At 32.3% G+C, this 72,089-nt stretch overlaps 4 protein-coding genes across 8 annotated transcripts; all 4 read right to left on the reverse strand.

Annotated features, from left to right (window-relative positions):
* Window positions 1-18,144: 18,144 nt before the first annotated feature.
* On the reverse strand, window positions 18,145-23,630 carry ARC6 (Chaperone DnaJ-domain superfamily protein). Its single transcript, XM_020380214.3, has 6 exons — window positions 23,076-23,630; window positions 22,777-23,001; window positions 20,872-21,132; window positions 19,816-20,773; window positions 19,530-19,666; window positions 18,145-18,673 (listed from the first exon to the last, which is right to left on the reverse strand). The coding sequence occupies exons 1-6, from the start codon at window positions 23,580-23,582 to the stop codon at window positions 18,383-18,385; spliced, it is 2,379 nt and encodes a 792-aa protein (XP_020235803.1). The 5' UTR covers window positions 23,583-23,630; the 3' UTR covers window positions 18,145-18,382.
* A 1,568-nt stretch (window positions 23,631-25,198) lies between these two features.
* Window positions 25,199-29,548, reverse strand: LOC109815480 (putative 1-acylglycerol-3-phosphate O-acyltransferase). Its single transcript, XM_020380216.3, has 9 exons — window positions 29,185-29,548; window positions 28,590-28,826; window positions 28,216-28,262; window positions 28,001-28,119; window positions 27,760-27,908; window positions 26,779-26,888; window positions 26,568-26,667; window positions 25,756-25,879; window positions 25,199-25,477 (listed from the first exon to the last, which is right to left on the reverse strand). The coding sequence occupies exons 1-9, from the start codon at window positions 29,379-29,381 to the stop codon at window positions 25,352-25,354; spliced, it is 1,209 nt and encodes a 402-aa protein (XP_020235805.1). The 5' UTR covers window positions 29,382-29,548; the 3' UTR covers window positions 25,199-25,351.
* Window positions 29,549-34,044: 4,496 nt separating this feature from the next.
* Window positions 34,045-35,899, reverse strand: LOC145951741 (uncharacterized). Of its 3 annotated transcripts, none has more exons than XM_083063695.1 (4): window positions 35,759-35,899; window positions 35,134-35,173; window positions 34,909-34,954; window positions 34,045-34,622 (listed from the first exon to the last, which is right to left on the reverse strand). In XM_083063695.1, the coding sequence occupies exons 2-4, from the start codon at window positions 35,145-35,147 to the stop codon at window positions 34,335-34,337; spliced, it is 348 nt and encodes a 115-aa protein (XP_082919821.1). In that variant the 5' UTR covers window positions 35,148-35,173; window positions 35,759-35,899; the 3' UTR covers window positions 34,045-34,334. The 3 variants fall into 3 exon arrangements, with proteins under 3 accessions (XP_082919821.1, XP_082919823.1, XP_082919822.1); XM_083063697.1 differs by having other exon boundaries at window positions 34,045-34,437; window positions 35,066-35,173; XM_083063696.1 differs by having other exon boundaries at window positions 34,045-34,437; window positions 35,045-35,173.
* On the reverse strand, window positions 35,441-52,072 carry LDL3 (LSD1-like 3). 3 transcript variants are annotated; one of them, XR_003805705.2, is made up of 10 exons: window positions 51,886-52,072; window positions 49,771-51,732; window positions 48,026-48,167; window positions 45,436-47,709; window positions 45,056-45,149; window positions 44,159-44,652; window positions 41,793-42,509; window positions 36,745-36,825; window positions 35,968-36,187; window positions 35,441-35,882 (listed from the first exon to the last, which is right to left on the reverse strand). XR_003805705.2 is itself a non-coding variant. In XM_029274794.2 (9 exons), the coding sequence occupies exons 2-9, from the start codon at window positions 51,621-51,623 to the stop codon at window positions 36,122-36,124; spliced, it is 5,721 nt and encodes a 1,906-aa protein (XP_029130627.2). In that variant the 5' UTR covers window positions 51,624-51,732; window positions 51,886-52,072; the 3' UTR covers window positions 35,441-36,121. The 3 variants fall into 3 exon arrangements, 2 of the variants coding, with proteins under 2 accessions (XP_029130627.2, XP_020235794.2); XM_029274794.2 differs by having other exon boundaries at window positions 35,441-36,187; XM_020380205.3 differs by having other exon boundaries at window positions 35,441-36,187; window positions 36,745-36,819; window positions 51,886-52,071.
* Between the last annotated feature and the right edge of the window lie 20,017 nt (window positions 52,073-72,089).

A 72,089-nucleotide genomic window follows, 5' to 3' on the forward strand; every position in this document is an offset into this window, starting at 1 on the left:
TCAGGATTGTTGGGAGGTATTTTTACTACCTTCCAACATGGTAAATACTTTAAACGGTTAAGAAGATTCTGATACTAACATTGACTTAGGATAAAAAGTGAAACCTACACATATCTACACAAATACTTTCACACGTAAGTTAATAAGTATAGGAGATGCGTAAAAAATGAACATAGTATGCTTAATTTTTACACATCTTATATGTATACTTATTAACTAAGAGATCGGAGTGTTTATGCAGATGATGTTGGTTACACTTCTATATTGTTACTATTTACTAGAGCTTTCTTGACCCTTGAAGTATCCACCACGTTTGGAAGGTACTAAAAATACCCGCGGATAAGTATATCTCAGGGTCGACGACAATGAGCCTTGCACATATGGTGGCAATCATAAAAACAAGGTCCACCACAGTGAAGAGGACAATCCAACCTCAAGCCTCGGCACCTTGTTCTTGCCATGCATTGTGCAAACTCCCCCATCAAATAGTCTTCTTTGTTGTATGTGTGATAGTGCTTCACACCCCTCACTCTTTGTTTCCCTTTACCATGTCTTGGTTCCCTATTACACCCCCATTTCCACCAACCACCACCTCCTCCACCCCATCCCCATCCACCCCCTCCTCCTCTACCTCCACCACCACCACCACCCCCCTCCTCCTCCTCCACCACCCCATCCCCATCTAAACCCTCCTCCACCACCACCTCCTCCACCCCCTCTATTATACCAACTATCTTTGCTTGTGTTGAACAAAACTTCATCTAAGGAAACATTGTGTTTTCCTTTTAACTCATGGTTTTCACCATGTGAGAGAGTTGCCAAAGTGGCATTGCCTTGACTATGATGAGCAGTGTCATTTTTCAGCTCTTCACCTTTACTAACCCCTACAATTGTCACCACAAGGATTAAGAAGAGACCCCCAAAATTTCTCAAGGCCCTCATATTTTGACACGCTATACAAAGGAAAAGGAATGTTAAATGTGCAGTGTAGTTGTGACTATTCAATATATGCTGTGCCATCAATAGGTCCCCACTTGACCCGATCTATATATAAAATATTTCAAAACACTTTTGGTGGTAAAAATTGAGATGCCTTAGCCTTCACTTTGTCCCCACAGGCAAATATCGTAGCAATGAGTTGTTCAAACACTTCGTCTCTTTGCTTGGGCTTGTTTCTCTAATGATATTCTGCCACACCTGCCCCATTCTCCAATGGGGTAGAGATATAGTTCGAATTTCCTCGAAAGATGCATTACAATTTACAATGCTCAACTCTTTAATTTATTAACAACTTTAAGAAGTCACTTTTGAAAGTTTTGTCAAATATGACCAAAAGCCTTGTCTATTATCTCTATATAACAAAAACTTTACAATAATAATTGTAGCAGTCAAGATTTACTAAAAGTACTGCAATTATTATTTAAAAATAAAAGAAAAAAAATGAATAACAAACAGAAAATGCAACTAGATTGTTTCATTAGCATAATTAAACTTTTGCAATAATATAGTGCAAACGACTTTCTGGTATAATAAATAGAATGGATTCAAATAAAGTGGCACTTCTTTTGGCATACAACTACTTTCTTTTTTGAAATTTTTTGAATTGATGGATAAAGTTCCCAATGATCAAAATCATACTACGAAAAAATTTCTCCAAAAAAACTTTAATTCGATGTTTCAAAATTCAAACTAGATATCGATTCAGAGAAATTTCTAAACTGTGATTCAATTAGGTTTAAGCAAAATTTAATGGAATATGTGACATAATGGAATAAAAAACACAACTTGGATTCAGTCTAGCCAGTCTGATCTCAATTTTAAGGCATATTTAGTTTTATTTTGTGACATCTGCGAAGCTCATAAGCCTTCAAGCATTAGGGAATTGTGGGCAACAGAATAACCCATATCCATATGACCACGCATCATGTGCAATTAAACGACAAAAAGTACTTCGATAACGATGGACCCTCATCGATTTATCATGCACCATCAATATACGTCCAACCCTTTGTCCTGCTATTGCTTGGCCTTTAAGCCTACGACTCCTGAGAACGTATATCACAAGCCGTAGTGGCGTAGTAGAGACGGGTGGGAAAAAGATATATTCTGCATATACCATCAAAGCCACAAGATAGTTAACATTATTACGAAATACATGCTTCATGCTTCCGACCGTTCACGTGATAGCCATTATCTAGGTAACCAACTATGATCAATTTTTTGGTACAATGATGCATCATGGTAACTAGGAAAATAATATTTGTATATGAGCACCATTATATCCCCTCAAATATTCATTCAGGGATCAGAATTCGAAAATCAGTCCTCTAATATATCACCATTGCTTGCTGATTTTCGAACATAATATTGTAAAGAAATGGGGATATATATATAGTGTAGGGGAACAATTGCACCTAACTCGCTTTAAATACGAAGGTTAAGGGTCTTTAGCCTTAAATTTGGGTACAAAAATCTCGACCAATAAGCTTCAAGCACCTAATCCAATAAGATCTTGTAACCTGATAGTAGAACCCAAAGCAATCTAATATCAATCCTTCAAGGCAGTGGCGGAACTTGAAAAAAAAAATAAAAAAATTTAAGTGTGCCAGATTATTTTTAGAAGTGTCAGATTATTTTCATATATATATATAAAATTATAAATTAATTTTTTTATTAGTTAAAAAAATAATAGAATTTCTCTTTTTTTAACTTAATTTTTTTAGTTTTATTATAATTAATGATATAATAATATATAAATATAATATTAATATATATATATATATATATATATAATTTAGAAAAGTTTGGGGGAGCCGTGGCTCCCCCCTGTTCCTATGAAGATCCACCACTGCTTCAAGGCATTTGATATTTCCATTCAGTTGAAAAACAATTCCTTTATCATCTATATAAACCTATAATGACTGCTTGTTGAGTTGTAGTAAAAAGAATGATGTTTTTTATGGATCAATTACCTTGACCCAACAGAGACCCAACAAGTTTCAAGACTCCAATCCAAAATTAGACACTCGTTTCTAGTCTCATCTTTCTCAATAATATTCAGAGACTTGAGCATTAAAATATTTTTCCCGGTAACTACTTGCTACCATCATTACTACAAAGTGATTCATCCAAGTCACTCAATGTAAGTCAGTTTTCTAAAAAAATGATGTAGAATAAAATGCGGTGGCAATTTTGTAAATAAAGCAAACGTAATCTACGACGGTTCACATTATAACTGTAGTAGAACTAGATATCCCTTGTGATCTACGACAATTTTTTTGTAAAATCGACTTAGATAGGAACCCCAAATTTACCTGGCCTGCACGAGTTCTCTCTCAGTTCATGCACGCCCTTCACTCTCCCACCCACAGTCCTGCTTGTGTTCTCTCTCAGTTCATCTCCCACCCAAAGCCATGCTCGTGTTCTCTCTTGGTTCATGCGCGCGCCCTTCATTCTCCCACCGACAGCCCTCAACGACAACCTAGCTCGTGAAGTGTCACCACCTTTACAAACTCTCAACCTCTCGTGTGGCTTTGGTAAACCTCTCACAAACATCGGTGAACGCATCAGTGTAAGTTTATGATTGAAGCCTCCTAATACATAATGAATGAAGCCTCCTAATTTCTGATATGTTTGAAACTATACTGAATGTCTGAAACTGTATTTTTACTCCTAGGTTGTGCTCTAAATTTTCTCACAGAAGTTGTGTTCATTTTTTCCCTAATCTCTCAACCTTCTCACTAAAAAGCAAAGTTTCATCAATCATGTAAACTCTAATATTCATCAATCATGGCTTGAGTTCATCTATTCTCATATTCTTTCCCTTCATAAACTGCAGGTGGAGGTTTGATATCAGGAATAACATTGGTTGCCAAGTCTATTAACCCAGCTAAGGTGGTCATGATGGAAAAGATTGTGGAACCAGATTGCTAAAAAAAGGTGCTTTATATATGTTATGAAATTATTTTTTCTGGTGGCAAAATAAGTTGTTATTAGTTGAAGTTTGATGCCCTTGAACTTTATTGTTTAATTTTGTTTACTATTGTTGTTGTTGTTGTTGTGTTTGTTGCAGTAGATTGGATAGCAACAAGAAAGATTCTAGTAGTTGATACAAGCTATAGGACAGAGGTATATAAGTTGATTTTAGGGAGCTATATAAGTTGCATTGCTTATTAAGTACTGATACTATTGAATTTCTAAAAATTCTTTGTTCCTTAGTTCAACTTATTAAGCCACTGATTTTCATTTGTTAAAGTTAGAGGAAGCACTACAAGAAAATTGCAAAATAGCGACCAAAATTAGCAATCGAAATTTATCAGTCGCTATTTAGTGACTGATTTAGTGACCGATTCTGAATAATCAAATAGCGACTGATTTAGTGACCAAAATAAGTTATCGCTAGAAAATCGGTCGCTATTTCGGTCGCTGCTTGATTGTGTTCATGAACACAAAAGTAAAGATGGAACCAGCGACCAACTAGCTACTAAATTGTAAAAAAGGTTGCGACCGAATTAAATTCGGTCGCTAAATATGAAATTTTGATTTTTTAGTGACGGAATTGAATTTCGTCGCTAAATATTAGTTATCATTAGCGACGAAATTGAATTTGGTCACTAAATATTAGTTAAAATTAGCGACGGAATTGAATTTGGTCACTAAATATTAGTTAAAATTAGCGACGGAATTGAATTCGGTCGCTAAATATTAGTTAATATTAGCGACGGTCGCTAAATATTAGTTAAAATTAGTGACGGAATTGAATTCGGTCTCTAAATAAAACTTAAATATATATATATATATATATATATATATATATATAAATTGCTTAAAAGTGATAATATTGTTGTTGAGTATCAATCTTATTTTCTTTTTTTGTAAGAGCAAGACATTAATTTATAATAAAAAAATATTTATATGCATTCCTACATAATTAATACCAATAGTTATTTATGTGAAAAAATATTTAGAAATTTTTTTCTTATTTATTTTGATCCATATTTATAATATATATTTCTTACTTATGATAACTTTATTTTTAAATAAATTTTTATATTTAAGTTTTATTGATAGAAGAGATGTGATATCTTGAGGAAAAAAAGAATTATAACATCCTCTTTTTTTCTAATAGGAAGAGTACAAATGTATTTTCTTAACTATTAGTATTTCTTTATTGTTGTGTGATAAAATTGATTATTTTAAATTATTTAACTAGAATCTTATTAATAATTTACTATGTGATTTTTATATTTTTGTATAACTAATATCTAGTTTTAAACTTGATATGAAAATATTATGATATAACTAGATAAGATTTTAAATTAGTATTTTATTAATGGTTGATAATTAAAAAATAATACAAGGATAAATATATTTTTTGAATTTTATATCTTAGATTTAAGATGAATAAATATATTAAGTTAATTAATAATTTATTTAAAATGTTAAAACTTAATTTATAAAAATAATATTTTAAAAGAGAAAGGTTATAAGAACATCGGTGTAACTTTTACTAAGTATTATATCGCTCAATAACTTTATATTAAATGTAAACTTTATAAATTCAACCGTTAGATTGAAAGTTTTTTACTCTTAGATTATATATACAAAATTTTATATGAATTCAAGATAATTTGATACTTCATTCTTGTAAAACAAAATTGACGTAATATATACATTTCAAATAAAATATGATCACTTTGATTACTTCCAAGTTGTTGTTCAATTTTAAAAAAACTTGATATTAACATATAAAGTGATATGAACTTTCAATCTAATGGTTGGATTTACAAAATTCACATTTAATATAAAGTTATTGAGTGGTGTAATACTTGGTAAAAGTTATACCAGTGTTATTATAACCCTTCTCATTTATTTTTTTTTATTTCGTGAGAAAATTAAACAGAGCGAAACAAAAAGCAAAAAGCAAGGAAAAATTACATAGGGGAATAGGTGTCCTCCCCTACTACTTGTAAAACAAAATCTGGAGGACTCCTCCATGTTACATTAATTGGCGAGTTTTTTGCTCCCCAACTAGCCAAAGCGTGAGCTACTGAGTTAATCTCTCGAGGGATGTTGACAATCTTAACGCTCCAATCCCTAGCCACCAAGTCCTTAACTGCACCAATGATGTCACTATGCTTGTGAATGTTATCTCTATCAAGGGTGGGTCCCTGTACTGCTTTCACCGCCCCTATGCAGTCTGATTCACAGATTATATACCAAAATCCTGCATTCCAACAAAAAGACAGACCTTCTGCTACTCTGAGAGAATCACCATCCTCAAAATAACGAGCAAATCCTCCCTTCCAACGTCCAACCTCATCTCGCACTACACCTCCTACTCCCATGATCCTCGATTGACCAAGTCAGCTACCATCCACATTCACTTTAATCCAAGGATATTCAGGAGGGGACCACTTTACATTCTCTTTCCATAACTCATGCTTCTCTAGATATATGTTGTTCTGTGCAATAGATAAAGCAATCATTCGTGTCACATACTGCACTGACTAGTTATTTCCATGAAAAACCATGTTGTTTCGTAGTCGCCATATCCACCAAATAACTATTGCTAGTTTCTTAGCAGCTGAATTAGTTATAACTCCCTTAAACCATGTGAAGCAATCCATCAGCGAAAAAATCTGGGAGGGGGTATTACCAACCTGCAGCCATACTTCCCGAGAGTGTGGACAATCTCGAATTGCATGGAGAATGGTTTCTTGTGGACAGGAACAGCGGGGGCAACTTCCCACAGAATCTAAATGACAAAGAGAATGAAAGTGATTGGTCGGTATGGATGAGTGTAAGCCTTTCCATAAAAGGAACTTAATTTTTTCTGGGACATGCAGCTTCCAAACACGCTTCCATATAGGGTCCACAAGATCGGGTGAAAGAAGAAACCTAAAACCGGAAGCTATTATATAGAATCCGGAAGAGTCACCTGCCCAAGAGAACATGTCAGCGCCTGCCGGGGAGGAAGGGATGGGGACTTGTTGAATACGGTTAGCCAACTCCATAGGGAGACAAGTAAAGAGTGAATCAAAATTCCAAGCACCCTGTTGCCAGCATTGTGCAACTGTTCTATCTGTATCACTGATATGTACGTATGGCACTTCCTGCAAAGAGGCACTATTCCTAACCAATCTTCATACCAAAGAGAAGAGTTACCTGCACCAAGCTTTGGATAGAAGCCCTGTCGCAAAAAGGGAAGGGCTTTGACAATGTTGTTCCACACTTGAGATGCACCGTTGCTCTTCTTCGCGTGCAATACGGATTCCCCATGCAAGTATTTTGCTTGCAGAATCTTGACCCAAGGTTTTTGCAGTGAATGAAGAAGGTCCCATATCAACTTACCAATAAGAGAAATGTTGACCTGTTGAGACTCCCTGATTCCCAACCCTCCTAACTCTTTCGGGCGAGTGATAGTATTCCAGCCTACTAAAGACCAATATCTTGATGAACCCGCCTTGGCCCAAAGCATGGTTCTGCTGGCTTGATTGATCTTATTACAAACTGCTTGGGGTAACCAAAGAGACTGCATGATATATAGAGGAATAGATGTGACGACTGAGTTGATGAGGCATAACCTACCAGCTTTGTTAAGAAGACGTCCCTTCCAAGCAGCTAGGCGGTCATTAATACGGTCAATTACATGGTGGAAATCCGAAATCTTAGCTTTCCCCTAGATCATTGGTATTCCGAGGTATCTTTTAAACCGGGGTGTATGTTCGATACCCAATGTCTGTTCTAAGTGCTCAAGTCTCGCGCTAGGCACCCCTTTCGAGACCACAAATTTTGATTTCTCCAGATTTATCTTGAGACCTGATGCGGTGCAAAAATTCTCAATCACAGAAGCCATTACTTGGACTTGATCATTTGTTGCTTGGCTGAAAAGTATAACGTCATCTGCGAAGAGGAGGTGAGAGATGGGTGGTCCTCCTGGAGAGAGATGGATTGGGTTCTAGCAGCCCTCGCTGTTCAGTTCATTAATTCTAAGGGCCAGTCTTTCCATGCATAATACGAATAAATATGGAGAGAGGGGATCTCCTTGTCTTAAGCCTCGAGTTGGTGCAAAGGAGGGTAACTTACTTCCATTCCAAAGCACAGATAAAGATGAGTTTGTTACGCCCCACATGATAAGCTTGATAATCCTCTCTGGAAAGCCAAATCTCCAAAGCGTGGCCTGAAGGAAATTCCAGTTGATTCGATCATATGCTTTTTCCAGGTCAATCTTCAATGCCAACGAACCCCGTTTGGACTTGTCCTTTTGGATGAAGTTGATTGCTTCCTGAGCCAAAATGCTGTTGTCTGTCGCCCCCCGCCCAAGTATGAAGCTCCCTTGAAATGGACCTATAATGTCGTTTAAGAAGGGGCGAATCCTAGCGACAATTACCTTTGAGATGACCTTGAATGCGACATTACACAAGCTTATGGGTCGGAACTCCTTGAGGTGCATGGGGTGATCAACTTTTGGTATTAAGACCATAAGAGTTTCTAAGAGAGAAGAATCCGATGAACCATTAACGAAGGCCTCATTAACAGTTCGCCATAGCTCATCCCCTACAATGGACCAGTACTGCTTAAAAAAGAAAGGTTGGAAACCATCGGGTCCCGGTGCCTTGAACGATTTCATACTCATTACCGCTCTACGGACCTCCTCTTTTGTAATGGGTGCCAGAAGCGATGTCACTGCTTCTGCACCAAGCTGCGGTGGTGTGCCGTATTGCATATCTACGAAGTGGCCTTGTGAGTCATCTGAGAATAAATTTCTGTAAAATCGAATAGCTTCTCGTTGAAGCACTTCCAGCTCTGTGTGCCATGTTCCATCAGGGAGGAATAAACCTCTGATTTTATTACGTCTCCTGTGGGATAGGGTCTGTGCATGAAAAAAGGTTGTATTCCTATCTCCAAACCGTACCCATTTCTCTCTCGATTTTTGAAACCAGAGAAATTCCTCCTGTAAACAAACTTCATTTAGTTCTTCCTGGAGTTTAGTCTCAAGTCTGGTGAGACTTTTAGATTGTCGTTTCTCTAGTTCAAGCTGGGCACCGTTAAGTCTGGCCTGAATCTCTCGTTTTCTCAAGAAAATGTTGCCAAAAACATTCCTGTTAAACTCAATGGCCTCCTTCCGAACCGTGTTCAAACCATTCACAAGAGTTGGCATGCTCCTTATCCAAGCATCTTTTACAATCTTCTTGAATCCTTTGTGAGTTGCCCAGGCAGCTTGAAACCTGAAGGGTCGGTCCTTTTTTGTCTCACTCAGGCCACCACACCTAACAAGCAGGGGACAATGATCAGAATAGACTCGACAAAGGTTCTCCACAAAGGCATTTGGAAATAGGGTTTGCCACTGTGTGTCGCAAAGTGCTCTGTCCAGGCGCTTAGCTAGAACGGAACCGAGTTGATTCCGATACCAAGTGAATCTAAGGCCCGTGGCACCCAAATCCAATAGGTTGCAATCGTCAATTAACTGTACGAACTGTGATGCTCGAGCCATGGAAAATAGACCACCTTGACATTCAGAAGGTGATACTATCTCGTTGAAATCACCTATCAAAATCCAAGGAGTAGAAATCTGACTTCTCAGACTTTTTATATGGGCCCAAGCTTGTGCCCTCAAGTTATAACATGGACTAGCATAGACAGCTGTACACGACCATTCCTTGTGGCCCTGAAGGACCCGAAAGGTTACGGCTTGAGGAGATACAGCTACTTCACTGGTCACTAGTTGGCTATGCTGGGCAATCAGTATTCATATGCCTCCTGAGTGACCACGTGCTTCCACTTTATGGCATAATTTATAGTCAAGCTTCGTCCAAAATGACTCAGCACTGGAGAACGAACAGTGTGTTTCCATGACAACAAAAATAGCAGGATGATGCAGTTGCACCAGTTCTGTGATCCGTCTTCTACCCTTCGCATTGACAGCGCCCCTAATGTTCCAGCTGATGATATTTAGTGCTTCAATCATTGCAGACATGAGTAGCGAGATCCAAAACAACAAGGTTAGGAGATCATATCCTCGTTGCAGGCACTCGGGATGTCCTGCATATCTTCCTTGTTGTCAACTAGCATTACACCCTCATGTTCATTGATATGTGATCCTCCCAGTTCCTGTGTGTGAGCCACTCGGTTATTGTTAACTACGTCTTGGATGTCGTGCGCAGGTGCATCCTGATATGAGAAACGACTTCCTTCAACATGGACAATAGGAAGTACAGACTTAAAGTTGATGGTCTTTTTTAGATCACGTAAGGGTGCTTTCATGGTGGCCCAGGAGATATCTTGTTGAGGTTTAATCTCCTCAACCCGGCCCCGCTTTTTCTCTTTTCGTTGCACCATATTCTCGTGCGCCTGATTAGTTGCATGGAACTGCATGGCATGTCCCATCCATGTTGTTGGTGGCTCTGATACTCCGCATGGTTCATTATTATGATGGGCCCCACTGTCCTTGGTAGTGGAATCTGTCTTATTTTGTCTGCCCATACTGTTACCAGCCCATTCAAAATTGTTGGCCACGTGGTTTGGCGCCTCCCCATAGTGGGGTGCATGGTTTTTCAACGAGAGTCTTTTATGATTTTGTTTCCTATTCCTTCGTCTAACCACCAGCCAGTCACCATGCGGTTCAAGTGCATTACCTTTTGGAAATTGGGATGTAGTTAGACCATCTTGCAACACAAAGTTCGTGTCATGACCCGCCTCATCCGTGGTCGAAGACTGATTTCCTTCCGTCACTGCATCAAGGGTATTAGGGGACTATTGTTCCTGGGTAGATATAGTTCTAGTGCAATTCCGCATGATGTGTCCATAACACCCACATGAAGCACATAGCAGATGAAGCCCTTCGTATTCGACATTGTACCAAATTCCGTTCAGGTTGAATTTCCCAACAATAGGTTGATCCAACCTAATTTCAACACAGACCCGTGCGAAGCGTCCCCTTGTCATGTTCAAAGTATTTAGATCCACTTTAATCAGTTTCCCAATTGCAGAAGCAATGGTAAGTAAGACACTCTCATCATAAAACACCATCCCTAATCCCGGAAAACGAACCCAAACTAAAGTGTTGTCAACCTTAGCATCCGCCGCCACGAACTCAGGAGACCATGGTCGTACGATCAAATAATTTAAATTGTATCATAAACTATTACTTAAAATTTTAAATTTATAATAAATAATTTAAATTGTATCATAATATTAATTTTAAATAGAAATAAGTAGATTGTTAATTATAAAAGTAAGTATATATATAAATAAAGATTAATTAAATATAATATAATTATTATATATATTATTATATATTTATAACGGTCCGGATATACTAAAATGAGAAGGATCCAAAGATAGTATAAGTATGAGATTAGATAGTTGAGAATAATTTCAATGAATTAATTTGTACTACTTATACTAACAACATGTATCTATTTTTCGGTAGCTTATCTCATCAGAACTTCACAGTTAAGCGTGATTGACTTGGAGTAATATAGGGATGGGTGACCTTCTGGGAAGTTTACAAAAATTATGTAATTAATGACAAAACATACTAAAAAGTTAAGTATTGTGAAATAGAATCCTTGAGAGGCCAAATATGAGTGGTTCGTAATGACCAAATTTGCGACGTCTATAAAATTTAATAAAATAAAAAATAAATATTTAGCAACCGATTTAGCGACCAATTTATTCGGTCACTAATTTGGTCCCATACACTTCAACGACCAAACTAATTGCAACCATTTTGCGATCGAAAATTTTTTCGTTGCTAAACAGCTTTGCGACCAAGGTTTTAGTGACTGTTTAAACTCGGTTGCTAATTCTGTCACTAAGGTAAATAGCGACCGATTTTAACAATTTAGCGACCAATTTTGGTGGTCGTTAAATGCTATATTTTTTGTAGTGAAGTAGGATAATTGACCAATAATTATTATATGTGGATCTTATTTGGTATTCGACTATCACTTTTGCTTCTGAATAGGCTAGTGAAAATGTTGAGTGCTTTGGCAAAATTAGTCCCTACCAAGCTTACAAGCATGTAATTTTTTATAGTTTTGGAATCCTTTATGATATTTTAGCATAGTTAAGTTATCATTTAGTAGCAATGATATTAAAGATTAACTATGCATGCAATCAGATTTTGGGTTGAAAACAAGTTTTAAAACCAGTTTTTAAAATGTAGAATTTGGCACGCTACTTCTTAACCAAGTGACTGCACTTTTGTCCAACAAACTTGCAAGGATCGCAAGCTTCTTGCTGTTGTTGGTTCTTTTTGCTTATGTTGCTTTCCTTCACTGCCATGAATGATATGTTTTCTAGAAAATGTTTTGGATTCATGAGTATATCTCACTTCAATGTTTGGTTTTTATCCCATTTATATTGTATTGGATTTTCCTTGTTGTATTTGATCACTTGTCGCATCTCACAAGATTGGCTTGTGCGCGTGTTGTCATAGTAGATAGTTTTAATGTTGATAGGTTTTTAAATTTATTTCTTTTTATTTCAAGCACCAAGATAATAGCTTAAGCTTTTGGGATACTTGGTTTTTAGCTATATGCTTTGTCCTAAAATGATATGTTAGCAGCAATATGGGATGCAACTCTAGGATTTCATTGATTGCCTTTATTAGTTTCAAAATTTGTTGACGGTTACAAGGTCATCTTATCTTGTCATGTTTCAATGGCACTAGCATCTGAGTGGACAGCCATTAAAATCATGAATCATTCCTAAGATATTCTACTAGACTTCTCTACAGTCTAATAGAGTGCTTAAATGCCTAGTTCATAGTGGATTTCTAGTAGAACCCAATAATTACTTGAGTGTTTATGGTTCACCACTCAATCTTTTCAATTCTTGTACCCACAATCAGCAATGCTAGGTAGTTTAGTTACAAACTCAACTCCCTCTCTAATTGTCAATCTACAAAAATTTCTTTATTGATTAAGTGAACGAAAACAAAGAATTCCCTGAATCCATAGTCTCAATTCTATATCACCAAATGACAGACTCTTCTCATCAACTCCTCTTCCCTAAAAAATTCCACTAATTACTATTATAACTAACCGACCTATCAAACAATTGTGGCAATGACAGGCACAAGTCTGTAAACCCCTTTTCTATAGTGTTGAGCAAGGTGTATTTTAGGGATTGATCTTGGCATATTAAGTAAATGTCAGGTGTGGCATATTAACTATATCCTGCTTTTATGATGTAGAATGGATTGTAGTTGGATGAATGCTAAAAGAATCACCAATGAGTATCAAAATGGGGTTGAACAATTTTTGGAATTTGCTCAACGAAATCAAGTAGATTTGAATGGGAAGTTTTATTGTCCTTGTGTTAACTATTTAAATGGGAGGCGATGTACAATTGATGAAATATGGGACCATCTTATTTGTGATGGGTTTCTAACGAGTTATACCACATGGATATGGCATGGTGAACATAAAGAGATACGAAGGGTGTCTCAAACTCAGCACGATGATGAAGAAATGGATGATCAAATAAAGGACATGATTTGTGACGTGGGACAAGAGTTTTTTCAGCAAGCACATTCACATGTGCATCATGATTTAGAAAGTGACTCAAAGACACCTTTGTTTCCTAACTGTATAACCTTCACACGATTATCAGCAGTGTTGAGATTGATGAATTTAAAGACAAGAAATGGTTGAAGCGATAAAAGTTTCATAGAGTTGCTTGAGTTATTGAAGCAAATGCTTCCAAAAGACAACACTTTGCTAGACCGTCACTATGAGGCAAAGAAGGTTTTGTGTCCCATGGGTTTACAATACAAGAAAATACATGCATGTCTTGATGATTATATATCATACAGGAAAGAGTTTGAAGCACTGCACAAGTGTCTCCGTTGTGGGCTATCACGATATAAAGTGGAGGATGGTGGTGGTAATAGTGATGAAGATATAACAGATAAGGGGCCTCCAACAAAGGTGTTATTGTATCTTCCAATCATTCCAAGGTTCAAGCAATTGTTTGCTAATGCAAATGATCTAGTGAACCTTACATGGCATGCAAACAAGAGAAACTATAATGGCTTGCTTCGCCATCTGGCTGATTCTCCATAGTGGAAAAAAAATTGATGCTTTGTTTCCAGGTTTTGGTAGTGAGGCAAGAAACCTAAGGCTTGGACTTGCTGCAGATGGAATGAATTCTTTTGGTATCTTAAGCATCAACCACAACTCATGGCCTGTTCTCCTTTCAGTTTACAATTTACCTTCTTCGTTGTGCATGAAGAGAAAATATGTGATATTGTGTATGATGATTGTCGGCCCAAGACTGCTGGAAAATGACATAGATGTTTACCTAAGTCCATTGATTGAGGACTTGAAAATGTTGTGGGAATAAGGCGTTGACATGTTTGATGGGTATCAACAACAAACTTTCAAGTTGCGTGTAATGATATTTTGTACTATTAATGATTTTCCAGCATATGGGAACTTGAGCGGATATAGTGTTAAAGGACATCACATATGTCCTATATGTGAACAATAAACAAGCTACCTCCAACTAAAGAATGGAAAGAAAACTGTTTAAACTAGGCATCAAAAATTTCTCAGACCCCATGACCCATATCGAAGATTGGAAAAAGCTTTTAATGGATGTCAAGAACATAAAATTGCACCAATACCCTTAACTAGTGAACAGGTTTATGATTTGGTGAAGGACATAAATGTTATCTTTGGAAAAACTCAAAAGAAGTCAACTGAGAAAAACTTGTGGAAGAAGAGATCAATATTTTTTAATCTTCTGTGTTGGTGCCATCTAGATGTTAGACATTGTATAAACATTATGTATGTCAAGAAAAATGTATGTGATAGTGTAATAGACACACTTTTAAACATTACAAGCAAGACAAAGGATAGATTCAGTGCTCATCAAGATTTATTAGAGATGGGTATATGTTTGCAAGTACATCCAAGGTCAGAAGGTAAGAGAACATATTTGACTCCAACATGTCATATTTTGTCAAAAAAGAGAAAATGAGCTTAGATGTATGTGTACATCTAAGACGGTTTGTATGAAAATCGTCTTAGATGAACACATACATCTAAGTCAATTTTTACATAACCAACGTAGATATGTTCATTCATCTACATCGCCCTCATCTAAATCAATTTTAAAACTGACGTAGATATGACAAAATAACCGACTTAGAATGCAATCCTTCTAGAGTGCATCCTTCTCTTCCATTATCGATTTTGTTAAACCACCATGATTAACTGACCTCAAAAGACTTCCAAATGTATCTTTCAAATAGCATTCGTGCTTGAAGCATTCCTATAGACAGTGTTTTTAAACATATACTTAGTTTACAAAGTTAAGAAAGGGGGTTGAGAGGATTGATTAAGTATTTCACAATTTTCTTATAACTAAAGGACAAATTAAAAACATTATAATTTATCAAATATAGACAAAATTAAATGTATTAAAATTGAGTTGGTTAAAGTTATATAATTTATTGGCGAGAGTTAGACAAAAATAATAAGTTTTTAATTTCTCTTTTTACATGGAATGCTCATTCGATTATATGATTCATCTTTAGATTAAAGAATTTTGAGAAATGATATCAACATACTCTATGTCACTCTTTTAAACACTTTCTCATTAGTTGAAATTTATTAAAAACACAAAATTTAGTGGATTCACACCGTATTTAATAACTCTCTCTCCTAATTTTATAATTTTCAATAATTTTTAACTTATAAGAGTAAGTGTATTAAGAAGGGTGTGTTAGAAAGTATATTGATAACACTCCTCAAGAATCTTATGTCTGCTAGAGAAAGGAAGTATATAATCTTATGTCTGCTAGAGAAAGGAAGTATATAGTATATTTAGAAGTAGAATTAAGGAGAGAAAGGGAAGACAAAATTATTTTAAGTTGAGTTATATAATATTTATATGTTAATCTATTATTTAAATAATGAATATAGTATCATATTTTACTCCTATACCTTGTGATGCACTGTCAAAGTAGTCTATGAGTTAAAGAAAAATGAAACATCAATTCTTAACTTTTATTTTCATCATTCAAATTGTCCTTTGTCGTCAATGGAACGTTAACTCCATAGTTAATTCGTTAGTTAGAATGTTATTTGCCACAAAATAAATTATTTGGCTTGCCGCTTAGATGGATAAACATGATCAGCTCAACAACAACATAAATGACAATATTTTTATCTAATTTTTGTGATGAAATGTCAGTAAAAAAAAAGTTAACAATAATCATGTGTAAATCACAATTAAAGAAAACTATAATGATAACATTATTTTCTTCTCTTCCAACATTAAATATTTCCATTAATAGTCCTTTCTACTTCTCACAACTCATCTCCCTTCTTTTGTTCTTCACTGTTCACATACGGCTGATGTCCCATTCTTCATCTTAGTTCTTATTTTTATTTTTTTTTTCAGAGGAATATCAAAATATCAAATGTCATTTTTGCAAGTGGAAGCTCAAGGTTTAGCGGTGTCAATGTGTGTTTGATAATGTGGTAGAAGAACTTTGATTCGATCAGCAAGTACGTGGAGGAACCACTCCTTTTAACTCTTTACTCTTCCATTACTTTATAAAATTTCTCCTTATATGCATTTGCAGAAAGCCTATCATATCAGTCCTTCACATACACAAATTAATCACTTATTACCAAATATGTCCCCATATTATACACGTAGAAGCAATGAATTCCTACAGCAGTGATGTTCTTCAGCAAAAGCTTTAATCTATAAACTTGTGTATTGTATTCCATTCACAAAATATTTCTCATTCACATCCACTCAATTTTGATCTTACCCTTACATTATCATTTGTCACCCACTCAATTTCCCTTCACAAGTGAATTGTATAGTCCCTCAAAGCTGACTTAAATACAAATAGGTTACCAAATTTCATTTCAAGCTAAACTGATTCATTAAATTGAAGAAAAACTTCATTTTTCACTATAAATCTCATCACCACTACTTACAGGGTTCCCAAATAATGGTGCAACATAAAAACAGACACCAAATAAGAATTGCAACAAAATGCCCACATTTAAGCTATTTCATAAAAAAGAAAAAACTTATCACCTTCTGTCAACAAAAATCAATCATTAAACTAGTAAGAAAGAACATCATGGTAAGGAAGAACTAACAACTTCAATGCTTTCAACAAAGCTGAAAATAAGATTCGCGTGTGATAAACAAAATGCATAATGAGTTTAACAAATATTTTTACTTCATTGGAAATAATTGCTAACACATCAAAGAACTTTCAACCACCCACATGCTCAACTCAAGAACATCGAACAACAATAATGGTTCAAAGCCAATGAAGAAGGGACTTGAATGACTAGCTGTAATAAATGAAAGGTCATTAAGTTACTTCCAAGGATTTAGGTTAAAAAAGAAAAAGTAAAAAAAAAAAAAAAAGTAATTAACTTTTCGTGTCCCTAATTCAAATGAAAAGAAATTTTATGATTTACAACGAGTTGTCTATCTCTGAATACTGATTATGTAACACATAACATGTCAACTAATGAGTTAACTAACAATGTAATGTTTCATTCATGGCAAAGACCAACTCAAGTGATGAAAAGAAAAATTAAAGATTAATGTTTCATTTTTCTTACTTCAGAGACTATTTTGGCCACATCTCATGAAGTTTGGGACTAAAATAATACTTAACTCTTTTAATAATATTAAATTAGAAAGAAAAAAAAAAAAATATATATATATATATATATATATATATATATATATATATATGTGTGTGTGTGTGTGTAAAAGGAAAATTTTGTCTTCCATTTTTTCCTTCAAAACTCAACAGTAATGAGTCCCACAACTCGCAGCACCTCGTAGAAGCTTGCTGTCTGCCTCTGCATCGCTTCTGCCACAACGGTACAGATGGAGATCCTGCCGGAAAAGCCAATGGTGCAGTCACCAGAGAAAGAGAAACAGAACGGGAGACTGGCAAGGTTGAGCATTGCCATCATCAGAAATTGAACCTAAGGTTGCAATGCGTTCTTTCGCGAGGGGCGAAATTAAATTACAAGAGACTACTGTTAATTTAATAGAATTAAATATTAAAGTAGTTAATTACAATCTCAGCTAAGGATTTATTCCTTTCCTAATTATCTAAACATGGACAATACTGCATTTTCCATCTCATCATTTCCTTTTCATTTTATCTCATTTTTATTTTATTCCATCCTCCCAAACGAATGCAGGTAAATGAAAGACAATCGTAACGGCAGACACCGCGAGTATTTACATCTAGCCTATGAACGTGCTTGAAAAGCGCACAAGGTTTAAAATAAAAAAATTACACATAAGGCAGTAGATGAAGTTAAAGTGTGATAACCTGATTAATATACATACGAGTTAAATAATCTACTTACGACTCAAGGACAGCTCCTTCAACAATTTTCCACCCTGGACCTGAGAAAGACATCTCATATCTTGTTGTGTAGGTTCTGCTGTTAGAAGCATCGTGTTGTGGATGACCTACGGCGTTGAGGTGAGTAGACTCTTTAAGAGTTGTTTCCACCACTGCACGCCTCCCATTCTGTGAGATGGTCACACTATCGATGTTGAGGTCCTCCAAGGTGTAGTCATAATACCAACCACGCTCTGCAATCTCAGCTGCACGATCTGTCCATATCTTCAACATCTCACCGTCCAATACCTAGCAGGTCTCAACTTTCAGCAAAACTTCTTACACAAATATGATAATCCACCGCATAACAGCCTCAAGACTGTTGGCAGTCAAAGTGAAACAGAATCAAAAGAAAATATTTACAGACTGGGTACTGGGTCAGGAGAAAGAAGAGCATACAAATAATATCATATCATAAAGTACATTCATAAGTTGCTTCTCAATATCCACGGGACTTTGCCCATATGTGCACATGATAATATTATTAATCGCATGCAAGGGCTCAGATTATATTTGAGGGAATTAGATCTGAGTTCAGTTCCGATCTAAAATAAAAGTTGAATTCCTCACTAGAACACTAAAAGGATGGAAATGCAATAACTGCCGATATCAGAGTGTGGGACGAAGAGCTAAAGGGTTTGTTGGGTTTGTATAAGGTGGTCTGCTCATAAACTGAACAGTGATTCAATATAATAACCCTAGTTTGTTAACTTCAGGGGATTCTTCCATGGAGGTGGGATGGAACCCCTATCATCATGAAATAAAGGAAGGAAGTTGGTTTATTATAAAGATTGAGCAGTAAACAGTATTGGATTTCTCTACAAAAATATATAAAAGTGCTTTCCAAAACTCCACAAACATGGCCTAAATGGTATCGTATCATACCAGATTGGGATTCAATTGAAAAAATAATAAACACCATAAAGATGCATAATTGCACAAAAGAAGCCTCAGATAAAATGCAGAAGAGGACACATGATTGCATAATTGCCACATTTAGCATAACCATTGGTGAAGGGTTGAATCAGTTTATTGATCATACTAGTGCTTAATTTTTGAAAAGCTTATGATCTCCAATTTTATGCAGATCAGTTAAATTCCTTACCTCATGCAATCTTCCTAGGCAATGGTCAGGTCCAAAAGCTTGGGATTTTATACTTTGCCACTTGCGAACTAGATCTTCTGCAATCCTTGCATCCATTTTTGGTAGTTGCTCTCCTTTTTCTTCATCTGCCAAGGAACCTGTGCAGTAGTAAGCAATTAATGCATGAAATTTACACCATAGACTTATAAAACCCAATTTTGGATATGCAGCAAATGAATCTTCAGATCATCTATAAGTAACCATGTGTACTAATCTTCCAAATTGCAGATGTCTCCAAAAACCTTACCTAAGTTGATAGTATCTGATGCTATTGCTGAACCAGTCATATTACTATGCGTCGGCGATCCATTCCTAGCAGGTAAAACTTTTAAACCAACCATAGTTACAAGTCCAATTACAACACCAGCACACATGATCTGCACACTAGCATTTTTAATTTCATCGGTAATAATTTCACCTTCACTGGTCTCGGCAGTATTTTTTATTCCAGGAACCTCAATATTGGCTGAAGAATCCCGATCTGATAATATCAGAGGATTCACACTTTCAGAAAAGCCAAAATCATCCTTCTCACCATTTTCTTGATGTTTCACAATTTGACCTTCAGAACGAACAGGAAATACCTTTTTCAATGCACTTATTACACTAGCCTGGACCTGGCTAATGACAGCAGTAGCCTCAGCTCCAATTTTCGCTATGGCTGCAGCAGCAGCTAAGGGTGAACGGCCAACACCCTCCAGCCTCTCTAGATATCGCAGCACTGTTGGGTCATCATAGTAATCTCCAAGCTTGAATCTGGTTTCTTTTGTATCTCTAAACCTGGGAAAAACCACCTCCATCAGCCATGTCTCCAACAATTTACAGAGTCCAGGAAGATCACTGTCTTCATCCCCCTTTGCATTCTCCATAATAAATTCTATAATTGATGGGTTTCTATAAGGAGAGCTATCAGTATCTAGTCCCAACCATGACCGACATTGATCAAGCTCCCCAACAAGCAGTGCACAGAGGCCCCTTTCTAAAGCAAAATCAATCTCTCTCTTCTCCTTGGGAGTATAAACAGAGGGTGCATTCCTCACAGTTGTAATCTTAGTCTGTTGAAGTTGTTGGAACAAGTTATCAGCATCTTGGATAAGATGTGGCTTTTTACCCACAAAGGCCTGTGCAACCAGTGCAAGTGCAACTCCATATGCTTCAAAACTTTCAGCTGGAATATTACTTGGAGTGGCTACAAAAAGTTCAACCTTCAAAAGAAGATCAAGAAATGATAAATGTAAATTCTTTATAAATAAATACAAAACAAAGTAGAAATAAAAGTATGCAAAAAATTATTCATGAACACCTGTTCAGCCGCTGTCATGTGTAAGAATGCCTCATTCATGAAGTCTTCACGTGTGAAACCCCCAGCAATTGCTGCTGCGCCCCCTCCTCCAACTGCCCACAAAATGTTACGAACACCTAGAAGACCTTCCTCCCTCCGCACTCGATGTTCATCATCAAGAGGCAAGGCTAAAAGTTCCAAGACACAATGTGGGGTTATCTCTTCTAGCGTCTCATCTATTTGTGCTTGTAAATCTGGAGCTAAGCTGGTTGCCCCTTCTTCCTACATGGTCAGGTAGTTTATTGTACAGCATATTACAATGCAACTACAACATAGAAATCTTCAAGATATATATACATATACACATTATGTTATTATAGCAAATTAAATACAAGTAATTTTATAAATGCAACAGTACTAAGTATCAAAAGAAATAACATACTTCACCATGCCTTTCATTTTCATTCACAAATTTCAACCTCTAAGATCATTAATGTCTGTACAAAAGCACAGTGTCTTGCTTTAATATGCTTAATCCTACATCAGCACCAAATCAATCTATAACTGCATCAACCTGACCAAAGCTTAAATTGGGAGTTCAAAATTGTATTGAAGGAATAAAAGGGAAACACGGTACAAGGCTCCACCTAGTCGTGTCTAGGAAGGGTAGATGTACACAACCTTACCCCTGCAACCATAGAGTCTATTTCTAGGATTAAACCTAAGACTTACAAGTCACAAAGCAGCAACCTCCCCACTGCACATTTGCACCAATGCTCGCCCTCATAAAATTGTAATGAAAGAATGGGCCAATTATAAGATGTGCATGCTCTATAGCTAGCTAATATTCTTCAATTACTTAATGAATTACCCCTCAACTCCTTTTTATTTGTCATTTAGAAGAGGATTTTTGTTCTTACTTATCTGTTATTTTAAAAGCCAAACATAACTATTTTGTCTATTATATCCTTCTCTTTATCTAATTCTTGAATGATTTATACACTAATAGTAAATGAGACAAAAATGATGGTGGAGATAGAATGCTAATGTAACCAACAAGAGAGAAACTAATTAATAAGAGAAATATTTGATAGAGAAGGTAACCGGCATATAAGGGATTTAATACACAATTTGAATATAAACTATTAGTTATCATTGTCTTATAAATGCTATATCTAGAAGTTAAAAATTAATTTTAAAATGAGAACAATCATTTGGCATGAATATACAATAAATTGATTATTTGACTAATAAGCACACATGGCCACACATGGTGAAAGGCATAAGTAAAAAGTGTCGATGTCCAACAAAATCACCACACCTAAAATAGTTAAAAAAGCATGCTCGGCCAGTGTAAAAGTTTACTATGTCAACCAATTAGTAATCATTATTGGTTTTACTTTTAAAATAATTATTATAAAAGTCAACAAACTTATAAAAGTCAACAATTAGTACTTGTTTTATTTATTCTATCACAGATTTATTTGTATAAACCTCTCCAAAAACACTTGTAGAGAAAAAAAAATATATAAAAGTAAAATTAAATAAGTTTATCCATAAGCCAAGACTAAATTATATACAAATTAAAAATACGTTATTGGAGAAGCAATTACATAGAGCTTCTACATATTGGCTGAATAAACTTATCCAAAAGCACTAATTGGAGAAGAAAATAGGAAGAAAAAATGAAATATACTTCTTCATAAGGTAAAATTAACTTATGCATAAGTAAAAAATAAAATAAAAATAAAAGCTTTTAGAGAAGCTAAATCGACAGAGCTTCTACAAATTAACTTATGTAGAAGTTTGTTTCAATTTTCTCTCCTATTTATTCTCTTATAAGCGCTTCCGGAGAAGTTTATCTAAACAAAGAGACCCTTATACGATGTTTAAGGAACGAACAAAGCACATAAGAATGTAAATCACCTGCAAAAGCTTCAATGCTCTCTCGAGCATCTCACAGGCCGCAATGAAATCCGGCGGAGACAAAGCCATAGCGTCCCTCGACACGTCAACAAAAGCCAGCGCCATAGCCAACACAACATCCTGCTTAAACGTCTTCGGCAACCTCTCCCTAAGCAAACCCTGCCCAATCTCCAGCACAAGCTCCGTCTCTCCAGCTTCCTGCAACGCGCACAACGCTCCAGGAACCTACGTCGTCGTTTCGCAAATCAGTTCAATTGTAATTGAAAGTTCAATTGAGGCAGAATAGAAAGAACCGTTACCTTGTCGAAGGGGATTTGAGTGAGAATGGCGTTGTCCTCGTCGTCGAGGAGGCTCTGGTTGTACTCTCTTCTAGAAGCAGGGTCGGCTAGGGTTTCGCACGCGGCTTGGAGGATTTGGCGGCGGCTTATTAAAGCGTCGTTGCTGAACGCGTACTGTGGAGGCTTCGAGAATTTGGATTCGTAGGCCCTGCGAATGCCGTCGCCGAGGAAGTGCGATTCGGCGCCGAGGACGCGGTAAAGGTCGAGCGGGATCGACACGTAGCGCTCGGGAGGGTCGAGTCGCGGCGGGATGGATGGGCTCAGGGCGGCGGCGCTCGAGGTGGCGTCGCCGAGGAATTGGAAGTCGGAAATGAGGCGCTCCGCCCATTTGCTGGTGGCACAGGTAGCAGATAGGGAGCCGCCGCCGCGGGAGGCGGAGGAGGAACGGAGTTTGTTGGGCTTTCGGGAAGGGTGGATTGGGCGCGGAGTGCAGAGGCCGAGGCCAACGCGAGGAAGCACCGTTTCCATTGAACTTAAACCCTCTTACCCCTCAGTGTAGTATATCGTAAGTCGCAATGAAAAGGTTTAGGACTATTTTATATTTTTACATCATGTTAGGAATTTACCGAAATATAATAAACGATAATAGAAGTTAATGAATTTTGATATTTTGATATTTTTACACATCATGTTAGGAATTTATCGACAAATGTAATGTAACAGTAGCCTTAACTAAGTTCTAAATTCTAACTCCACTCAATGGCTATCAAAACTTTTATCCAACTTATTTTCATTTGGGCATCCTGTTTACTTTTTATTTCTTTACATCATTTTTATTTTATATCTTAATTTTTCTTCAAAATTATTCTTTTCAAAAGTTAACTTATGGAACATACTTATAAAAATATGTAAGTCTTAAGATTTAGTTTTAATAGTTTTATTATATCTCAGAAACTAAATTTGAAAATAAAAATACTATTTATATTTTTTAATTTAGTTTTTGAAATAATTAAGATTTGACTATTCGATGAACTTTGACATTAAGAGCTCGTTTACTTTGAAAAAATATTTGTGTAGAAAACAATTAAAAAAAAGAATTTTACATATATAAATCTTGATAATAGAAAATAAATTGAAAACAAAATGATAATTTTGTAATCAAAAGTACAGCCACAAAATGAAAAGAGAATACATTTTCTCAAAGAAAACAATTTTTGCTTAAAGTGTAAAAATTTAACACTTCCAAAAAATAATTTTTCTATATTTCATATTTTCTAAAATGTATTAAATATGCTATAAAAACTAAAATCCGACACATCTATCTCCAAACAATCTTCTAAAAATTAGTTTCTAAAAGATAATATTTATAAATAAATAAAAAATCAATTCCTACATACACGAGTATTTTAGGACTATTCTTTAATAAAGGCACTTATAAGGATTATTTTAACTACTTATTTAATTTAAGTTATTTATTTATCATATTTATATTATGAATAAAATTTTAATACTTTAAAATAAATTATCAATAATTAACAATAATATTGTACTACAATATAAATTATTTATCTTATATTAAATAAAATAAATGAAAAGAAATTGCAAAAGTTCCCTAATGGGTCGGGAAACTCTGATGAGATGTTCCACTTCGGATTAAAACCCTCACCAGTTGCTTTTCAAACTAAATAGATTTTGGCTGTTATAACATTAAGTTTGTTTTATTGAAAAATTATAAATAATTGTACTTTGTTAGTGAAAGTCTTTGGATCCAAACTGTACTGGATGCAGTTCATTTCTTAACTATAGTGCTTTTGACTGCACTTAATGAACTACTTCTACTAGCTTTGTTTTTTCTTTTTTGCTTTCCTTCCTTTAACGGATATGCAGACTATCAATTGTGTCCCACAGGCTGTACCTTCGACCTATCAGTATGGAAATTAGAAATCTGCCTACTCCGCTTTGTTATCCTCTCTCAGATCTGTCCTTGTCAATTAAACTTCTGTCACAATTTCACGTGGTGTTTAGGGATACAATTTGTTTCTCGTTTTTTTAATAAAATTATTGGTGCGAAGTGCTTTTTTTCTAATAATTTTTCTCTGATAACACTAAATAAATAGTATAAGCAACCTAATAACATGTTTGAGTAATGAAACTTATATGACAGATCTTTATTCTTTGAATTGCCATTACAATTGGAAATTCCGTTTAAGCATGAATAGGACATGGCTTGAATTAATAAAGGAATTTAATCTGTAAAAGAATATATAATCACAGACAGTACTGCACAACATTATACCCTATGCCGAGGTTAGCCCTTCAGGAAGGGATTCACTGTCTGGATCAGGCCTAAGAAACCTTCGACAAGCATAAAACACAGCTGAATGGAAGCCACTTGGGTTGTCAATGAACACAAAGTGCCCAGCCTGCAACAAGTAAATTAAGTTTTTTAGTCCAAACAGGTTCAATTACCTTTTTGTTTAATCTTTATAGTAGAGCAATGCTCCACATTAGTTTTTATATACATCATTTTTGTTTGAACTAAAAGAAACAAAAACTACATACAGAAACTAAAATGAAATAGTTTTATTTATAAAGACTAAAACGTAAATGCAACTATAAAGAACAAAAGGGTAATCAAACCGTCCAAATAATATTCAAATCGAGATCACTTCATTGTTTGGGGAAATGGGGAAAGTGATACCTGAGGAACCCTAAGGATTTCACATGGAACCTTCATATCTTCACGAGCTTTTTGGGCCCCTTCATAATTCATCCAGTCCTGAAAGCCGTATATGAAAGTGGTGGGCACCTTCCACTCTGAGGCACTGTGGAAGCAAATAGAGAAAGGGAGGTTAAAAACGTCACACACGCCAAATCAAAATACACATAATAAATCCAGTATAAGTGGAGCGGTTAATTTGAAGCAATAGAGAAATGAAGACTTAACACGACCTTGCTAAAGTTAATAGCCATGTGGCACAAGCAGTGGAAAATTACGTGGTCAAACCTTTACTAGTTCAGAGTTTTGGATATTTACATAGGATTTTCAAACCATAGAAAACTTCAATTTGCCTCAGGCTAGTTTTTAACTTTTTACAGGTGTTCCATTTTTTTATTTTTCTTGGTTGAATGATAGTTGGACGCTTGCAAAATTGCCTCTGGTTTCGATGTGAATTCAGCGATCAGAAATGAACTATGTACCAATAAGTCAATAACATGTCGTTTGAATCTTGTGGATTAAAAAAATGTGATTAGAAGGGGAGATTGTATGCTGATTGTATACTGAAGAAGCTGAGTATACTAATTTTGTATCATAAATAGAATAGTAAAAGGGGAAAAAATTACAACACAAGATCATTATAGGCTAGAAGCAATTATCATCTGAAATCTGAATATCATTGTCTTACTAATAACAACCTTCCTGTTAAAGACATTATATTTTGAAGCAGAAGTGCATAAGTGAATTGTTAATTCCATTCAATGATCAATATAGCAGGAGGATGAACACCAAACCTGTGAAGAAGAGGTGACCTCGGGAGTGCTCCAAATGAAAATATATATTTTAAGCACAGCTCGCCACTAGCTTTAGCTGCTAAAGTATGGTAAACATAATCTGCAATAGCAAAAAAACAAAACAGCGAAATATACTCTTGTGAGTACTCCAAAAAATGAAAGAAATACACTCTTTCAGTTAAACCATGTATTGATGTTTATCTCACCATACCTGTCAGTAATCTAGATTCGGATTCTGACAGCATTTCCCCTGTTGTGTGTGTAACAAACCTGGCACTTGTATACCTGCGGACCATATCAGGACCCCAAGGACCTAAACCTCTGCCATAAAATATGTAGAAAAGTATTAAACAGAGACAATACTATATTAAAAAAAATGTTTAATGTAATAACAGAAAAAACACTAATGAAAAAGAATGTTTGGCACAGTCAAAAAATAAAAATAAAAAAGAATGCAATTGTACTTCCTTGTTCCTTCAAGTAATCAGGAATGAGAACTCAACCCTCCCTCCCCCTATCGCTACAACCAACCACCCAACATATTTGATACAAATATTACAATGCATCGATTTGGAACACCTGAAGTAGATTCCATATGACAGAAACTAGACTAAGCAAAAAGTTCTATCAAAAATGATTTAATCTATGACTTAGGGATAATATTTAACAATTTAACACCACCCATCATTCAATAAAGAGACAATTTGAATTCAAGTCAATATATTTGTTTATTTCAGCAACAATGCCATTCGAAGAGATAACAAAGAAAAAGAATCAGAGTGCTAAAGTGAAAATGTAAATAAATGTATAGTCCATATTATCATTAGATTCAAACTTTTATTTTACTGACAACTTTTGGAAACATTTTTAAGACTTGGGTGTTCGTGGCATCCAGTGATCACCATAGCATTATAATCAGATAAACAGACACAGTAATCAAAAAAACTTTTAAAACACAAATATTTGGAGATTATATACAAGAATGTGATACACCAAGAAGGTGAAAGAACTGAAATAATAATGTAGTTGCTAATATTTTCTACTGTCTCCCCACTTTTCATTTTCTGAATAATATTTCCTTCATACCAGTAGTTTAAGAAAAAATCTCAAGGCAACCTACACTGTAATTTAAGAAAAATGATAAATTATAGATAAATGAGGATGAAAAAAATAAGAAAAACAGTAATTCAACCTGATGATTTTTTGAGGTGTAAAATTAGATTCCCAAATCTGGTTCAGTAGTGATCCTTTCCACGTTGATAAGAACTTTGTAATTCTTTCTGATTCTGATGAAAATCCAGCAGGTCCCACCAGAATCAAGTGTTTTACATGCTCGGGGTGCTATATACAATTTTTAAGATATACATCAGAATAATTCTGAAAAAGAAGAAAACCAAACAAGTCATCTTAACACAATGTCAAAAGAAATTCACCTTAAGTGCGTACTTGGAAGCAACATAACCACCAAAAGAATGCCCAAGTAGTATAAAATTGCTCAGGTTTTTGGCTTTTCTCCATTCCTCAAAAGAATCAATAAACCACGACTCAGTTTCTGTTGCATCAAGAAGTTTAGCATTTTGCCACAGTAACTTTCAAGTTAAGCAACAACCCTAAACACTCCAAATTCCAATTCAACTCTAGAACTGACCTTCAGTGCTTCTGCATGTAAAGTCAGGCCTACTAGAACCACCCCAACTGCAAAAAAGTGAAAAAAAAGAGTTAACTGAATAATCAGTTTGCACAAAACACAGATTCTCTAGAAATACTTCTAGAAGGAAAAAAAATATGAAGAAAAAATGACACAAGCTTCTCTCTATGAGCTAAAACTAGCTTATGTATAAGTTAAAAATACACTTTTGGAGAAGCTAACATGCATAAGTTAATTTCAGATTAGCTTATGAAAATGTTTATTTCTTTTTTCTTTTTTTTGTTACTGTTATTTCCACCTAGAACTGTTTTTCGAGAAGTTTATCTAAACAGAGTCTAATTTGGAACAGTGGATGAAGAGAAGCAAAAGCTCACCCAAGTTGATCAATAGCAATGACTCTGAAGCGTGAGGCAAGGGCATCAAAATTGCGAAAAAAGAACCCCTGCGACGCGGCGTATCCATGAACCATGACAAGCGTAGGAGAATCATCCTTACTGTCAAATGTAACAGTGTTAATAAACCGCGGTTCATTGCTGGATGAACGGAACCATCTAACTCTGGAATCAGGTGGACCAGAACCTATATTAACCTGTTCTTGAACATACGGAGTCCTGCCAAAATCAAAAATCACAATCCATAATTCAGTGCGTTAATGTTTGGTCGAATTTCGACAAAAACGATTCTGAATGAAATTAATTTTGGTTAAAATTGATTACGAAGCGACGTGATTTATGTTTAGATGTTTTTATTAAACAAATTAATAGTAAAATCCAGTACAAAAGTTGTTTCAACTCAGACCAATTTTATACTCGTGATCAATCAAACACGTGAAAATGTAATGAAAATCACGTTAACCGATATTTGAACGTGATTTTGGAGAATCCAAAGTGAAAGCAAACAGAGACTTATAATATTTTGAATGAAAATTAGAAAGAGTAAAGGAAAATTTAGGGTTAGTGGATCGCGTACTTGACAAGAGAGAGAAGCCGCTTCTCGGCGCTGATGATGTGGTCGGTGGAAGTGGGGATCCAACGTAAGACGGAAGGCCAGAATCCCCTGGAGGTTGTCGAAGCAGCAGCAGCAGCAGCAGAAGCAGAGGATTCGAGGTTGGTTTTTCCTATGTCTTCGGCCATTCTCGTCAGAAAACGAGACCGAATTGTGTTCATGAAAAAACTAACTAACTGGCTCTGTTTCCGACCAGCGCTGTTGATTAATGAGTCAGATAGGAATACGGTGTGAGAAAAGTGAGTGTGATTGGAGGCATGAAGCAGAGAGAAGAACAGGGGAATGGGTTTTGACTATTATTTCTTACTGCAAAAGAAAAGCGAAGCCGCCAAGTTAATGATACTACTAAGACCACACGGAATGGGGAGAATAAGCACGTGAAGATGCGAGAAACCGCTTACGCGGGCAATGACGCACATTAACAAAAAAAATATATCTGACAGGATGAAAATTTAATGGATCGGGATAAATTGAATTTATGCATTTTAATTATGAAATTTAATCCAATTATAAGCAGTTTTGATTGAGTTGAAATAATTGAATTAATATAATTAAATTTATTTTTTAAATTTTAAATATTTTAAGAATAGATTTAAATTATTTTATTTATTATTATAAATATAATGTTAATCATCTATACACTGATAGTGTAAAGTTTTTTTTACACTGACAATTAATTATATCTTTTAATTGTGTCATGTCACTATAAAAATATTTACTTTTAACGGTGACATGACATAACTAAAAGATATAATTGGTGACCAGTGTAAAAAATTTTTACAATAACAGTGTATAGGTGATTAACTTATATAATATTATCGATTTATAAAACAAGAATTGATATAAATTAAATTTTAAAATAAATTTGTTAACTATTGTTATCAATCTAAATAATCAATGTTAATATAAAATAAAATTTAAAATAAATATTATTTATATTTCTATTTATAAGATCTAATTTAGAAAAAAAAAATGTTTGTTTCTTTATATAGGAGATAAAACTTTGGTATAATTTCTTAATAAAGATGATATTCTCCAATTAGAAATAGAGAATAACAAAATACGTAAATGTATATTAATGAAATTTGAATTAAATACAAATGTATATTACAAAAGTAAATATTTAATTATGACTAGAAAACAATATCAACCTTATCTAAGAAATTGTACTTAAATTTTGTTTCGATATAAAAAACTCAATTCATAGTGTTTGATGTATTAATTATTTTTAAACTAAAATGTCACTAATTAAAATGTGTTCTCTTAATTTGATAGAATATATTAATTGTAGACTTTTTAAAAGACATGCATTTTAATTGGTTAAGAGAATAAAAAATATTAATTATTAAAGAGAAGTGATATAGAGCATATACTCTAATTGATTAAAAGAGATGAATATTAGTTAAGAGAGAAAAGTAGTACAAGGGTAGTTTTAGGGGAAAAAATATATAAATAGAACAAAATTATTATTATCAACTAGATTAACTATTTTTTTTAATCTTAATGAAGTAGGTATTTGGATCTTATATATAAGAATGGAAGTAGTAACAACATTAGAACACATAATTGAATCTTCATTCTCATTATTACTAACTAAAATTTTTATTTTTCTCTTATTTATAACTCTTGAAATTACTAGATATAGTTGACCATGAGAAAAAAAAAACTAGTTTTGGAAGATACACTCCCAATATGCTTTAAAGATTGATCTTAAATTTTGTTTATAGTCATTATGAGCAAAATCACTAATGAAAATTGTTTTTATTAAAATTTGAATTGCATACCAGCATTTGAAGTGCTAAATAATAACGTAGGGATATATACCTTGAAACTAATTTGACTACTTATATGATTTTTCCTTCCACAATATGCTAAAATAATTTTGATGTTTTTTTAATTTAGTCAAAATATTTAAAGAAATAATTTTATTTTACATAAAATACATACATATATATATTTCAATTTTTCCTTTTATTAATGTTAATTAATACTATTTTAATTTTATCAATATTAATTAAATCACAGTAATATAAGAAAAAAAATGTGTATTATATTTTTTTCATATATAATACGCATAGTTTCTTAAACTAAATAAGTGGTTTAATAACTACAAAATAATAATGTAAAAAATTCCTCAACACAAAAGAAAAGAAAAAGATTCTCATAATAAATAAGAGGTAATGTTTATTTTGGTGTAATTATATTTATATAAAATATAATATTTTGATTAGTCAATAATTAATGAGAATATAAATTTGGTGTAAAAAAATGAGAATATGATTTATTTTAGTTTAATTGTAATTAAAATATTAAAGTTTCTAAATTATATAAAAGATAACGTTTATAATTTAGAATAAAATCTATAATTAATTAAATATTTTGGAAATATGATTAAAATTTTGAAAATATTTATGTTTATCCAATTTGTTCTTTTATTTTGCAGAATTAATTTAATGATTTAAGAAAAGAAAATAATTAGTCTAAAAATAATAGAAAGAAAAATAGTGAGTAAATGATTAATGATAATATGATTTATTGTAATAATATTTTAAGAGAAATAATGTAACGATCCAACTGTCCCTACATTTAGTATAACATAGCTATAATGTAGTGAAAAACATAAAATAATCAACTATATTAGGATTCTCATACAATAATACATAGATATTCTTGTAATGAATATATATATAAAATGCAGAAAACATAAAACAGTTATTGTCAATATAACTAGAAAACATAAAATCTTTTATCCAGTTACATATAAACCATGTTCATATCTACAATATACATCAAATATATACTACTAAATACAAAATAACCATATTGTAAGTCAAACATCTCTATACAAGTATTATATCAAAATAGTACACCTGAAACTTAGTCATTTCTGACATGACCATCCACCAATCAAAGTCTTCCAACCTAATCATGTTTTGTTCCTAAATCAAGTACAATCATTAGAGTTCAACAACATAGAAAAGTAAGGATAAACTTGTGAAAGAAAACAACATAACAACAAAGAGAAGTAACAACTTCAACAAATATAGTCAATTTAAAACAATAGGCTAGTTTTCAACTTAAAATGTAACCACAACTTCAATCAATCACAACTTACAACATCCACAACATTCTCAACATATAAAATTGTAAGCTACTAAAAGATTTTTTCTCTTCAAATATATGTTATAATATTTAAAAAGTATTTTATAAAATTGTAAACTAGTAAATTGAATTTTAGAATAAAAAAATATGATTTATTTATAACGTTGAAAAATAATTTTTTTAAGTAACAAACTATATATAAATTTTAGAATTTTAGTTCGTACAATACATAGAATAAATGTTTTTATTTTTATATTTTAAATTTTAAAGTAATTTTTTTAATATATAAATTATATTATAATTATAATAATAATAAATAAATATTTTTAACATGTAAATTATATTTTGAATTTACATGCTTAAAAATAAAGATGAAAAAATAGATATTCTTTTATGGTTCCTTTTTACGCTTCAAAATCAATCAAAGATCATGAAAGCACTTTAGTGTGGTTTTTCTCTTCTTGATCTCTCTCATGCGTAGCTTTGAATTTGATAACCCGAAGCCATGGTTGAGTCTGGGAGTTTCTCTAATTTTTTTTACTGTTTTATGCAACAAAAAAAAAATTAATAAAAAAACTGCGAGCCAGTGTTCTTTTGTATTGTGTTTAGGGGTTGCTTACGATAACGGATCAGAATGGTGGATATAAGGGGTTATATCTTATATGGCTGTCATTGGGCATTGATTGTGTAGACTTTTCGTCTCACCTCTCCTCCGAGAGACAGAAAATTCTGAAAAGATGTTCGGATACATATTTGAAAGAGTTTTGTGAATTTCGATAAAATTTAATAATTTTTTTTCAAAAACTTTTAAATTTGTATTTAAACATGTTATAATTATGCTACAAAAGAACGGAAAAATGGTAGTCAAAGATTAGGATTTTTCTTGAGAAATTAATTTTTAAGGTTGACCATTTTTCCTTTAAAAATATTAAGCTTATCTTCTAAATTAAAATTAACTTATATATCTACCTTTTATAGAATGTTTTTTCATGCAACAGTTTCAGACGTTAAAGTGCATCAGTTGATTTACCTTTATATTTTTTTTTAAATAATTATAAATAAGGTTATTCAAACATTTTATGAAAAAAAAAATTATATTTTAGTTTTTATTTTATCTTTTTGAGGGGAGAGGGAGGGGGTGACGAAAGGAGTGACGTTGTTTATGGGAAGACAACTAATGAATAGGCTTTAAATTAATGAATCAAAATATAAAAAAGAACTACAAATTCGAATGCAACACAAATAATTAGAGACAAAATACTAATTTTACCTCAAATAAATACTTGTATTAAATTTAAAGACCAAATTTAGATCTTAAATTTAAGAAATAGAAAACAAAGCCTTTCCACCGCTAAATATCCCTTAGAATAGCATAGTCCCATTAGTGGGATAGGGCAATATTATGAAAATTTAAGCCCGAAAAGGAAAAAAAAAAGTCCTGTAAATCACTATAGCCAAGAAATTAGTTTACGTCTCAGTGTCACTCCTTAAACGAACCATTATTCTAATATAAAAAAAAAAAACTTATAAGTTTAAATTCATGCAAAACAAGAAAAATTAAATTCATATTAAATAAATGGTATCATGGCTCTAAACAAGAAATAAATTTACGTCTCAAGGAGTATTACATATAATATGAATTAAAATAAATAAATAAACAAGACTTATAATTCTAGTTGTACAATATCTATGTAAACAGCCAACTTTTATAGCGATAACACCTTTAAATAAAACTCCAATTATCTTTAAAATCATGCAAAACGATTAGTATCGAAAAACACACCTAAGTACACTGTATGTACATTTCTAAGAAAACCTTTCATATAACGTCCTATACTTTAGCTCTTCTTGTTGATGGTTAGCTCAGAAAATTGGTAAGAACATCTAATTTTCAAAATAGATGCATGCCCTCAGGTTAGAGCCAATAATAACAGAAGCGGTGCTAGCTTAATTTACAATATCAAAATCAAAGTGCACGAACTGTAGAAATATAAGGAAATAAACGCGTCACTTTAGTTAAAGTAATGCAAGAGAGCAAGAATGCCAGTTTCATCGTGTAGATTTGAAATCGCCACAACCTGCACTTGTATCCCATTTGCCGATGCAACACTACATCTATAGTTTGATCTCAACATAGAAGTTAGAGTTAGCAACCCACCTAAAACCAAATAAATTGCAACATGCTTGTGATACAATACTAAGAACGTAATATTTTCACAAAGATCAATACCAACAACGTAATATTTCGACATTAGGCAACTCTTGAGATAATATAGCCTGATACCATTTAAGCATATTATCTGATAAGAATACAAAATAAAATAACATCATCAAATTCAGCAACATAATGCCAAATGGCAGTTTCAAATGAATCATACCAGAAATTCCGAAATAAAAGTAATAGGATAATTTTCCGTTGGGGGCATGCAAGCGATTTGAAATAGCATCGCTCATTCCCCAAATCAAAAAAAAAAAAATAACAAACATCACAGAAATTCTTAGCAACCAATATGAGGGGAATTCATAGGGTTGAACAATTGAGATAGGGGGAAATTGCCTGCAATGCAAAGACAAAAGTTTACTCACCCAGCGAAATTTAATTTCCATGGCATACTGCTGGCATGATGACCGTCTGCAGCAGAAACAAAAGCAATAATATCATAACAAGGCTATCCACCCCAGCACCGAGGGTCGCAATATACATTAGAATGAAAGAACGTACAATTAAGAAAACAGAAAACACCTGAAAATTGGCTTTGAAGAAGGTAAGAGTTGCAATAAACATCAAAACACAGGGAAAAGACAGAATACCTAGTTCCTCCCATTAGTGATTGATATAATCTTTCTCAGCCTAGCAACCATAGGAAGAGGTGTAAGCAATGATTAGTACAGCAGCCCACGGATTATACACATCAATATAAAATGACTTTGGGTTGTAGGGCATCCCATGGCGCAATCCTTTGACCATAATTATAGTTAAATTGAAAAGCTCGTTTGCCAAGGAAGCAGTGTATCTATTTAATTATTTTAAGCGCACACGTGGAAGCTGATTCAATTATAAATAAACAGGGTGCTCGCACATGTGCAACACAAACATACAAGACAAGAAAGACAGAGATGGAGGAGCAAATGATTGGGATAACCAAGTATCTTACAAAAGCAATCATAATTCTTTCCCCACTTTGGAGAAAAAAAGAGTTAGTAACTGATGTTAAACTTAAATAAGAAAAATGTTTCTAGTAGGACATAGAAAATGGATATGTATGCTTGTCATCACTAGAACAATGCTATGCTGTACAGAGAGAATAAATTGATAAGGTCATTTAATGTCTTCCCCTTTAGAAAGCCCTTTAATAAAAACAGGGTCCAGGTTTTCAATCCTCAAAGGTATAAACCTCAATGAAAGATGATATATTAAACAACGGATGAATGCAACCTGCTGTCATCTTCAAACCTGCCAATGCCCATCACACTGAATCTCGAACAGATAGTTGCAATGAGAGTCTGTTTAGAGGTGGTGAAGCCGGTTTACTGGCCATCTACCATCAGTATTCAGTATGCTGTTCCAGGACAAGCCGACAAGGAATTTCCATAAAACCCACTTGATTTGAATCAATCAAGTTTTGTTTGTGTTTTTAATTGTACCTTCTAGATCATTTACATAGGCAGATTGAGGTGCTCATATGAGAACATGCCCATGCTCACCAAAACTGTGAGAACTGAAGTAGGAAGAAGAACCAGAGTTTGGCAACTGTTACAAAGAGGTACAACAAAGTACAGACTATTCCATCCCCAAACATTAAGATTTCATATCTGGTTTCGATGTCATGTGTCTCTCGATCAATATATCCACAAAGGAGCGAATCTGCATGTTAGACATCCAACCAGTCAGTGAGAAAGAAAAATAGTTGAAGAGAATGTCAGAAGCACATATGAGGCTCCAATAGCCCAACAATCATTGAAAAAATAAAATAAATGATTAAAGCATGTCATTTTCCTATTTTAGTGATGAACTATTAAAAGAATTGTTTTATAAGAGTAGTTATATTAAAAAAAATATATCTCTTTTCAGTTTTTAAAATAAATAAAAAATCAGAATACATACATCTCTAAGTTGTTCGGGTTTTTCTACTTTCAGTTTTCTATTACTCATTTTCCACTATACTGTTCCATCTTCCTCCACTCCCAAATATCTAAAAATTAGCTTTTAAAAAATGTTTTATAAAATAGTTTTTAAAAACAAAAACACCCCAAATCCTGACTTTGCAGCAAACCATACCCCACCCCTGAAGAAGCTGGGGTCCAAGCAGTAATTTGTGCCAACATAAGTAACATGAATAACATTTTCCAGAACATTTATTTTGTAGAAGTGCAATATGATTAATGGATAGAACTATGACATGGAAAGTAACATATAATTACCTTGTTCTTTCGCTTAAAATCTAGAAACTCGCAAACAGTCATGGCTTTTTCTGCATCTGTGGCTTGCTCCATGACCTGAAACTTGTACCAAGAAAGTTATAATAAAAATGCAGAGCATATTTCACTCAAGATGATATTCTAGATCTGTTATTCCTTATAACATCCTACCTCCCAGATCATAACAACATTTTCTTAATGTAACAAATAGAAAGTGTTAGAATATATGGAAATATTCAAAAATATATTTACATATCTCACCATAACTTGGATTATCTTCTAGAATTAATTTTCCTATTTCATTATCTTGGGATTAAAGTTTAATTGCACTTTTGTCACCCATGTTTCACAATTTTGCACATTTTGCCACCTAATTTTCAAAATTTCACACATTTCATCACTTTGTTAGTTAATTGTATAAAGCCTTTAGTTGAACACTAACGTGATACATTGACCATTATTTGCGATCATGAAACATGGGTTACAAAAATTACAATAAACCTAGGATTAATTATTACCAAATATTTGATAGAAACCAAGTTTGAAAAGATGGAAATTGTATATCAATTGTTTGTCTTGTACATTTCTTAATCTCCCTTTTTATAGAGTAAAATACTAAGCTTAAGAAAGGAAATAATAATAATAATAATAAAGTGATAGGGATACAAAATAATAAAGAAATAGGGAAACAAATACCTAAAGATATTTAGCGATATTTTAGATATTCTAAATATCTATGATATTTACAACCCTCCCCTCAAATTAGTAAATGAATATCAATCAATCCCAACTTGCCGATAAGAACTTGGAATCTAGCACTAGGAAGTCCCTTTGTGAAGACATTAGCTACTTGAAACATTGTAGATATATGAGATGTAACTATAAGGCCAGAATCCAACTTCTCTTTGTGTTTCGTGCTATCATGCTGAACTGAGTTATGAACAATGTTGATAGCCGAATTGTTATCACAAAACAACTTTATAGGACCCTCATATTTAACTTTGAGGTCATCAAGAATGATTTTCATCCATAATCCTTCAATATGCCATGTACAATAGCTCAATACTTGGCTTCTGCACAAGATCAAGCAACTACATTTTGCTTCTTGCTTCTCCATGTTCATAGATCCCCACTAAGAAATATTCAGTAACCAAAAATGGATCTTCAATCCATGATTGACCTTGCATAGTCAACATCAATGTATATTTCCATGGACAATGGACCTTCTCTTTTAAATAATAACCCCATCCCTGGACTTGCTCTCAAAATAATGGAGAATCCTCTCAATTGTCTAAAGGTGTCTCTCACGAGGATCGTGCATAAATTTACTAGCCACACTAGCAACATAGGCAATATCAAGCCTAGTGTGAGATAGATATATCAACTTCCCTACCAATCTCTGGTATTAGGACTTCTCTAAGGTGGACTTTCTTCACTTCCAATCTTGTGATTTTGCTCAATGGGTACTCATGTGGTCTTGCATCTCAGATTTCACGTCTCCTTCAAAAGATCAAGTATATACTACTTTATTTGAGAGATAAAATGCCTTTTTGGAATAGGCGACTTCTATTCCAAGAAATTACTTGAGCTTTCCCAACAACTTCATCTCAAATTGAGTTGCTAGCTTTTCTTTTAGAATTAGTTTCTCTACCACATCATCACATGCAATGATCATATTATCTACATACACTAGAAGAAGAGTGAGTTTTCCATCATGGAAATGTTTTATGAATAGAGTATGATCAACTTGACTTTGTTTGTATCCCAAGGACTTCATAGCTTGAGTAAATCTTCCAAGCCACGCTCAAGAAGATTGTTTGAGGCCATACAAAGCCTTTATCAACCTACACACTTTACTCTTTCCAGCATGAGATTCAAATCCTAGGGGAAGACTTTTTTAATATCAAATTGTTGTAGAACCCAACCAAAGTGGACAGCTAGGGAGAGAATGATTCTTATTGCAATCATTTTTGTTATAGGCGCAAATGTCTTCTCATAGTCAATGCAATAGGTTTGTGTGTACCCCTTGGCCACCATCTAACCTTGTATCGATCTAATGTCCCATCAGCTTTACACTTCATAGTGTATATCCATTTTTTACTTTGGACGTGAAACTCTTGTACCCCTATTTATTAGAGGTAACCAATAAAGACATATTTGATAGCTTTTGGGTCTAACTTACCACGATGATGACTATGAGAATGAACAAAGGCAACACAACCAAATACATAACATGGGAGACTTAACAATGAGAGAGGAGAAGAACGACATGTGTTCAAGTAGACTAATGCCCTATAAGACACAAGTGAATGACCTATTAATGAAATAAGTGGCAGTTAGGACAGCTTCAGCCTAGTAGACATTAAGAACAAACATTTGAAAAAGCAAAGCTCTAGAAACCTCAAGTAGATGACTGTTATTTCTTTTTGCAATTCCATATTGTTGGGGTGTATTAACACAAGTTAATTCATGAATAATGCCTTGCTCTATAACAAACTTGGAAAATTCAAGGTTAACATATTCAGTTCCATTGTTTGACGTTTTTTGACCGAATTCTTTTTATAGACTTTACAAACTGATTTTTGACAAGACGGAAAAATTGACAAATATTTAACAAACCTCATATTTGTGTTTCATAAGGTACATCCAAGTCACACTAGTACAATCATCAGTGGAAGTTACAAACCATCTGGCCCCAAGAACATATTCAACAACAGGTCTCCAAACACCAAAATGGAATGGACAAGATCAAAAGGAGAAACACTTTTACTATTACTAGGCAAAAAAAAGTGCATGATGGTGTTTAGAAACTTGACAGATATCACAATGAAAAAGACTCAACAAACGCTTCTAAACAAATTTGGAAATAGAGATTTAAGTAAACCAAATGGAGGATGTCTAAAACACTATTGACTAGAAGATATCTCCTTTTTTTTCTGATATTGTCATCTATCATATGTTGCAAGAAGTACAACCCACCCTTCTCTTTAGCAACTAAAATAGTTTGTCCCGAGACAATGTCTTGAAAGATAGTTACTAAGCAATTTAAGTCTCGAGTAAGCCTATGTATAGAAATGAGATAATTAGCTAATTTAGGGACATGCAGAACATTGCGTAAGGATAGAGAAGGTTGAAGTTAGATGCTTCCAGATCCAACAATAGGAACACAATCTCCATTAGTAACTCTAATAAGTTGTTTGTCAAGTGTTTTAGTGTATGTTGTAAGTGTAAGGAATGAGGTCATGTGGTCTATTGCCCTAGAATCAAGAACCTATATGCTTTGAAAAATAGAACTAGAAATATTAAAAGAACTCTTACCCGAAGGCCTTACTCATGGGATCAAGGAGGGTTCGAAGACAATCTACCTCCTTCATAATGAATATCAAAATATCCAGGTGAAAAGCATGCTGAATGAATAGGGCGCATGAACAATATCCATGATGAACAATACACACGTGTGATCAGTGAATTGACAAGTGCAAGTGAGGCGATGAACAATGTGCATTAGTTTTACTGATAAATAGTGCGTATGATATTGAGCAATTGAAACAAAACTCCCAAGATCGAGAGCTTGATACCAAGTTCGAAAAAAAGGAAATTGTATGTTAATTAATTGTGTCTTGTACATTCCTTAATCTCCCTTTTTATAGAGTAAAATACTAGGCTTAAAAAAGGAAATTATAATAATAAAGAAACATGAAAACAAAATGATAAAGGATAAGAAAACAAATATCTAAAGATATTTAGAGATATTTTAGATCTTATAAATATATGTGATATTTATAATAAACCATATTAGGATTACAGAAAGAAAATTGTACAACCTGTAGAGCTTTGAGGGTCTGCACCTCCCATTGTCAAAAGACATGGATTCACTCACAAATAAACCAGATAAAATCCATCTCATGCCCTCTTATTTATATGCACATAATTATCGATCACAAATAGCGGAGTGGCGACCCCAAAAGTGGGATAGCGGGATTGCATATAGTGAGATGACCGCTATTCTAATATTAGATTTATATATAATAAATAAATAAATATATATATATATATATATATAAACTAAAAAAACAGAAAAAATAACTCTAAATTCATGCTTTAATCATTTTTAATAATAAAAGTTCATAGTATTCCACTTCCAAAAGATATCAATTTTTTCAGCAGTAGGCTTAAACTTTCTGATTGAATAACCCATTGATGGTGTGGAATTGGGACCAGTTCCAGCAACACCAAGCTCTGATTTTTTGGTTGATCAACATTTGGTTGGGCCATGGTTATGCTGATCACCAAAGAACAAAAACGCCCACAAAAAATAACCAAAAAAAGAGAAAGAAAAGGAAAAGAAAAAAGAAGGGAACAGGAAAAAAAAAAAAAAAAAAAGGAAAGAAAAAAGAAGAAAAGACAAAAATCACAGAAGAACCTAATCATTCAAGAAAGAAAGGCAGAAGGGAGTTACAAGCTTATGGCAAAGTGCATCACTCAATAGAGGGAGAAGGGAAGCACTGTTTCGCACTTAAATAGAAAAAGAAAATTCGAACGGAAGGACAAAAACACCCTCATTTAATGAGGGTATTTTCAGGATTTTGGTAAACTGCCACACCAGACTACAATCTCCCACTCTGCTCCACTGTGATCTTGCCAACTCCAATCGCTACACAAAACTGCTCTGCTCCAAAGTTTCTATAGCGGCATGGAGCCACTCCACCACTATTGACTACTATGATATCTGCTAATGTAAACCCACCCTTAATGGGCTTAATCAATTACAAGCCCAACTGTATTTCTTTGACTAATGAGTTCCTACCATAAGTACATAACTACTAACTGGCCTAGCAATTTCTTTATCATGATTTGTTTTCCTAATTAGTTGGTATTAAGATTAGTGTAACATTAAGATTTATGAATACATCAAACGCATCAACACATTGCAATACATCTCAATTAAATCACAATTAGCATTTCATTATCTTTTATCTCTCTTCCTCCATCTATATACATAAAACAAAATAATTTCAATAGCAAGTAGAAATGAGAAGGATAAAAATTACCTTAGTTGCACTTTTCTTCATTATAGCTTTGTATCCATCCTTGTCTAGTTTCCTCGCCTTATAAAGGGGCATCAGCAGTGATGCAACATAGTCCACAACAGCTTGTTTAATATGATCAGCTCCTCGGGGATGACTTTTTAGGGACTCCTTATTTACAGTAACCTGTGAAATAGAGCTCTCATTTGCAATACCATCACGCTTCCAGCTAGGCAGCTTTGAACAGGCATTTGAATCCTCCTCGTCCTTCAAATGAATAGTTGGGTTAGAAAAATAAGAATCGGCTGCAGCTGCTTGAGATTGCCATCTCTCTATGGCATGATGGTCTTTAATTGCAACACCACCAGCTGTATCAATCCAAGCCTTTGTGTATATACTGCTGTCACCAGCAGCACTTTCTCCTGAGTGCTCTCTGAAATTCAAATGGCTGGCAATCTCATTTGAGTGACTCCTCTGTGAAAGGTTATCAACTGGCATTCTGGAATTATCAAGGTTGACACAAGCAGCAGAGAAATCAACAGACCAGTCCCTAACTCTGCAATTCCTGGAATCAATCTCTGAAATACAATCTTGCCTTCCAAAAACACCACCAGACCATCTTTTTTTACTATCACACTCATCATTTTGTGGATTCTGCTCACGTCTAGCAAATTTGTGGAATGAGGGTATCTTTGGAAGCTGTAACAGTGTATTGCATCTGGCCTCTGCAGAGGCATATGCCTGCAAAGAACAAGAACCACGGAATCTTTTAACAAACATAGCAATCAAATAGCTAAAGGAAAGCTAGGATCCATCTAATGGTAATACAATAATCTTGGGATATTTTGTGTCACCAAAGCAATTGCCTGGAAAATAAATATTTCAGATAAAAAAATATATTCCCAGAAAATGATATTGTCTTAGTTAATGACTTAGGAAAATCCACTTTCCAAGGATCCTATCAGCTTAGAAAAAGAGGTGGCAGATGAATACAAACAAATATAGGTTACTAATTACAGCACACTAGCAATCAACTAAATCAAGAAATTTCACTGGTTACAGCCTCCAAGATCCCTCTTATCTGGTTTTAGGAGTTTCTCCTTCCCTATTCCAAATTCTAAGACCCAAGAACACACTACACAAGAATTTTTAACTTGAAAGTAACTTCCAAGCTAAAAAAAACTATAAAATTACCAATCTATTTTAACTTTAATTATATTGTTCTTAATTAACTTTAACTTTAAGTAGCTTCTATGATCCAGAAAAGCCAAGCCAAACCCTATCCAAGTATGTCTTTAAAATTAGGGCTGGCAATAAAACCAGCAGGATCACAACTTGCTCAAATCTCAAGTCTCAATGAGTCAGTTTTGTGAATCAAATAATTTGAACTTAAGCTGGACAATCTCATTTATTCAATAAACAAGCTGAACTGGATTAAAAATTTTACATTATAAACAACCTTATTAATGTAATTGAACCATAGGCTCATAATTCATATGTAATTCTTTAAAACTTAATGTTGAATATAAGATGTAAAAGGAATGAAGCTAGCAGCTATAGAAATGAGCTAAAAGATTTGCAACCCTTGTTTGAATCAAACTCAAGCCAAGAAAACTGGCTTATGGTCACTCAGACCAAGCAAATTCAAATCCCAGATTCCCAGCAAGACATTTTTACAACAGTCACATAATAATTCTTTAAAAACTAATGTTGAATATAAGATGTAAATGGAATGAAGCTAGCAGCTAAAGAAATGAGCTCAAAGATTTGCAACCCTTGTTTGAGTCAAACTAAAGCCAAGAAAACTGGCATATGGTCACTCAAACCAAGCAAATTCAAATCCCAGCAAGACATTTTTACAACAGTCACACTATAATTCTTTAAAACATAATGTTGAAAATAAGATGTAAAAGGAATGAAGCTAGCAGCTAAAGAAATGAGCTAAAAGATTTGCAACCGTTGTTTGAGTCAAACTCAAGCCAAGAAAACTGGCTTATGGTCACTCAAACCAAGCAAATTCAAATCCCAGCAAGACATTTTTACAACAGTAACATTATAATTCTTTAAAACTTAATGCTGAATATAAGATGTAAAAGGAATGAAGCTAGCAGCTAAAGAAATGAGCTAAAAGATTTGCAACCCTTGTTCAAGTCAAACTCAAGCCAAGAAAACTGGCTTTCAAACCAAGCAAATTCGAATCCCAGCAAGACAATTTTACAACAGTCACATTGTAATTGTCTACACCTAAACATTCATCATGTCATGAATTCTAGCAAAATGATATAAGGGATAGTGATCAAACAATTTAGCTTGTGACTATCAACTGATCTTCAGAAGCACCATAACAATTGATTCATGACATTAAAACTAAAGTTCCAAGAGAAACAAACCTCAGCAGCAGCAAGAGCTTTAGCACGGGCAGCTTCTGCGGCAGCTATAGCAGCCTGTTCTTCTTCAGATATAGCATAGTGGTTTTCCTCCTTCTCAGCAATTACTTTGTCTATTGAACCTTTAGGCCTGGAAGAACTGACTTCATGCCTTGAGTCATAAGCTGTTTGGTGTCTTCCTTGTTTACTATGCAATTTCTTCACATGTGCAGTGGAAGGTGAATTGCTTCCAGCAGATGCAGGATTCAGCAAGCCACCTTTATTCTCAATGGTACCATGGTATGAGCTCAGAGGTGGCTTTCCAGAGGCTGAATCTTTTACTGATTTTCTCTTTGATAAATCCACAGCAGCTGTTTGTCTTGATAACTTCAATCCACCATTAGAAGCTTTTTCCTTCCGGAAAACTTCAAGCCATACATTCACCAACTGGCTTGCTATAGCACGAATATCCCGGCTAGTGTGTACACAAACTTTTTCCTTCACCGTTTTCCCCATTCCTACACCCAAAATTAGAAAGATAAACACAAATGCATGGGAAAGGGAAACAGTAGATATCATATTTCCATTTGACCCCATCCCAACAGAATCATCTACAGGGGCACAAATATTTCTGCCACTTGATAATTCATAGTTTCATAAGGCAGATTGCATATGATAGGAAATGATAATAGTAAGCAAAGACAAAAACTAGGTTTGCCGTCAATCTAAAAAGAAATATATATCATAAAATGGTGCCAGAAAAATTATTCTCATCTCACCCAAACCAAGACCCAACCAGTAAACCAACTATTTCTCACTCAAAAGCATTATATAAGATACAGCACATATATAAATATACCCATATGCACTTGCATGCATAGACTAATGCAAATTCATGAAATAAATGAATAAAAGAACTACCTGATAATCGTACAGCAAGAAGATCAGTCGAAACACGAACAAGAAGACGTAAACAGTGCCTCAAGAGTTGGGTACCATCCTTCCCCATTGAATCCTGCATTGGGATATGAAAAAGATGAAGTCCATGATCTATTATCTAAGAAATAATGGCTCATTTTTCATTTAGCATGTTTGGTTTAGCTTAAATTTGAGGAAATAATGGCTCATTTTCCAAAAACTCTCAAAAAAACTGGCCAGAAATAAGCTATTATTTCTTCAAAATAAGCAGAACCAAACACACTAAGATGTTTAGCTTTTTAATAGCAAAACTTGGATGTACCATCTGTCAAAAAATATTACACAATAGTTTGGAAATAATGCACCAAGTGATATAATAATACCAGTATCCATGAATTGAGAATGGCTAGCCCCTCTTTACTTCCAGCAAAAGACTTTAAGTTTCCAACGGGAAGACTTAACAATTGTTTGGCCACATGCAAGCGCCCAGCAGTGGTTTTTGTATTAAAGAACATTTCCCTTAACAAAGCTTCCCGGGTTAAAATTTGAGCACCATCTAAGGAGTTCTTATACATTATGTTAGAAAGCTCTACTGCATCAAGTCTCTTTATTATATCCCTAACTTCATCCCTTTCAGTGTCTAACTGCCCCTGTGCAGCTTCCAATGTCTCCACCTCTGCAATATAATCATTTCCGGTGCTCAATATGTCAATTATGCGAACAGCCTCTCGTAGTCCGCTCATCATTGCACCACCAACAGTGTCTGGGTGCTCTTTACAGGTTGCTTCACCAGCAAAAAACAAGCAGTTATCAACTGGTCTCCCTAATATATCATAGTCTTCTCCTGATGCTCCAACAGCAACGTATGAATAAGCACCATAGCTAAAAGGATCCCTACCCCAATCAGTCACAACATAGCCAACAGGATCAGGAACTGAATCCTCCCCAAAAAGTTTACGGAGAACCTTCAATGCATGGTTAACATGATCAGAAGAACTCAAGTTTTGACTGTCTATGGCTGTCTTACCAACCACTAATGCTATAAGGACCGGAGCCCCAACTGTTTTCCTGATATTCCAGAACATAAAGCAGTGACCTCTACTGCTTCTCTCCTCAGCTGTTGTTCCGAAGTAGTCCACAGCATCATCCCAAAATACACTAGGAAATTCCAAAACCACTTTATTTAGAACTCCATAACCAAGACGCTGAACAGAAGAACATTTCCACTGTGGCAAAGGTGGGGAGAATTGTACAGTTTCAGCCTTCAAACAGCCAAGTGGAACAGTAACAAGGACAGCATCTCCAAAGAACTCATTGCCATTTGAGGTAGAAACTTTAACTTTATTACTCTGACCTGGTTCCTTGATACCATATGACACATTTGTTACAACATGGTTCAAGTGAATTGTAAGTCCTTCTCCCAGAGACTCAACAACAGAGCTGTAGCCCCCTTTAATCATACAATGAGCTCCCCCAAAACCTCCATACACATCATCTTGGTTCCAGTAGGGAAGAGAAACGTCCTCAAGCGAAGCAGCACAACCATACTCCAAATGAGCAAAGTGCCAATCCATAACTCTCCTCTCCTGAGGGCTCAAAATCTCCTCGTCAAGTTTTTTTTCCCCAGTACTGTCCTTTTTGGAATCAAATGGAGTATCTGCAGTATTATTTTGTCCAGTTTCTTCACTACTTTCAGAGCGTGCCATACGACGAATCTTAAGAGCATATTCTAAACCATCTTCAAGAGACATTCTCATTGCTTGTTCACCTTTCTGAGCAACAACCAATACCATGTCATCAATAAGACTATTATATTCAGCTTCCAGTGCTTCATCCATATCTGCAGGAACCTTTTGTCCTGTCACAATGTCATAAAGAGGACAATCACTGTTCAACACTGACAACTCAAGGCCCAACTGAGCACAAATCAGTGAGGAAGGATCTGGTCTTCTTTCAGTGGCCACATCAGCCTCAACACCAGTTATAATGCTAGCACCGAGATCTACAGGGACAGAAAGTGATGAGTGATCAGTAAATACACGACCTCCTATCCTATTCCTAGCCTCAAGCACAGTTACAGGAAATCCCTGACGTTGCAAATGGCGAGCAGCAGTTAGCCCAGCAGGACCAGCTCCAATGACAATTACTCTCTTTCTAGGATCTAAATCAGACTGCAGATGTTCACCTGCCTGACCCCCTAAGGAAGATTTAATACAGGTGGTGGAGTCATTGTTTTTCTCTGTAGCTACCAGAGAAGTCAATCTGCAATCAGGAAACATGGAAGAAGGAATGGAACTGTCAACAGTGACATTTACAATACCATCCTGAATCCCATCATTTTCCTGGTAATCAATTTTTTTTCTTTCAGCCTGCTGTGTCATGTCTGATAAATCCATCTTCGCTTCATTAACATACCTCATACCTTCTGTAGCTTCAGTTGTTAGGTCCTCAAAATTCTTTGTAAGACCATTGTTAATCTCATTGGAAGTATGTGACATTTTAGTCTGACCAACAATAAAAGAAACTCCATCTTCAGAGTCTGCCACTGAAGCTGCAGAACTTTCCTCAAAACCTTTTTCTTTTACCAGTTTATAACAATGCTTTGCACTAATTCCAACATTCTCCTTCTGGGAAGCAATTCCAACATTTATATAACCCTGCCAAAATGATCTTATCACTTTAAAGTTTCAATTTTAACAGAAAATAAGCACTAATATGCTGTTTTCTTTTGCCAAAAAGAATCATTTTAAAGGAAAAAGCTTGATAAGTCTATGTTTGGTAACACTATTTTCAGGAAATAACCACTTTTTTCTTTCAAAAACTCTCAAAAAAGCTAACAAAAAAATTATTTCTCTAAAATAAGCTTCTTAGAATGTTGAACCAAACACAATAAATATGCACCCATATATGCATGTAGTGCAAAAGCAAAGGAAATAAAAACTGATGGCTAAACAACATAACGAACAAACTTACATATTGATCAAGAAATGCATAGACCTCCTTAATAAGAGAAGACCGAGGACTTCCATCCTCCGAATGAGTATCACTAACTCCACATTCAGCAAGAGGCAAAATACGTGTGACATCTCTGCTCCAAAGACTTAAAATCTGATTTCTGCAATGCATTGAATTAAATGAGGTGAAATTTATGACAACGGGCTACCTAGTTTAAAAAAGGTGTAGCAAAGTGATGTTGTATAATCCAAGAGTACTCCTCTAATATTCCCTTGAAAACTTTATTCATGGCAAAGTGCTCCAACAACTCAAATATCATATACTACTCAAATGAAGGAAATTCAATATTATATAATAAATAAATAAAATCTCTGAAGTGTTTACACTGAAAGCCTATTTAATGGCCCAACATTACCAAACACCCTGATAAGTTATTCCTATTCTGAGCATGAAAAAGATAATACAAAACAGAATAAAATCCCTAAATAACAAAAAATAATTACAAAAAAATCCAAATTGCAGAATGAAAAAACAGTAAATAAAATAATGAAACTAAATAGTTCAATCTATATCACAAAGTCATCAAGTTTGGGCTAAAATCTGATTAGAAACAAACAGAAGCCAAATAGACAGCATATTCCAGTTTAAAGAATAAGATAGCAACCTGCTGCATTATGCTCGTTGGAGTTTACAAAACCACTTTACAGCTTTTTGAAAGAGATTCTGAAGCATAAAACAATAGGAAAAGAAAACTAAATCCAATAACTAAAAGAAGAAATCATTAGATAGAATCTTGTCAAGAAATAGAGTGATGATAATAGTATTATATTGTATAACTAGTAAAATAATAAACAAAATTATAGCCAACTTCTGAATATAACAAGTTACAGTAATTAAGGGTAGCAGATTGTGCATATCACAAATCACAATAGAAGTATCCCAGATTCAATGTCCTGCCAGCTAATGATCTTGAAAATGCAGAAAGAAAAAAAAAAGGAGATGAAGTATTCTACTTAAATTTGTCTATGAAAGCTATTGCAAATAATTTTTAAAGGATAAGAAAAGGAGAGAGGGTGTGATGCTATGACCTATAAGCAATAAAAATAAAAACCTATAAGCAATAAAAATAAAAATATTATAGGAACTCACAACCACATAATATGCAATTAATCAACAATTTCCATATAAACAAAAAAAAAAAAAGATAAACTCAGTCCAATAAAGGAAGTAGGATTTTTCAGTTACAAGCAATTACAGGAGGGAGGCCCTAGCCTAGAAAAATTTAACAAAAAATATCAAATTCAGAAACCGACAATTGGCCAAAGAGGAGGAAAAAATTGAACCAACAAACAGGCATTTGTATATGTTTATTTTTTCCCTTTAGTTTCTTTTTAAATCACCACTAACAAGTTGTTCAGCTGCCCAATTATACGTGTGAATCAATAACCAGAAACATACAGCAAGAGTCAATATCTAATTTTCATGTTTAAGCAACTAAAATGAACAACACATCCAATCATCAATCATGAACGTCAAAAACAGAGAAACATCCTAACTATCATGTTTAAGCTACTAAAACAAGGAACACATCCAACCATCATTCACAAAGAATCAAAAACAAATCTACGTATGTCAAGCACAAGACACCAAAAAACCAAAATATATAAGAATACTCTGCTGCAAAGGAAAAAGTGCAACCTTTCTGAACACTTGGAAAAAACAATTACAAGCAACTGTAAAGACCTGTTCGAAAACTTAATTACCTGCAATCCAAATATTCCTTGAGACCACCTTTGCGCTTCAAGATCTCCTTAAACTTTATTTTCTCAATTGGACCAGCTTTACGGGCTTTCAGCCCAGCTGATACTGCTACTACTGCAACATTTTCAAAGTCTTCACCTGTATTCAAAGAGGATTCATGCTTCATTCTTGTTCTAAGAGTGCGGTCACCATCTACCATAACTTGACTTTCATTTAGAGCGTGATCATTAATTAAAATCTCCCAATCAGCATCCCCCTCATATGTCATGTCTCCATGCTTACGCATCTTTGCCTTTCGCATAACACGCGGAATGCTCGATAACTTACAATCATTATCAGCAAAATCAGGCACAGAGGGATGGTATTCTGCAGAGTTCCCATTTTCATCAGGAATTGAAGATTGAAGAGAAGATCCATCAGATTGAATTGGATCTAACACTGAGCTACATTTCTGAATTGAAGCAGTAGAATCTTTTGGAATATTGAAAGCTTCTAGAGGTTTCTCTGGGTGATTTGAGAGGGCAGCCAATTCAGCTTCATTGGCTTCATTAGACACCATGGAAGATAAACTACCACCAAAAGTTGCATCATTTCTTTTAGGTGAAAAACCCAAAACAAAATCTTGCACTTCAGCCTTTGAATCTAAACTACTAAAATCACATAAATTTCTATTAACAAACTCCGATTCTGATTTTCCACCTCCATCTACTTCCAAATGGGATCCAGATAATTTTAGAGTGCCATTACTTGAGAACTCCCGGAAATCTTTTCCAGAAAACATATTATTACTCTCATTCAATATATTTTCAGTTGATATAAAGGGTTCGGTATGAGCAGAAGTTGAGACATTTTCATGCACCACAAAAGTAGAATCATCACGTTCTGAAGCAATGTTACACACTTGTGCTAGTTCATCAGTCAATATATTCTCAGACTCTCTGACCTCAGTAAAGCCTTTTACCTCTTCTCCCATTTTTGAGAGAGAGGCAGTATCAACTGTTTCATCATGTGACATGGAAGATAACTTATCTAAACTTTCACCAAGAACACTTTCCTGCAATGCAACCTTCTGGTCAGAAGCACAACAAATATCCTCAACCTGTACACAAGACAATTGCTGCCTATCTCCATGACAGACATCTGGAACATCTGATTCGCAATCTCCCTTCACAGTTTCCTCTTGGAAAACGCCATCACCGCACTTCTGATCATCCACCACAGATGTGAAAGCCGGTTCAGATGCTTGAGGCAAAGCATCAGCAGACACAACATTCCCCTCAACCAATTTTAAGCCAGAAGCAGATCCGGATCTACTTTCAACCACAGAATCCACAGCCTCTACAAAACCATCACAACCAGGGCTCATCCCACTATCCACATTCTGAATCACCTTTTTCTGCTTCAAACCCCCACGAGATTTCCTAGCCGAACTAGACTGTGCCTTGTGGAAAATTGCAGACAAGGAACCCTCCATGTGCTGATCAGATGAATCCCGCATCTGCATGTCAACATCACCAGACACCACCCTTTTCTCATCCTTACCGTTAGGTCCCAAAGCAACCAAATCTTCATCAGACACAGGCAAAGCAGCAGGACTTGCTCCTCTTGTGGCCCCAGATCCCTGATCTCTCTTAGGACCCTTCAACCTCTTTCTAAAGCTAGCCAAGGTATCATTATCATCCATACCCTCCAAATCCTCCTTTCCCCTAACAGCATCACTACTACAACTAGCCTTCTTCCTGGACCTTTTAACCTTAAAGATTGACCCAATGGGCTCGTCATCACCAGAGTCAAAACCAATTTCCTTCTTGGATCGCTTCTTCTTCATCCCAGACCTAATATCTTCTCCCTCCATTTTGCAAACCTAGGTTTCCCACACAACAATCCCTTTATGCCGTAGCTTCTCACTTCCCCATCATCACCAGATTAATAACCCTCGAGCCTCAATCAAAATAATTGAAATCCTAATTGAACAAAGACAAGTAGTATTGTATTATAGCGAGTGAGGAACCATAAGCTTAATAATAAAAACGATAAGAAAAGCCCCACACACACACTTGTGGAGAAGATATATAGATAGGTAAAGGTAAATGCATATAAATATATATAAAAATTACGGAGAAATATTTGCTGGGGTTGTGGCACTGCGTTCCCCGATGGTGTTCTGTTCTCTCTACGGAGAAGAGAGAGAGAGAGAGTGAAGTGCGCACGGTAACAAGTAACGGCTTCTTACGGCAAGGGAAACGTTCGCTCTATGACCTGAACCGTGACCACTGAGGGAGGAGAATAATAAGATTGGAATTTGGAACCAATACTTGGTAAAATACTAAAATATGTGTCTTTTTTATATTACATATTATTTCACAAAATTAAAATATCAAAATGTAATTATCAAAATAAATTAGTCTTAATCACAATTAACAAAAGAATCAGACTTCCGTACAATTTCCAAGGTGCCTGTAGTGTTTTTTTCTTTTTTTTTTTACATCTTTTGTGTTGTTCAGTACTTTATGTGAAAATTAAAAGAAAATTTTGATAACACTCACTGCACTTTAATACTCTCTTGTGAACATTCTTTCTATTATTGATTAAAAATTGCAATGGCGAGTAAGATCACTAAATTACGAGGTTTATTGAATGAAATGTTTCACTCATAAATTTGTGATTTCGAATCAATATCAATAATGATAAAAAAAAGTTTCACTAACATTTCTCAGATTAAAATTTCATCTCGATAATTTATATTGACATTTAATATTTATTATATTAATTATTGATATAAATTATAATTTAATAAATAAATAAATAAAACATTAAAAACATATATATAAAAAAATTATGGTCATGTAAAAAAATGACACTAAAAATCAATAAAAGAAAATTATAGTTAATATGACTTATAAGATAGTTTATGTGAAATTAACAAACTTATATCATATTTGATAATTTGTTATTAAACAATAAAATTTCATTACACCATTAGTACATGGTTTATTTTATATAAAATTGTCTTTAAATTGTCTTTAATAAAGCTCCATTTGTGTGATATTAGAGCAAATTTTGTATGTTATTTATCTATTCATTATGTTTTGATAATTGTTGCCACATACTTTTATTTTATTAAATTACACTTATACTGAGATATTTAATTTACAATTTTAATTTTTTAATTTGTAATTTTAAGCTCCAAAATTTATATAACTCGTAATTTTAATCTAAATTTTAAATAAATATTATATTTATTATTAAAATTATAATATTAATCATGATCTAACATAAAATAAATAACATAACAATTAATATTTTATAATAAATTTAATACGTTATTTGATTCCTTGACATTTCATAAATCTTCAATTATGTCTTTAGACTAAAAAAATTTGGAATAAGGTCCTATATTTTTTTTATAATTTTAAACATCTGTTTGTAATCCATAAAATTTCATAAAATACTTTATATCATTAAATCTAGAAAATTATATTAAATTATTATTTTACATCATCATACATATGTATTATGGAAATTATGAGGAAATTTTAAGGGGTAGAAATTAATACCTCATAACATAAAATAATAATTTAATGTAATTATCTAAATTATGAGAATGTAAATAATATTTTATGAAATGTCACATATTACAAATGGATTTTTAAGCCCAGGAACTAAATTATAAAATATAAAAAGATGAAAATCTAATTATAATTTTTTTAAGTTTAGGGATCTTGTTAAAACTTTTCAAAAAATTCAGAGATCAAATAATTGTTAAAACCTTTATAATATTACTTTTAATTTATATTTTTAATTCATTTTTATCTATTTTGTTTCCATGTTTGTCAAAGTAAAAATATGAATTAAAATTATAATTTAACCTAAACACTATTTGTCACGTCGTTTACTTAATATTAATACATGATTAATATTAAAAATTTAATAATTAACAGTTGAATATTTAATGATTAAACTGAAATTACAGGTTTTACAAACTTAAAGATTAAAACTATGTTTAAAAGTTGGAGGACCAAACTACAAATTGAATATTACAAAAGAAAAGGTATAATTTAGCCTTTATTTTTTTATGTGATTGTTTTATGAAAAATAAAAAATATATATATATTATACATGTGAGTTATCGTGGTTTAAAGGAAAGAAATAAATTATTATAAAAGGTTTAAAATATAAGTAAATAATGTATGTAATATTTTTTATCAAACCTTCTACAAATTGTTAAAATTTTTCTAAAATGGGTTAGTATATATACCAATATTTTTTATATATATACTTGTGTATACGTCAATAGTATAATGTTTATAGGAAAAAATTAAACGTTCAATTGAAATACATAAAATTTAATTACTTTAAATATAATTCTCTTCATTTTACAAATACTTTGTTTGGATAAAGTATTTTTTTATTCCATTTTTCTTATTTGAATAGAATAATTCAATTTACACAAAATGCAAACAATGAATTTAGAATATTCATTTAAAAAAAATTAAATAATTAGCCAAATTAAAACATTGACCAATATTTAAATATTTGATAATTCAAAATAACTTTAATTTTACAATATTAAATATTTTTAATTTTAAAATATTAAGTATTTGTAGATATTATTTAATATTTAAATAAATATTATATTTTAAAAACATTTAATGTTATAATAAATTTTTATATAAATTATTTAATATTTAATAATAAATAAAAACCTTTAACAAATTGTCAAACTCTTTATCATTATGTTGACTCAAATGAGTTAGTGTATAGTGTATACCCTTTTCAAAGAGACACTTTGTGACTCTCAATATTTTTTTTTAGAAAAAAAAAAGTAAAAGGTGAGTAGTTGAAAATAAAAGAGGATTTGAGAAATAAGTGGTTGGTTAATTGAAAAGTATGAGAAATTTATAGAGTAATTTGATAAATAATTACAGGCTTAAAATTAGAAACAAATTATGTACATGAAAAATAATATTATTTTTATTATAATTATAAATACTAGTAACATAATTATGGGTGACAAAACGAGTTAGTCTGGCTTGTTTTGGCTTGGCCCACCAAAAATGGGTCGGACTGAGCCGCCACTGAAAAACAGGTTGAAAATGTTGGCTCATCCCGTCTAAGGGCAGGTTGGCGGGCTAGCCCGCATACCATTAAAAAATTACAAAAAAGAATGTATTTTATATTCAAATAAAAAACTATTACAAATAAATAAGTATAACCACATGAAATTGAAAATGTATACATATTATGCATAATATATGTTTAACAAAAATAAATTACCAACTTACAACAAAATCAAATAGAAATTAGTGCACTTATAATAAAATCAAAATCAAACTACAAACTTAAAAATTAATATTTTTTTAATAGGAATCTCAAATGCGAGTTAGTGGGTTGTGATGGGTCAACCTGCCATTTGACCCAACAGATTGGCAAGCTTGGTAGGGCAGACTTGACGGATTAAAATGATGGACTCGACTAACCAATTTTTTACAGGCCAACGGGTCGATCCATGGGTCACGACCCCATTTTATCACCCTAAATATAATGTTTAGACTTTTAACATTTTAAAGAAATTGTAATACATAAAATTTTAATTACTTTAAACAAAATTTCCTTCATTTTATCTTCATTTGAATAAATCAATTATTTTTTATTTCGATTACTTTATTTGGATTGAATAATTGAATTTGCACAAAATGCAAACAATTAATTTAGAATATTTGCTTAAAAAATTAAATAATCAATTTTACCAAAATTAAAACATTAATTAATATTCAAATATTTAATAATTCAAAATAGTTTCAATTTTACAATACTAAATATTTTTATAAATTATTCAGTATTATAATAAATATTTTTAGATTTTATTAATATTTACTTATTAAATAAAAATACTTAATATTAAATACGTATATTAAGCATTTATATTAAATATATATATTTATCATAAATATGTATATATAATATAAATATTTAAATAATAGTAAAACACTATGCTTGGATTAAAATATTTAACATTTTAAAAAAATGAAATACACGAAATTTGAATCATTTTAACTGAATTCTCTTCATTTTTCAAATACTTTTTTTATAAAATAATTTAGTTTGTTTATTTCAACTTCTTTATTTGGTGGAAATAATTCAATTTACACAAAAATGTAAAAAATTATTTTTAAATATTTATTTAAAATATTATTTTGATATTAATTTTTACCAAAAATTAGTCAAATTTAAAATATTTAGTAATTCAAAATAATTTTAATATTATGTTATAGGTTTAATTACATTTTTTATTTATGTAGTATTATAATTGTAGATATTGGTTCGTGAGGTTCTAACTAAACAATTTTAGTCTTTTAAGTATCATAATGGTACAATTTTGATCCCTAAATTTTAATTAAGCAATTTTAACTGCTCAAGCATAACAATTGTACAATTTTTACTCCTTTAAGTATTGTAATTATACAAATTTTGACATATTTAAGTTACATATATTATAACTTTCATTCATGTATTTAATGATAAATATATGTGTATACATATGTTTTTTTATTACTAAAATCACTTATATATGTAGCTTAAATAGGTAAAATTTTGTATAATTGTGATACTTTAGAAATTAAAATCACAAAATTATATTTTACACACTAAAATTGCTCAATTAAAAATTGAGAAACCAAAATTGCATAACTACAACATATGAGGGACTAAAATTATTTAGTTAAAATTTAAGGAACTAAAATTGCACAATTGTTATACTTGATAAACAAATATTGCATTTAAGTCTATAATATATTCATTAATTCAAAAAAAAAAAGTATTTAATAAGTTGAAATTATAAATTCATTCCATAAACACCTATATAAAAATTTAAAATTTAAGTATATTATATATATATATATATATATATATATATGTATGAAGCAAACTTATTTTAAATTGGGGAAAAAAAAACAACTTCCAATTTTGATCATGAAGGTTCCAAAATAACAATACCACTATGGTTCAAACAAACTCTAATGAAATGAAATTCTAGTTGTATGTATATTTCAAATCAAAATAAAAATGACAAAATAAAATAAAAAAGATAGTTAACCTAAGTTAATATTACAACTTTATTTTGATTTATCTGATAAGAAGTTGACATTATTTGACTCCAAGACCAAAGATCTCTAGTTTCTCATAAATGTAGAGTCTTACACAATATAAACATACCCAAACTTACAAAACAAAAACAAGTATATTAAATATCATAAAGGATAGATCAAATCAAATCACAAACTATGAAATACCAATATAAATACTAAATTCAAAAATATAACTAGAGTTGGTTGAGCATTTCATCCACACGCATGAAATGTGCATAAAGATGAGTTTAATCCTAATCACAAAGTAAGATCTTATGATAGATCAAATCAAATCACAAAGTATGAATTACCAATATAAACACTAACTAACTTAAAAACTATAATTGAAGTTGGTTGATCATTTCATCCACACACATGAAATGTGCATAAAGATGAGTTTAATCCTAATGACAAAAGTAAGATTTACAATAAGGAGGAAACTAAAAACAAGGGAATACATTAGTATATTTTTACACAATAGAACTTTTGTCTACTTTGCACATTTCCTTATTTACTTCTTTTGTTAACAAATTCAAATTAGGGTAAAATGCATTACAATACTTCAAAAGACAAAAAAAAGTTCTAATATAAATTATTTAAAAAAATTGGTACTTGAAATGTAAAATTTGTTCACAAAAATATTGTCATTCCAATTCAATGTTTTATTCAAATTGGAATAAAGCAAATGTTCACATGAAAAGTGTAAGCTAACATGTTTGAGAATAAAAAAGTCAAAGATGTTGCGAATTACATTATATAATAAAATTAGGGGAAAAAAGTATTATTTTGGTACAACATAAATTGTTACACACCACTTGTTAATAATCTTAGTGTCAAACATAACATTGTGGTTAGATAATACACACACTTTCTTAACAAACTAGTTCTAATTAATTTAGTCAACTGTACATAATCATTTATAAAAAAATAATTATTATCTTCAACAAGATGAATATAAGTTTTTTCTTAATTGTTTTGACACTTCTAACACTAAACTAACAAAAGGAACTTGACCTATCTTCAACATGTCACTTAAGTTTCTTTTTCACAAGCTTGTCTAAAGCAAGGGACTACTATAATTAGACTTTTTATGTTTAATAATCAAATTGATTGTCTTGTATATTTACTATTCATCAATTTTGAAAACACAAGTAAACATTTTTATCAATTATTATTCACCAAATTCCTTCTAATGACAAAAAATAAGAAAAAACTAGTTTTTGTTTGACTATTATGGATTATTACTTCCAAATTTCATTTTGAAGTGTCCTTCTACCATGCACACATACTTGTATTTGCAAAATATATGTATCTACTATCTTTATCTATCAAGTAACACAATAAAGTTGTACATATGAGTTACTCACAATTTAAAGTTGTCTTACTCCTTTTAACGAAACCCTAAACCTGAAATATACAAAACACATTAAAATGTTAGAAAACTATCTTATATAATAAGTTAAATTAATTAAAATAAAAAATTTATGAGAAAACTTAACATCAAAAAACGTGTGCTAAATCATAAGTCGTCTCCTCCTTAATTGGAATGGCTTTTTGGATAACTTATTGATTTGGAATGTCAACTAACCATTTTACAACTTTAGCCCGTTGTTGATGATCAAGTTTTGATATTAAATTCACCTCATTTAACAATTCTTGAATAAAGTAATTATCATTGACTTTTTGATCAAATGACTTCAAAGACTAGACTATTTCATTTATAAAATAAGTTATTCCATCTTTTTCTTCAAACATTCTCCTTTGGAGTTGCATGCTAGTTGAAGAAACTCCTTTCTTTATGTAGTAGAGTCTAGTTCTTCTAAACTTATAGTAGCATTAGTACCCTTTAAACTTAATTTCATTTCAATTGCTTCTTAACTCTTAACTTTATCATTCATACTAGTTCCAACTCCATAACCAATGAGTTTATCATTAGTGCAGAAGTCCATTATATCATTTTAATTTACAATCACTTTTATTAATCAAATTATATGTAACTCAAAAACCAAAGAAATAAGTAAATAATATCAAAATTTTTAATTTTTTTCAATAATAATAATATAAAAATATTACTTACATTGACTTACTTATTCCATGAATTTTCATTATCAAATATAATTATGTGTTATGTATTATGTTAATCAAATCCTTTTTCATTTTGACTCTCAAAACATTATATGATTTCCTATTTATTATTTATTTAGATATGCAATTATTAAATTGCACTAATTTATACCTTAGGTCACTACTATTTTAGCTATTAGAACATTTTTGATTCTTACTAACATATTACTCTCTTACCCGCCCCTAATTTTCAACGCAATTTTCTTTTGCCTTCTATAGAGATGATTAAGGAAATTATGTTTTTTCAATTCCTTTTTATCATTGATTCTTTAGCAAAATAGTTGTTATGATACTATGCTATTGCACCCACAATCTTATAAATGACACAAGTAATAACAAAAGTTGATTATCTTTTCAAATTTTCTCTTTTACCTTTTTCTTGAAGTAATTGTAGTGTCAACTATGCTAGCGTCCATTTTATTCTCGATCCACACCCCTGTGAAATTAAAATAAAAAATTAGCGACTTTATCAAGAAATAAGGGTCATAGGCAATTTGCAACCTTTTTCATTTCAAACTTTAAAGAAAAATAAAATTAATGAGTAATGAGTGGTATCATGTCGAGGAATCAAAGCAAATGTAGTTATGGAATAAAATTTTAGTATCCATTTAAGGATAACATGGGTTCAAATCCTTATAAAAGCATGAAAATATAAAATATAAAAAAAAATATATATAGTAAAAATATATATAACACTTGATCGTGGGAATTCATGGGGACAGAGCATAATGGGGTGATCTCATCCAACTTAAGCTAGAAGAAAGTTGGATTTGGTGAAAGTGTGATCATAAGAATTTTATATAAAAGTAAGTTTTATGATTTATGTATTAAAAACTCATGTTGTTTTTTTCCAATGAGGTCAACAACACTTTGGAATTAATATGGTTTGAGTATTATTATGATATCGTTGACTAATACACACAAATACACAAGGTTATCTCATCATATCTTTATCTCCTACCAACCAGTATGTTTCTAGTGTTTGATCATTTAAAACAAATATATATATTAGTCATATTGTAATAAACATAATATATATAAGCAATATGTGCTTATTTTGTATGAGTTGGGGTTATGGGGGATGTCAAAGGTAAATACGGTTTAAAGAAGTCATGAAAAACTTGCCAATAAGAAAATTGTTGTCTACATACATCATATTCATATTCAAAATGAAAATATTCCTTAACATTAAGTGTGAAAAATGGGTGAGGGCAACAAGAACTAAAATAAAACAATCATGCTAGCTTTAAGCTTATCTAGACGACATTAATAAGGGTCTAATCATATGTTATTTGCATTATGTATATTATGTACAGTATGTGAGGTAAACAAAGTAAATAGTAGAAAAGAAAAACAAGATTTGAAATTATAGTTGATGGTTTGACATTTTTTCAATAAAAAAATTTGACTTTACCATTTGAAAGGGATCAAAGTTTCAAAACTCTGTATTTTTTGGAAACCCCAATAATCATCTAGTGATCATAATATTTTTTTGGTTGTATAATGAAAAGTCTAATGAGATACTTTATATCACGATTATTATTTTAATGTTTATGAAAAATAAGCCTCTGTATCACATGGAAAACAATTCAATCGTGATGGAAAGCAAAAGTAAGTGTGCAATATTGAGAAAATAAAATACAAGTGTGCGATGTGAGGTTTTATTGAAAAAGTGGTTGGTCCAATTAGGCCACCAATAAAATACTAGACAAGGCATCACCATCCACTAGAAAAAAAAATGCTTGTTGATTTCAAATGATGGAAAATTATAGATACTTATTTAAGGAGAAAACTTTTTTTTCTTTATTGTTAAATTGCTATAACCTTAAACCTAATAAATCAATTTTTGTTAGTTAACATATAGATAAACTTTCATAAAACAATACTTTTAAACAATATATAGGTTATGAATTTGTGTTGTAAAATAATATAGGGACACAATTGATCATGAGCTTTCATGCATATTAACTTATAATCAACAAGTAACTAGGAAAAGTATATTGAACAATAAACATAAGATTGACACATATTTGTAATCAAAAAGGCTCGCAGAACCTAAAAAGACAATATTAAGGCTAAGTTAGTGCCTTTCATGCCCAATTTCATATTTGGTACTTGATAGTGCTTTTACATATTAAAGAGTAGTGAATCAATTGCGAGCATATCAAATAGGAGATGTGCATAAAATAAATAAACTTACATATTGGAGGTATGGAAAGTCGACAAGAGGAACTCCAACAAGAGACAGGGAGATTAGCCAACCTTGAGCAAACATCAAAGCAAAAATCAATAAATTGGTAAAGTTTCAATCTCACATAAAGTAAAATGAATTGCAAAACATTTGTACGAAAACAACAAAATCAAACACAATAAAAAAAATGAAACCCTAAATCAAAAACAAAATCAATAAAATTAAACAACAAAATCAATAAAATCAAAGAATTAAATAAAACCCTAATTACATTAACAAAATAAAAACAAAACCCTAAATGGCACAAATGAGAGGCAAACTTGACATGTATCATCGCAAGATTGAGAGCGTGCTCTAAATGAAAGGAGATAAAATGAGAGTAGAGAGAGAGTATAACAAGAAATAACAAGAAAATAGAGAATGATAATAGCAAGACAAAATAAGTAGAGTAAGAGAAAACAAGCTGAGAGAAAGGATGAATAAAATGAGAAATCTACCAGACCAAGAAAAAGCGTGTAAGGGTTGTGATTATGTTGAAAGTGCAAGGATGGTCAAGGTCTTGTGTGTCACCAATGTGGACAAAGAAAGAATTTAAAATTTCTTATTTTTTAGTAAATTTTTATATTATGTTATTTTAGTTAATTAAAATTCTTTGTAAAAAAGATACAATTTAAATTTATTTTAAATTATCCAGCCAATCAACTTATTAAAAAGTAAAGTATTTTAAATTCATTAGAAATTCAATTGTAATATAGTTAAAAATAATTATGATCTTTATTAAGGGTTTAATTCTCAAGTCTTGTGTATTGAAGAACAATTGTTGTAATAGGTTCGTCCCTTCAATAAATCATCATATTTTAAGGGATTAATTTTTGACACTTAGTTAGAAAATACCATGGAAAAAAACATGAATTACTTTATTAAATTAACCATTCTAAACAAACTATAAAGGATTTTTATATTATCATTTAATAACAAATAATCGTGTAGGTTTATTTTTTTTTTACAATAATTACTTTAAAAATCATATCAATATTAATTTATAATTGGCTAGGTGTTAAAAATCTATACAAATACATAAAATTATACTTTAAAAATGTTTTCTTGACATTAAATTAGGAGTTTAAGACAAAGTGTGAGTTGAAAACTTGAAAACATGGATTTCAAGTTAGGGCTAAGGATGCATTTGGATAATAACTAAAATCAATTTCACCTAATATGTGTGTGTGTAAAACAAGTGTCTTTCACATGAGACAATTTTTGTTGATATTCTCACAAACACACCAAGTCTACTATAATATAGCTGAGAACAAGTTGTCGTATCCACATGGACTTATAAGATATTTTGTAATTTATGTTATCACAATTAAACTGTTGGGTATTGGGCTCCCTTCCTATGTGGAGAAAAGGCCTAAAAATTGAGAAGCCCAAATATTGTCTCACTTAAAAACCAACTGGAGAGGGGTCTCTTAAGGAGCAAGAGAGAGAGAAAATTACACAGCCGTCAAGGAGAGAAAGAAGAGAGAAAGAGAGCAAAAAATTTGGTTCGCATACGAGCAATTTCCGTAAAATTACGATCCTCACTTCATTTACCATTGGATCGGGCTGGAAATTTGATAGCAGCTTCTTAACACAGTGATCTTCGTTTTGACCGTTGGGATCATGGATTGGAAGTCTGTGGTTGGAGAAATCAATTTTGTACAATTGCTCTAATTTGAGGTTTCTTCTTCTTTATTCTTCAGTTGGAAGGCCTTGTTGCTTCAATATATTGGTTGTTTGTAAGCATTTGTTTATGCATTTGATTAGACTCTCTTGTACCCTTATTTTATCATAGTGGAGCTTGATTGATTGGCTTGTGCCCGTGAGTTTTTACTTCTCACATTGAGAGAGTTTTCCCACGTTAAAAATATCTGTGTCTCTTTGTGATTATTTTCTGTCATTTATTTGTTTTATTTCTCCTTGTTGGTTTTTGCAAGTTGGGGAATTATTTCCATTGCATACTTTGGTACTTTTGAATATTGTGTTGTTGTTTCCCCAATCAGAGTGGCATTAGAGCTCCTTGGTTTGGGGCTATATTTACTTGCTTAAATGATGGAGGCAAACACAAAAATGGTTCACTTGAATGGTACAAATTATCATTTGTGGAAGGGAAAAATGAAAGATTTGTTATTTGTGAAGAAATTGCATCTTCCAATCTTTGCTACTCAAAAGCCAGATTCTTTGTCTGAAGAAGAATGAGACTTTGAGCATGAACATGTTTGTGGTTTTATTCGACAATTTGTAGAAGGCAATGTTTATAATCACAATTAATAAGACACATGCTAGAAATTTATGGGAGAAGATTGAGTCCTTGTATGCTTCTAAATCAGGGAATAATAAATTATTTTTGTTGAATTGTCTGATGAATGAGGTACAAGGAGAGTTCTTCCATTTCAGATCACTTTAATGAATTTCAAGGGCTCCTAGATCAGTTATCCGAAATGGGTATCAAATTCGATGAAGTTTTGGGACTATGGATATTAAACACTTTACCTTAGTCTTGGGAGACATTTCGGGTTTCTATTACCAACTCAGCCCCTAATGGTGTTGTTTCTTTGCAATCGACAAATAGTGGTGCTCTTAATGAAGAGATGAGAAGGAAGGCACATGGTTCTTCATCTTAGTCTAAGGTACTTATCACAGAAAATAGGGGAGAAGTCAAAAAAAAGAACCGAAGGGTGGTAGAGAGAAGAGCAAGAGCAAGTCCAAGCCAAGATACAAGAATGTGGAGTGTTATTATTGTAATAAACTTGGGCATATCCAAAAGAATTGTTTTTCTATGGAAACAGGAGGACAAAGGCAAGAAGGGTAAGCAGAAAGAGAAGGATCATGATGATGATCGTGTCACTACTACTACAAGTGGTGATCTTATTCTTCTTCGTGATTATGAGTCTGTTAATCTTGCATCAGATGAGAGCATGTGGATTACTGATAGTGGTGCTACGCTACACGTTACACCAAGGAAGGAGTTCTTCACATCTTACACTTCCGGTGATTTTGGAGTGTTGAAGATGGGTAATGATGGTGTGTCTAAGGTGATTGGTGTTGGTGATGTTTGCCTGCAAACCAACATAGGAATATAGTTGTTGCTTAAAGGAGTCAAACATGTTCCTGATGTTTGTTTTAATTTGATTTCTGTATAGATGCTTGATGATGGTGGTTATGATAACCACTTTGGTTTTGGAAAGTGAAAACTCACCAAAGGTAACTTGGTTGTGGCTAGAGGGAGAAAAATTCTAAACTATATTGAACTAAAGCTTTAGTTGCTAAGGATAGTATGAATGTTATAGATATGGAGGCATCTTTGTGGCACCGAAGGCTTGGCCATATTAGTGAAAAGGGACTTAATTGCTTGGCTAAAAAAGATGTGCTTTTGGGATTGAAGAGTGTAGAGTTAGAAGAATGTTCTCATTGCATGGCTGGTAAACAAACCAGAGTATCCTTTAAAAAGCATCTCCCTCAAGGAAGTCAGAGTTGTTTGAATTGGTGCATTCTGATGTTTGTGGCCCATTGAAGGCAAAGTCATTTAGTGGTGCACTTTACTTTGTTACTTTTATTAATGATTGTTCCAAGAAGCTATGGGTCTATGCATTGTAGAGGAAAGACCAAGTGCTTGAAAAGTTCAAATAATTTCATGCTTTGGTTGAGAGGCAATCAGGCAAGAAGCTAAAATGCATCCGTTCTGATAATGGTGGTGAGTACTGTGGACCCTTTGATGTCTATTGCAAGCAGCAAGGTATCAGACATAAAAAGACTCCTCCTAAAACTCCTCAGTTGAATGGTCTAGCAGAGAGGATGAACATGACTTTGGTTGAAAGAGTGAGGTGCATGCTTTCTGGAGCAAAGTTGCCTAAGCACTTTTGGGGAGAGGCATTGCTTGCAGCAGTGCATATTATTAATCTTAGTCCTGCTGTTGCCTTGAATACTGAGGTGCCAGACAAAATTTGGTTTGGCAAAAATGTTAGTTATGATTACTTGCGTGTCTTTGATTGTAAGACATTTGTTCATGTTCTAAAGGATAAAAGATCCAAATTGGATATGAAGACAAGGCAATGTATCTTTATTGGTTATGGTTAAGATGAATTTGGCTACAAGTTGTATGATCCTGTTGAAAAGTGTTGGGATACAAACAAGTCCCACATCGATAAAATAAAACAAGAAATAACAACTTATATAGCACAAACATATTTCAATGATTGGGAGGCCTTTTGAGTGATGACCAAAAGCAAAATCGTGAGGGCTAAGGCCCAAAGCGAAAAATATCTCATCATTGTGGAGTATGTTTGTGTAATAACCTTATAAAAATAACCATCCTCATAAAAATAACCCCCTGAGACAAATATCATAAAATAACCACATCAGTGGTATCAGAGCCGTAGGTTGGATTCGGTGACAACTAATAACCCTTATAAAAAAATGATAACGATAATGTGATATATAAAGACAGATTATGCTGCATGAAAGGTTAGGTCCCTTGTTTGAGAGAAGGATTTTTGGGATACAAAGAAGTCCCACATCGATAAAATAAAACAAGAAATAACAACTTATATAGCACAAACATACTTCAATGATTGAGAGGCCTTTTGGGTAATGACCAAAAGCAAAACCGTGAGGGCTAAGGCCTAAAACGGACAATATCTCATTATTGTGGAGTATGTTTGTGTAATAACCTTATAAAAATAATCATCCTCATAAAAATAATCCCCTCAGACAAATACCATAAAATAACCCCATCAAAAAGAAGCTTGTTAGAAGTCGTAATGTGCAGTTTATGGAAGACCAAACCATTGAAGATGTTAACAAGGTGAAGAAGATTACACCCGAGAAAGATAATAATTTGACTGATGGTAATCCCATGCGGTTGCCTGTTCACAATCTGGATAATGTTGAGATTAATGCTCATAATGATGAGCAACATGGTGATGTTGATGATCAACAAAATGAAGATGTATTATAAGTTCCAATTGATGATGCTCAAGAGGAACATGATATAGTACATGATGATGATCTTGATAATGCTCATGAATTACCACAAGTCCCTCCTAGGAGGTCCAACAGGTTGAGATAATCGTCTTCCAGGTATTCTTCTAATGAGTATGTGACCTTGACTAATGGAGGTGAACCTGAGTGTTTTGAAAAGGCCTTGGAAAGTGAAGAAAAGCAACAGTGGCTGGATGCAATGCAAGATGAGATAAAATCTTTCCATGATAATCACACTTATGACTTGGTAAAGTTGCCTAAAGGCAAAAGGACCTTAGAGAACAAGTGGATTTTCAGGGTAAAATAAGAAAGTAATTCTACATCTTCGAGGTACACAACCAGATTAGTGGTGAAAGGTTTTAGACAGAGAAAGAGTGTTGATTTCAATGAGATTTTCTCACCTGTGGTGAAGATGTCATCCACCAAAACTGTATTAAGTTTAGCTGCTACTCTTGATTTAGTAGTTGAGCAGATGGATGTGAAGATAGCTTTCCTTCATGGTAATTTGGAGGAAGAGATTTACATGAAGCAACCCAATGATTTTCTTATCGAAGGCAAGGAAGACAATGTGTGTAGGTTGAGAAAAAACCTATATGGTTTGAAGCAGGCTCCAAGATAGTGGTACAAGAAGTTTGAGTCTTTTATGTGTAACCAAGGCTACAAGAAGACTACTTCTGACCATTGTGTATTTGTTAGAAAATTTCTTGATGATGACTTCATTTTCCTATTGTTGTATTTTGATGACATGCTTATTGTTGGGAAAAATGTTTCTAGGATTGACAGGTTAAAGAAGCAACTGGGCGAGTCATTTGTCATGAAAGACTTGGGAGCTGCTAAAAAGATTTTTGGTATTAGTATCACATGTGATAGAAAAGAGAAGAAGTTTGGCTATCACAAGAGCACTACATTAAGAAGTTATTGCAAAGATTCCAGATGAAAAATTCTAAAGTAAATTAATCGTTAAAATTGTAATATTTATTATAATCTAAAGTTAAATAGATTATACAATAATTAATATTTAATAATAAATTGTAATGAGTTTTCTCACATTGAGAAAGAATAATAATTTTAAGAATGTTGGCCCATTTAAATGACTCTCATTCATCTTTACTAATATATATCACATTTTGTTTTTACCTTATTTATATCTCTTACTCTATTTAAAGAAAGACAAAGATTTATGTGTATAAAAACTAAATATTCAATTGTTAATGAGTCATGTTGTGTCACTCATGAATAAGAATTGAGTTTGTGGAGCAAATAGGATTAATGTGAACACATACAACAAAAATAAATCTAAAATAATTTAATCACATAAAAATTAGTACAATCAATAATTTTCTCGAAGTTTACAATCTTCTCACTACTCATATCTCTCGTACATGTATATAGAAAAGACATCTTACTCTCCCTTCCCTCAAGTGAAGATCTCGCATTACAAATGTATTATTTGTAGTCTTAACCGTTATTTTATACTTTCTCTGATAACTTCCTCTAAGTTCTTTTTAAAATGATACATAAAAAAAATTTAACCCTTATTTTTTTAATAAGCTTTCGTTGAATTTAGAATTCAATACTTTTCACTTACAACCCTTCTTTATATTTTATTTAATTTAAATAAAATATTTATTTATATTGTAAACTTAATTAATTAAGCCTATAATATAGTTTTATTAAAATAATTTATTTTATTTTATTTCTTAAAATTGGAATGTTACACATTTTATGTACGTTTTGTAGACTACTTTATCTCCATCTCTTTCTTTTATACATTTTTTTTCTTAACTTTTTTTGCAAACTTTACTTTTTAAAATATTCAAAAAGTATTATTACAACTACTTAAAAACTTTTCACTGGTCAGATCTTCTTATTATTAATCGCTTACTTTATTTTATTTTATTTTAAAAAAATTACCTCGTATTTTAATGTAATTTTTTTATGCTAATGTTTTATTAAGTGAATTAAAAATCATTAAAATTAAAAAAAAAAAAATTGTAGGAGAAACGACAAGACGCACCATAGAGCCTGGGATAATCTTGTGTTTCAGCCTCATCATCATTTATAATTTGAAATGAATGAAGGAACTAAAACACTGTAGAGTCTTCTTGTAGTTCCATGTAACTTGACCAGTGTCTTGAACCATATCCCACCAATTTGTCGTGATAGCTACGAATTTAAGAACACGTGCAATGAATAATAACCAGCTGAACAACGATATTTGGATTTTATTTATTTATTTATTATTATTGTTATATTTTTGTATATAAGTGTAGTAAGTTTCATGTTTTTTAATTGATATTAGAGTTTATTAACTTTAGGAACTCACGTAATAAAACTTATATTAAGAACTGATGTTAGTTATTACTATTGAAATAAAACTTTAATTTTATTTTAAAAAATTCAAATTATTACATTTTAAAAAAACCATTTTCAATATTTTTCATGGATAAAAAATTAAAACAATGCATTTTTTTTACAAATAAATTATAATTTTTGTTTTTGAAAAATAATCCATATTTTCATTATCCTATCAACTCTTTTTTTTTTTTTTTTTTCCCGTTGTTTTGTTTAGAAATTGCTGGGCATTAGCCCAACAATCATTCCACTTTGCCGAATTCGTTGGGCTGTAGTCCAGAACCTTTTTACTTTTTTGGATCTACACTAGACATCACAAAAATTCTGTGAATTCATATTCTTAGTATTGAAATATGTGTGTATAATCGAAATAAAGCAAATTAAACTTTGATTTGTTTTATCAGTTCTTTGGACATTTGCTTCATTATTGTAAATTGATTTTTTCAATTTTTTTTTATTTAACAAAAAGTTGTGTATTCATCCTTCTAATTTTGTTCTGTTTATTTATTTGGTTTTAATTCTTTCTTTTAATGATAATTATATCTAGTTTAGATGGATTCCTCTATGTTAAGATATGGTTCATTGAGCTTAATTATGACTCGCTATAGCAGTTTTTTTATTAAGTTTTTTTAGACGGAATTGCATTTTTGATTTCTTTGTAATATCAATTTTATAAATCTAGTTCTTCTATTTTTAATTTTATAATTTTAGTCCTCTAATTTTATAACATTTAATTTTTTTTATTTTGTTGAATGTTCATCCATTAACTATTAAAATTATATCATTGATCATGATTTGGCAGTAGGTAAATGGTATAACAATTAATATTTAATAATATTTAAACTAAATTTAATTTTTAATTCTCATTTTTATCAAAAAACTGAGATGAGAATGAAAATTAAAAATAAATTTAGTCAAAATATTATTAAATATTAATTATTATATCATTTATTTAACTTTAGATTATAATAAATATTATAATTTTAACGATTAATTGATAAATACATATCAAAGGGCAATTACTTTCAAATTATAAGATTAATTGATGAACCAAATTTAGAAAAATTATTTTCACACTAATGATACACAATGAATTTTCTTAAAGTGTGATATATTATTAGAGTGTAATATTATAGTATATTTAGTGTTATTATTTTTTATTGTTGAACATTTACATATCTTTTTATCATATTAAAAATATTCTTTTATATTACAAATTATGTTTTTCTATAATTTTTTTTATACAATTTACTCATATTTATATAATTATACATTTATTTTTCAAAATTATATTAATGTACACAAACCCAAGATTATTGAAAAGTTATCTAGTACCCGATACTGTACCCGGTATTCATGCATCATATATATATATATATATATAAGGTTATAAACCAAAATGTTGAACCAATTTTTATTCTACTGTCACGTTTTAGGAGGATGACATAACGATAGGAGAAGCAACAAAAGAGACAACGCATACGATGGTTGATTAATCGAAGTGATGTGTCCAAGATTTAAGCAACAAATGTAAGAGCTTATTTATATTTTCTCACTCTCTTTTTTTTTATTTTTATTTTACACTAGTATTAGAATTTATTATTAGAAGTGATGTATGACTTTGAGGTACACACATATCATTTTTATTATTTCAATTTTTTTAGTGAAAGTCAAATTAATATTAAAAAACACGGTGAGGAGAATAATAATGATATATTATTTAGAAAATGATGTAAATAATTAATTTTTAAAAAACTTTTTACCATAAAAAGAACTAATATAAATAAATATGATGAATATAATAACTTTAATGTACATCAATTTATGTGGTGATGAAAATTTGATTATATGAGAAATAGTATTTTTTTTAGATACTGATTTCTAAACCTTCTCATATTTTGTTGAATTAATTTGGTGATTACATATTATATTTACTTTTGAGTCAATATGTTGATCTATATGCCATTACATGAGAAATAATTAGTGACAAATGAGTGTCATTTGAGTATCTTAATTAAATGCTTAATCATATAATAAATGTTGTATTAGTGGTGTGAGCCTTTTGAGTTTATCTATTAGAAATTATAGTCATTTATGATATAAGTTATATATTACAAGAAATAAAATTATATATGGATGTTTAGATATCATGATATACTAGAAAATTTTCATAAATTATATGGTGGATTTTCTAATTTATTAAAAATATAATGATGTTTAATTGAGTCTTTAACCTATGAAACAAAATCCACAAATGATGTGTCATTACAATTTGTTGTAGCGAAAAATTTGAGATCAACCAAATATAATTGTTAATGAGTCTCAAATAATTTTTTCTAAATTTGGTTCATCAAGAGAAAGAATAATAATTTTAAGAATGATGGCCCATTTAAATGACTCTCATTCATCTTTATTAATATATCACATTTTGTTTTTACCTTATTTATAACTCTTACTCTATTTAAAGAGAGACACATATTTATTTGTATAAAAACTAAATATTCAATTGTTAATGAGTCATGTTGTGTCACTCATGAATAAGAATTGAGTTTTGGAGCAAATATGATTAATGTGAACACATACAACAAAAATAAATCTAAATGTGAAGTCTTTAACCTGTGAAACAAAATTCACAAATGATGTGTCATTACAATTTGTTGTAGCGAAAAAATTGAGATCAACCAAATATAATTGTTAAACCAGAGTTTGTTATTCTATAAATAATCGATGATGAAGCTTAGTGGTTGAGAACTTCTAAATATTATGTTGAGAATATAAAATTAAGAAATGATGTGATATCACACTTGTTTAAAAGATAAAAAATTATTATATGTAGTTAATAATAATTTTGATCAATCCTTTGACTTTAAACCCCTAGGAAAGATATTATTTACCGAACATCATGAGTTATTTATAAACACCGAAGAAAATGAAATCTTATTAAAGTCACTTGAAACAAATAATGATAGTAATCTAACCTTTGTGATTAAAGATCCTATGAAAAAGGTTCAATACGAAAAACAAGTCACTTATTAGTTCTATTAGTACTAAAGTTACATTAATGAGAGAATGATGTTTATAGTTGAATTTTATGTGATTATAATAAAGTTTGACTTCTTATATAGATTTTAATAATTTTCATATCTACAGTGATGTATGATTTGCAATACACACCACCATATATCCTTATTAAATTATACTAAAGATATTATATCTCAACCAATAGAACTTGTTTCAATTTTTCTAACTTGAAACTTATGATGCAAGGAATTTAAGTTAGACTTAACCGTGATCAAATGAAATGGGTCCTTACAAGCTGTTAATTGCACGGAAAAGAAAAGAAAAAAAAAATGTTGAATTAATGAGGACAAGGACCTCCAACAGAAAACTAGGCAAATTGTCTTCATATGTATGCTAAATCAAAAAGTACAAGCGAGCAAAGAACACAGTGGAACAGTTTGATTGAAAACGTGGAGCCCAAGAAACAGTTGGTGAGCTAGACTAC

This window comes from Cajanus cajan, chromosome 9 (assembly GCF_000230855.2).
Source record: "Cajanus cajan strain Asha chromosome 9, NIPB_CcT2T_4, whole genome shotgun sequence".
NCBI classification, from domain to species: domain Eukaryota; kingdom Viridiplantae; phylum Streptophyta; class Magnoliopsida; order Fabales; family Fabaceae; genus Cajanus; species Cajanus cajan.

Coding starts and splice junctions, on each gene's coding strand:
- ARC6 (XM_020380214.3), bottom strand. CDS start 23,582: ATGGAAACGGTGCTTCCTCGCGTTGGCCTCGGCCTCTGCACTCCGCGC. Junction 20,774..20,871: donor ACATGACAGCGGCTGAACAG/GTGTTCATGAAT, acceptor CTTCTTTTGAAG/GTTGAACTTTTTGTAGCCAC. Junction 19,667..19,815: donor ATCAGATACTATCAACTTAG/GTAAGGTTTTTG, acceptor ACTACTGCACAG/GTTCCTTGGCAGATGAAGAA.
- LOC109815480 (XM_020380216.3), bottom strand. CDS start 29,381: ATGAACACAATTCGGTCTCGTTTTCTGACGAGAATGGCCGAAGACATA. Junction 28,120..28,215: donor TACATGCAGAAGCACTGAAG/GTCAGTTCTAGA, acceptor TTGATGCAACAG/AAACTGAGTCGTGGTTTATT. Junction 26,889..27,759: donor ACACCTCAAAAAATCATCAG/GTTGAATTACTG, acceptor ATTTTATGGCAG/AGGTTTAGGTCCTTGGGGTC.
- LOC145951741 (XM_083063695.1), bottom strand. Junction 34,623..34,908: donor TGGAAATTAAATTTCGCTGG/GTGAGTAAACTT, acceptor TATTCTTATCAG/ATAATATGCTTAAATGGTAT.
- LDL3 (XM_029274794.2), bottom strand. CDS start 51,623: ATGGAGGGAGAAGATATTAGGTCTGGGATGAAGAAGAAGCGATCCAAG. Junction 47,710..48,025: donor ATGCATTTCTTGATCAATAT/GTAAGTTTGTTC, acceptor TCATTTTGGCAG/GGTTATATAAATGTTGGAAT. Junction 42,510..44,158: donor AAGCTCTTGCTGCTGCTGAG/GTTTGTTTCTCT, acceptor TGTTCTTTGCAG/GCATATGCCTCTGCAGAGGC.